The sequence below is a fragment of the Vigna unguiculata genome, chromosome 2 (assembly GCF_037176805.1).
Source record: "Vigna unguiculata cultivar grain cowpea cultivar isolate G323 ecotype 2 chromosome 2, ASM3717680v1, whole genome shotgun sequence".
Taxonomy (NCBI): Eukaryota; Viridiplantae; Streptophyta; class Magnoliopsida; order Fabales; family Fabaceae; genus Vigna; species Vigna unguiculata.
The window spans coordinates 14,309,193-14,381,281 of NC_140793.1; the positions used below are offsets into that span (position 1 = coordinate 14,309,193).

Here is a 72,089-nt window from a genome sequence, read left to right on the forward strand (position 1 = left end):
ATGAATTGCTGCCCAAATTTGTGCACAAATCTCTTTTGAGCTCACCTTAGAGTAAACTCTTCTCTAGTTTACTCTAGTCTTCTTCCTTAGGAGTTGGCCTCACCTCTCTTAAGAATCCTTTCACCTACACCTAACCAAACACCTTAAGCTTCTTTCCTTCATGCTTCCGCATCCAACACCATCCATGGAGCCTCCATTCTTCATGCAAGCTTCAATGGAGACAAGAAGAAGCCATCATGTGGTATCATGAACCTTGGTTTTAGTGAGTTAAGTGCTTTTTCTCCATTTTTCTTTCAATTCCGTGTTGTTCATCACTTCTCCTACTTGTCTTGCTGTTTTTGTTCATTTTATTTTGAGTATTAATGTCTTTTTACTTTGGTTCATCTTCATTTGCTTCATCTTGAACCATCCTTGTGTGCTTTAGGTGTTCTATTTTGTTTCTACCGTTTACTTTTCATTTTAATTGAGTATTTGTTGTTTTTTGTTCAGTTCATTCTCTTGTTCTTGAGTTTATTTTGATTTTAAGATCCATATGTTTTGTCTAGAGTCATGTTTAGTCCATATATGTCATTAATTCCTTGTTTAGCTTTTAATTTTCTTTGAATTTGTTAGTGATGTGTTGTTGAATTCTGTTTCGGATTTGAGTGCAGTTTTTAATCCTTAAAAATTAACACTCTCTTCTCTCTTTGAGCCTTGGAAATGAACCTTCACATCTAGATAACCTTAGTTATCTTAATGTCCAGTGGAAATTTTCCTTGTGCTTGCTTAACATCACCATAAACCACACTAAATTTCCTTTCAATTAATTGTGCTTTGGTGCTTTTTCATTTCTGTTTTTGAGTTCAGATTGCTATTTAGATCTTAGCAATGTCTTAGAGTCAATTTCCATTGTGTTTCATTGTGTTTCATGATCTTCTTTTGATTCCTTTAAGTTTCCTTCTCCTTTGTGCTTTTTGTTTCCATGAAAATGCAAATGATCAAGCATAGTGTAGTGGTGATTCTGTTTTGTGGTGGAAAATAGCTACTGTAAGAGCTATAAAAAGAAAGAAAAAGAGCACAAAAAGAATACAAGGAAGTTCCAAAAAGAATCAAAAGAAAAGATCAAAAGAAAGTGGCAAAAGAAGTACACTAGAATCACTACCATCACTTGAGTTTGAGAGCATTATTTTGTTGCATTTTACTGCTGTTCCAGTTTCTGTCTGACTGCACACTGTTTGTATTTGATTTATCATAAAACATTGGCCGGTGCAAATCCAAATCTAATTTTTGCCTCTTTTAGCTAAGACATAGACGAAAAAGTGAAAAAAAGAATCATTGAAAAATGTTGAGAAATGAAAACAAATGAAAAATAGCTGAAGCAGAGGCTTGAATTCACGTTTTTGGACTGGCAGTGAGTGAAAAATCAAATTTCAGTGCAGTTTTCTAGCTTATTTTGGTTGTTTTTCATCCATTCTAGTGCCATTCATTAGGTAATTCATTTGAGTGCTTATCTTGTTTCTTTACCTTATTTCTAGTTTGTCATTTCTTTGGTAATCCTTTGAGTTTGTCATGGCATTATTCACTTTTGGTTTAGCAATTATAATTTTGTGCTTTTCTTGCTTTATTTCTTGACCTCTTTTGGTTTGGTTTCTATATTTGGTGCATACTTCTTTTTGGAGGTGATCTAATTTTACTAAGGTAGCATCCTAGGAGGTGGAGTACCTGGTCCCGAAAGAGAACCAAGCCAAGAAGACAAAGCCAAGAAGACCTTTTACATTTTGTGCACTTTGATTGTGTTAAAATTAAGTTGTAAAATTGTAATGCTTTCCTTCTTGTGTTCATGGCCTAGTTAGGTGTCTTGGGGGAGTCTTAGGTACTCAATCCCATCTCCAAACTATAACCTCTTCTATACATTAGTGAAGCGCTTTTAGTGGTGAAGTTTGAAGGTTCCAAGTGCCTTCTACTTCTACAAAAACTTAGGCCGCATATAGCTTATAATCTTTCTTATTTTTAATTTTCTTGATAGTTTAGTGTGTGTCAACTTAGTCTTTGAATTAATTTCATTTAAGTTTTATACAAAAGTTTCAAGTTCCCTTGGCTAGGAAAGACTTGGTATGTAAGCAATCCAAGTGATTCACCTCTCTTTCCTGGAGGAGTACTAAAAGCTTTTGCTATCTACTTCTTTTTTGAAATTTTCTTTTAAAGACCAAAGTCTTCTAAAAAAAATGTCTCAACCTCCTTCTCAATGTATGAGTGCTTCAAATGAAGAAGAAATAAGTTTGAAACAAATTGCCTTTGATTTGAGAGCACTACTACGTTGGAAGGAAGATGAAATAATTGCAAGGGAAAGGGAAAAACAAGAAAGAGATAGGTTTCATCAACTTTTTGATGAAGAGAGAAGGGGAACAAGAAATATGGAAAGGTTGCATGAGAGGATGAGTAATAGGAGTCAACATTTGTACTCCCACACTCCAACACTAGTCACACACTATGAAGAAGATAGTAGACTAGTTGACAACTTCTATCAACCTCCTCCTCCTCTAAGAAGAGAAAGAAGAGAGCCTAGGGAACCAAGAGCCATTAGAATAAACCTCCCTCAATTTTATGGGAAATATGATGTTGAAGCTTATCTTGATTAGGAAATGAAGGTTGAGCAACTCTTTGCTTGCCATCAAATAAGTGAGGAGAGGAAAGTACCTTTAGCTACCTTTAGCTTTCAGGGCAATGCTAAGTATTGGTGGACTGCTCTCGAAAGAGATAGGAGAATCAATCAAAGTCCCGAGGTCAAATATTGGAATGACCTCAAAGGAGCCCTTAGAAGAAGACATATTCCCTCCTATTATCATAGAGAGCTAATGGATAAGCTCCAAAGACTCCATCAAAATAAAATGAAAGTGGAAGAATATAGACAAAAGATGGAGTTATATATGATGAGGGCTGGGATTAGGGAGTCTGAGGATACCACCATGCTCGGTTTCTTAGTGGCTTAAGTCTTGAGATAAGAGATAGAGTAGAATTGTTGCCCTACCAAGACTTAAATGACTTGGTTCAACTTTGCATAAAGGTAGAGCAACAAATTCTAAGGAAAAATTTTCGAAATGACTACTCTAACTCTTATACCAAGAAAGAATTCAAGAGGGAGGGTAAGCAAGTTAAAGAGGAACCCTCCAAAAGTTTCAAGGAAAAGGAGAAACCAAGGGAAGACACATCTTCACACACTCGCACTAGTGAAATCAAATGTTTCAAGTGTCCTCGTAGAGGTCATGTTGCATCTCAATGCCCCACCAAAAAGATCATGATCTTAAAGGGTGTTGACCACTATAGTAGCCAAGATGAGCAAGAAAGTGAGAGTGACACTTCTAGTGAGGAGTCTAATGATGAGTCTAAGGAAATTGCTTATCCTTATGAAGGAGACCTTCTAATGATTAGAAGACTTCTTAGCATCCAACACCATCAATGGAGCCTCCATTCTTGATTTACGAATCGAGTTTATGGATCGGATTTACGAATTGTGTTTTAAAGGTGAAATAGTTTAGTCAAGTTTACGGGTCGTGATTATGGTTCATATTTTATAGGGTCGAATTTTATGTTGATTTTACCGGTGATTTGCGGGTGAAATGTATGCCTTGTGTTTGTGGTCGAGTTGATGGAATATGTCTACGGGCCGAGTTTACGGGTGTTATTTCGGCACACATTTTACGATGTCGAATTATATGTCGATTTTAGGGGTTGTGTTTTTGGATTTAGTTTTCAGTCTAATATATGGATAGATTATACGTGTTGTGTTTATGGGTTGAGTTTATGGGATAGGCTTAAGGGCCGAGTTTGTGATTCGGGTTTTCAGGTCGAGTTTACAAAACAAGTGTACAAGTCGAGTTTAGTGGTCCTTTTTTCGGGTTGACTTTGCAGATCCAGTTCAAGGGTCAATTTTACTAGTGAGTTTACAAGTCTAGTTTATAGACATATGAGTTGGGTTTACAAATCGAGATTACGGGTCTTGTTATGTAGGTCAAATTTGATGGTCGAGTTTACTAGTCAGATTTACAGGACTAGTTTTAAAATAGAGGTTGCAGTTCGTAATTAGGGTCGTGTTATACAAGGTAAAATTTTAAGGTTTGTTTTACGACTCATGTTTTTTTATTTACTTTACGGTTGAATTTACAACTCTATTGTAGCGGTTGTGTTTATAAGACAAGTTTACGATTGACTTTATTGGATAGGTTTACGGGTCGTGTTTACGGGTCAAGTTTTCATGCCCATTTTACGGGTCAGGTTTATAGGCGAACTTTACTGGTCAGGTTTATAGGCGAACTTTACCAGTCATTTTTACGGTTTGAGTTTATTCTCGAATTTACCGGTGAAATGTATGCATTGTGTTTATGGGTCGAGTTTATGAAATATGTTTACGGGCCGAGTTTACGTGTGTTATTTCGGCACACATTTTACGATGTCAAATTTTATGTCAATTTTAGGGGGTGTGTTTTTGGTTTGAGTTTTCGTCTAATATATGGATAAATTATACATGTTTTTGTTTATGGCTTGAGTTTATTGGATAGGTTTATGGGCCTAGTTTGCGATTCGAGTTTTCAGGTCGAGTTTATGGATCAAGTATACGAGTCGAGTTTACTGGTCGTTTTTTTGGATTGACTTTGCAGATCTAGTTCACGAGTTGATTTTACCAGTGAGTTTACGGGTCTAGTTTTCGGACATATGGCTTGGGTTTACAAATCGAGATTACGGGTCTTGTTTGATAGGTCAAATTTGATGGTGTATTTTACAAGTCAAATTTACATGACAAGTTTTAAAATAAAGGTTGCAAATCGTGATTATGATCGTGTTATACCGAGTCAAATTTTAAGGTTTGTTTTAGAATCATGCTTTCTTTTTTACTTTACGGTTGAATTTACAACTCTATTGTAGGGTTGTGTTTATAAGACAAGTTTAAGATTGACTTTATTGGATAGGTTTATGGGGCGTGCTTACCGGTCAAGTTTTCATGCCCAGTTTACGGGTCAGGTTTATAGGCGGACTTTACTGGTCTCATTTATGGGTCTCATTTATCTTTTGAGTTTCCTTTTACTTTTCGAACCGAGTTTATGGATCGAATTTACGAATAGGTCAAATATTTTAGTCAAGTTTACGAGTCGAGTTTATGGGAGGTGAGTATGGCCGTTATTTTACAGGGTCGAATTTTATGTCGATTTTACCTGTGATTTTTTCGGTTCGAGTTTATTCTCAAATTTTCTGGTGAAATATAAGCGTTGTGTTTACGGGTCGAGTTTATGGAATATGTTTACGGGCCGAGTTTACGTGTGTTGTTTCGGCACACATTTTACGAGGTCGAATTTTATGTCGATTTTAGGGGTTGTGTTTTTGGTTTGAGTTTTCGTCTAATATATGGATAGATTATACTTGTTTTGTTTATGGCTTGAGTTTATGGGATAGGTCTACAGGCCGAGTTTGTGATTCGAGTATTCAGGTCAGGTTTACGGATCAAGTGTACGAGTCGAGTTTACTGGTTGTTTTTTCGGGTTGACTTTGCAGATCTAGTTCACGAGTCGATTTTACCGGTGAGTTTACGGGTCTAGTTTATGGACAAACTAGGGCAAGTTCCCAAAGAACTTGATCCTTCTCAAAGACAAAACCTTTTTCATGGAGGGTGCCTTATCAATGACAAGATATGTCACTTCATCATAGATAGTGGAAGTTGTGTAAATATGGCTAGCCCAAGGGTGGTGGACAAGTTTGGCTTGAAAACCATTCCTCATGTCAAACCCTACAACCTATCATGGCTTAAGGAAGAAGAAATAAAAGTAACTAAACAAGTCCTCATTAACTTTTCAATTGGCAATTTTAAGGATGAGGTATTATGTGACATTGTGCCTATGGAAGCCAACCATATTTTGCTAGGTAGGCCATGGCAATTTGATAGAAAAGTTGTTTATGATGGCCATGCAAACACTTATGTTTTCTCCTCCCTAGGAAAGAAGTTCACAATCCTACCTCTCCCACCTCCACAAGAAAATGAGGACAAAAATAAAATAAAAGATGAAAAAGAAAAAGAAAAGGGGCAAGCTTCCACCAAGGAGTTACTTGCCTACAAAAAGAGTTTTTCAAAGCAAGAGGTGCAACATCACTCTTCATTCGCTTCCCAAACAAAGAGAGATGAACAAAAACACAAGCAAGAAAAGGAGAGTGGCATTAAAAAGAAAGAGGGCATCTCCAAGACTAGGGATCAAATCATTAAAGATGAAGAAAGTTCTCATCAACTCAAGTCAAGCTCCATCAACAAAGACTTCAAGAATTTGAGGTCAAATTCTCTCCAACAAGGGGAGAATGATAAAGGATTTATCCCTACCAAGGATGATGGCCCATGGCACATGCTTAGAAGAAAGGGAGTTCCTTGATCCCTTCCTTTGCTTTTATTTTCTTTAGTTTAAAATTCCTTTAAGTTGGCTTGGTTGACTATTTTTGAGTTGACTTGTTGACCTTGACTTTGGGTTGACTTGTTGACTCAAAAGATTAGCTTAACCTTAAACCAACATGCTAATAAATTCCTTAATTTGCTTTTGTAGGAATAAGAAAGGAGGAGGACCACATAGGAGACACTTGGCGTCCTAAGGAAGAGAGAGAAGGAATAAGACTTTCTAGAAGCATCTAGAAAGGGGAGGCCCACATGCCTTGGACACCAAGTCTTCTAGAATGTTCTAGAACCTTCCTTTGGGAGCCTTAGCCATGAAGACTTGCCACCTAGATGGCTTGGACGAAAATTCACCCATGTGCACCCTAGGATGACCTACTTTCTAGAACATGCTAGGTTTCTTTTGTAATCCTTTAACTTAGTTGTTTTGCTAAGGGGTCCCTAGACTTGTCTATTTAAGGGGACCTCTAACACTTTTATAAGGGTTGAACATTTTGAAGTTAAAACACTCTTGTGTCTCAACCATTTGTGAGAGTTTCCTCCCTTGGGAGTGAATACTTTTAAGCCTTATCTTACATAGCAAGTGGCGGCACACATCCACTCATCTTGAAGGATGCCATGGCTTCTAGCCTAGCCTTGTAGTGGCGTGCTTCTCACATTTTTTACCATTACTTTCCTTTCCATTTTATGTTTTCTTCTTCCTTTAATTGTTCTTGATTTTCTATGGTTTATGTGTTTTCCATTTCCTTTTTGTTTTGAATCAATCCATCATCTTCTTCTCTTGAGCTTTGTGAAAGGAACCTTCACATCTAGATAGCTTGCTATCTTAATGTCCAGTGGGGATTTCACTTAGCTTTCTTAATCAACTCACACCATATTCAATCATCTTAAAAAGGAACAAGATAATCCTTCATCACACATGAGTTGGGTTTACAAATCAAGAGTACAGGTCCTGTTTTGTAGGTCAAATTTGATGGTCAAGTTTATTAGTCAGATTTACCAAATGACTTTTAAAATCGAGGTTGAAATTCATGATAGGTGAAAGATCAATTGGAAAGAGATGGCTAAATTGCTCTCTTGGAGGAACAAATCAAAGCTTTAAAGAAAAGAGATGAGAAAATCCAAAATAAGCTAAAAAGTAGGAGTAATTCTAGCAAAGGGTCTAGAAGTGGATCTTCAATGATGGAGGCGTGGTTCAGGACCAAAAAGGGATTAGAAAACAAATGATGGAATCATGCCTAGAATCTTGATGAAGGATTGACCCCAACTAAGGATGGAGTCACATGCTTAAGAAGAGTAAGCATGTTTAGAAAGGAAGTTCACTAATCCTTCATCCCTTTCATTTGTGTTTGTTATTTTTGATTCCCAAAGTTGACTTAGTTGAATCAACTTTAGTTGACTTGTTGACCTTTGATTGGGTTTGACTTGTTGACTATAGTTGACTTGACTTAAGCCAACATGCTAATCGATGTTTATTTGCTTTGTACGTTAATTAGGAGTAAGAAAACAATGCTAGGTAGCGCATGGTGATTGGGGAGCATAAATGATGTAGAGGAGAGAGTAAAGGAAAGTTATAAAGCATAATGAAAAAAGGCATAAAGCAAGTGTACTTATGTACCTTTGGTCTCCTTTGTTTTTAGCACACTATGGCCACTTTTTGGAGACATATGAGACACATTCTTTATCTCCTTTTGTGCTAGAACGAAATTAGCCTTGCACACACCATAGTTAGCTCTTTTGTCTCTCATTTTTGTAACCTTATTTGACCTAGTTTCTAGAAGCTAGGGTTAGGTTTTTGTAGAGACATCCTTAGGTATCTTTTATTTGCTTAGAGGCCCCTAAACTCTTCTATATAAGGGGTGCTCCTAGACATGTAAAAGGGTTGAACATTTTGAAGTAAAAACACTCTTGTGTCTCAACCATTTATGAGAGTTTCCTCCCTTGGGAGTGAGTACTTTTAAGCCTTATCTTGCATAGCAAGTGGCGGCACACATCCATTCATCTTCAAGGTTGCCATGGCTTCTAGCCTAGCCTTGTAGTGCCGTGCTTCTCACATTTTTACCATTTCATTCCTTTCCATTTTATGTTTTCTTCTTCCTTTAATTGTTCTTGGTTTTCTATGGTTTATGTACTTTCCATTTTCTTTTTGTTTTGAATCAATCCATCATCTTCTTCTCTTAAGCTTTGTGAAAGGAACATTCAAATCTAGATAGCTTGCTATCTTAATGTCCAATGGAGATTTCACTTTGCTTTCTTAATCAACTCACACCATATTCAATAATGTTAAAAAGGAACAAGATAATCCTTCATCAGATCTTCAGAGAGATCTCAAATTAGTTTCACATCGTAGAATAGGAACTCTTTTATATTTTTTATTTTGTAATGTTTTTGTTTGGGCTTTTTCGGACCTTAAGTTATGTTGGGCATTTTTGTGTTTCGGCCCATAGTATATAAGCCCTTGTGAGACACATTTGTAGGCATATTTGAGTTATATGAAAATTTGAGTTTTCTCTGAAGTCTCGAGGTTCTCCTCAGAACCACGGATCCTTATCCTTGATTTTCCGATTCAAAGTGGTGGATCTTCCTCACTTATCTTGGAACCTCCTCCAAGTGGCGTGATTTCATCCTGTTTTGCAAAAATCCCCAAATCGACGTCCTCCATTTTCCCCATTCGTTCTAGGGTTCATACCCATTTTTGTTCTAGATGAATTTCACCAAAAATCCGAGACGATCCTTCATCATTTGTTAATCAGAGCTCGGTTATTTCTCTTTTGAATTCGTTTCGGATAATCGTTCTCAATTTCTCCACTTTTTAGGTTTTGTCGTGTTGCTCTCGTTCGTTGTTTTGGTTTTCTCGTGGTTCGTTTGTGCACATCTCTAAAGGTCAAAGAAGGGGGATTTCACTAGTTGTGTGCTTTGCTAATCCTTGGCAATTTTAGTGTCTACCTCATTCCTTGGAAAATTCGAAGAGTTTAACACCAGGAACGTTCTATCACGAGAATTGCAAAAGCGACAATAATAGTAGATGTTTCGATTCCAATGGCTTTAGTTAATCCATGAAATTCGTAATCGTAAAGTTGCGCATCTTACAACTTGATCAGAATAGCAAAAGGAAGTTTTGTTACTACCAACTACGCTAGCTTGTGCCTTTAGTCTGAAGCGGCCCAGGTGTTTGTCAAAATGACTCAATGAAGGGTCCATTAACAAAAGTCAGTAGAACTAAGGGAGGCGGAGTTGCAGTTTACCTTGGTTCAATTATGAGTTACTTGTAGGTTGGTCCACTCCCCCCTTTTGTGAGCTAGTGAAGTGCAGCAAACGTCAAGCTTGAGGTGTTGTTACTTGAAGTGGTGGAACAATCTTCATAACATGCATCGTTGGTGCACTTTGGATGATTTATCATGTGTTTTCGGTGCAACAAGCATGTGTTGAAGCTAGAACTGATTCATGTAAGCGGGCAGTTTTTGGTCAAATAATTATGGTTTAATTGGTGCTACAGTTCTCTTTAAAAGGTGGTGGCTCTTTTGGTCATTCAGCAGACCTTTTCTTAATGCAGCAACAAAAATTTGAAGAGCTGTAGAGCAAAAAAAAATTGATTGCTGTTATACTTTTGTGAGGGTTGTTTAGAGTGTGTTGGTCTGGTGAATTGTCATCTAGAAGCTGGTTCAAAGGGGAATTCTTCAATTCAAGTAGTGGCTTAGCACAAGACCATTTTTGAAGGGTGCAGTTGGTGCGGATAATCCTTCCTTTTTGGCAGCTTCAGGCATGTTCCAATTAGTTGGCATAGTCAAACATTTGGAGCCTCATTTGATGTAGAGTCGTTTTGAAGCTGGCGGGATTGGTAGGCTGTAATAGCCAACTTGAAGCATATCATAGAATTGAAGTTGATTCATTCGGTGGTGAATGAAATTGAAATTTTTTTTTCTGACGTTAGTGCAGCAAGCACGTGGTCCACATTGTTTGCTAAAATCATCCAAAGTTGCATCAAGTATTGACATGGGTATAGGCAGTAGTAATCTTTTAATCTAAAGCGGTGCAATAGTTTGGTGGCATTATAATTGTTGACTGTAGCAATGCAAAACGTGGCATCAAGCTTTCTTACAGCACATTCCAAACTCTTGTTGCAGTAGTGTTTCTTTGTGTGGTCCACTTAGTGCAGGAAACTAAATCAAACAGATTTTCATGTGGTGGAGGTAGGAATTTTGGTGCAAATTGATTCTAGCAGCATCTTCAATTGGTGAAGCAACATTCTGGAGTGCAGCATTGGAAGATACAAACTGTCTCATTCAGTGCCTCTAGTGCCTATAGTGTAGAAAGGGTGATCAAGGCTGACAAATAAAGCACTTCACGTGGTTGTGTTCTTTTAGAACTTGCAGTGGCAACCCCACATTTCCACACTGCAGTGGCAATCTTGTTGTGGTAGCCACACAATTCAACATATTTGATGCAGTAAAAAAAATAATTGACAACCACAATTCCTAGTTTTCCATCGGTGCAGCGTCTTGTAGAAACGTGAGTTAACCATTTTTGGTGAAGAAATCTCAAGCATTGGTAGCATGCATTTTTGGTTTCCTTTGGCATGTTGCAATCCATTTTCTTTGTGCTTGTTCGGTGGCAGCCTTTATCTTTAATCCATTCGGTGCAATTAACATCTCGCTGTAGGAATTGAATTGGTGGAATTTGAAAACAGCTGGAACAACCATCCAACTGGAATAAGCAGCTGCAATATTTTGAATTGGCTCGGTCGCAATCTTCTTTTGATTTGTCACGTAAATGGTTTGATGTATCAGCTGGACCAATCCAAAAGAGGCAAGTGTTGTTGGTTTCTTCTCTTTGGTGGCGTGATTGAAGGTGCCAAAAACCTGGTTGCTCCCAGTGATTTGGTTTGTGTTGGAGTGCCCTGCCACGTGAAAAGTATTGGTAGAGTTGGTGTGTTGGGGTTTTCTTTGTGGTGCTTTCGGTGGACATTTTTGTTAACTTTGAAGACTACAAGTGTTACTATTGTTTCATAAAAAAAAATTGAGCAACAGCATGTGGTGGCCATTGAATGTGTTTTCAGTAAAGGACATCCAATCCATTGTAAACCTTGAGGTGTATTAAATATGTCTAGTAGAGGCTCCCTAGATAGAACCCGAAGGAGTGCATAGTGGAGGTCTGGAAAAGTAAGATGTTGTTGTTGTTGTGATGATGGTATAATGTTGTTTGGACTTCTATTTGAGGTAGTTTTGCTGCAGTTTTGGGACTTAACTTTTACTGTTTGGACATGATTTTGAGATGGTGTTTGCTGCTGTTTGGGCATCATTTTGGGCTGGTTTAGACAACAAGCATGAGACTATTTTAGTTTTTGCAGCTGCCTTCCATATGTTTGGGCGTGATTTTGAGTTTATTTTTGGGCTGTTGTGGATGTTGTTTTGATGCATATACATGATGCCTATTGTGCTTATTTTTGGGTCCATATTCTTGTGAGTATAAGTCTCCTTTCTTAAATATCTAGCTTTGCTTGAGTCCATTGTCTATTACTTTCTTGTTGAGTTCAATTTTTTTTTTTGGATTCTTGTGTTGTGGGACAATGTACCTTGAGCTAAATTTTTGGAAGTATTGCTTGTGGAAGTTTGAATTAATCATCACATTTTAGCTTGAGTATTTTGTTTCACATTTCTAGTAGTAATTCTAAATACACTGTTTAGATTACTCTTGTTTTTAAAAGTGCTTTTCTCGTTGTCATAGTCCTAGTTTTGTCACATATTTACTCCCTTTGGTTTAGCCTTTTCTTGATTTTGGTGCTTTTTTAGTTTGTCTTTAAATATCTTTGGTTTTGTCTTGGAGTTTTCCTTTCCTTGGCCTCCTGAGTTGAGCTTAGATTTGTTACGTCTTTCACTTTGATGTTGAATTCTGGATGGGTTGATTGGCGGTTCTTTGAAGAACTGAGCACGAACTTGAGAGCGAGTGAATACACTTTGAGAGTGAAACATGAGTGGAATTGAGTGTAAACACGTAAGGAGTGCTGAGGCCCATTTGATAATTTTATCCACATTACTTTTGCTAACCACTTACTGTGTTTTGTGTTAGTTCTTGTTTTCTCCCATTCCTTGTAGGAATTAGGAATTCTGAGCACTCTAGAATGTTCCATACACGTTCGACCTTGATAGAAGATACAACTTCATTGTGTCTAGAATTATCAGGTTGAATAGCAAACTTGGGAATCTTAGAAGGGAGAACCATGAAGATAGACGATCATTGCCAAAAGACAAAACAAGTGCTATTAGGTGCACCAAGTGTGAATGTTATGGACCCGAAAATTATCAATGTCCTAATTGGAATGCCAAGTACATGACTCTTCAGGAACTCCAAGATTACATTGTATACTTAAAAGAGGTGAAAAGGAGTGTTAGGAAAAAGCTCGAAGTCAAACAAGGACAACAAGCACAAAGGGAGAGAGAAAATGCAAAAAGAGTACTAAAGGAAATGTGGGAAAAAGCCAAACAAGAGAAAGAGCTAGAGAAGTGAGAAGAGAACGAGCGAAGAGAAAAGGAAGAAGACGAACAAAGAGAAAAACACGAGAAGGAGTCTCTCCTCACACCCTTGACATGCATGGTTGAGATGAAATCCTTAAAGGAGGATGATAATGCGTTAAACTGTTATTCCCATTCACATCATGATATTGCATTTTCATTGGGAACACTTACTAACCCATCTCTTTTTGTCTTAATGCCTAGGGAAGACTTATACATTACGGAACAATGGCATAAGCAATGGGGTGAGGAAAATATGATAGAAAAGGCAGCAACAACATGGGCCAAACATGAACTGCCTTTAATCATCTAATTGTGTGTTTGGCCTATCATGAAAATCCTGAAGGATTTCAGGGACACTCTTTTTCTATTCTGATTATTATGGGTTGTTCTCATTTTTGTTTCACAGTGAATAATATACTTGTGGTTAAAGTCTTTGACGAGTTCTGCAGGTTTATCTTTGATCCTAGAGCACAATCTCTTAGCACCTTGATAATAACAGATTGGCCTCTCCCATGATCCCAATCTCATCTTTTTTCAATAACATTTTATTTATGTTTTTAGACTATTCTGGTTTTGCATGCTTCTTAGCACTTATGTTTGTGTGTTTGTTTGTAGGTAATGAAGCGCTAAAATTTGAGGTCGAATTTTCTCCAACCCGGAGGCAATGATGGAGGCGTGGTTCGGGACCGACAAGGGATTAGAAAACAGATGATGGAATCATGCCTAGGATCTTTAGAGAGATCTCAAATTAGCTTCAGATCGTAGAATAGAAACTCTTTTATATTTTTATTTTGTAATGTTTTTGTTTGGGCTTTTTTGGACCTTAAGTTATGTTGGGCATTTTTGTGTTTCGACCCATAGTATATAAGCCCTTGTGAGACACATTTGTAGGCAGATTTGAGTTATATGAAAATTTGAGTTTTCTCTCAAGTCTCGAGGTTCTCCTCAGAACCACCTATCCTTATCCTTGAATCTCCGATTCAAAGTGGTGGACCTTCCTCAGTTATCTTGGAACCTACTCCAAGTGGCGTGATTTCATCCTGTTCCGCAAAAACCCCCAAATCAATGTCCTCCATTTTCCCCATTCGTTCTAGGGTTCATACCCATTTTCGATTTAGATGAATTTCACCCAAAATCCGAGACGATCCTTCATCATTCAATATATGGGGAATAGGAAGGACTAAGATGAGGAGAATATTATCAACAACCTTCCCCCATTAGGAGACAAGGAAAAGACCCTACTCCTAAAGAAGTTAAAGTAGACTAGCCTCACTTTCAAGGCAAGGATGATGTTGAAGCTTATTTGGATTGGGAGATGAAGGTTGAGCAACTCTTTGCTTGCCATCAAGTTAGTGAAGAAAGAAAAGTGCCTCTTGCTACCATACGCTTTCAAGGGTATGTTATGTATTGGTGGACTTCTATAGTCCAAGAAAGGCTAAGAAGTAATGGACCTTCAATTGAATATTGGAATGATCTTAAGTCAGCCCTTAGGAGGAGACACATTCCCTACTACTACAACAGGGAGCTCATGAACAAGCTCCAAAGACTCCAACAAAGAAATATGTCTGTGGAAGAATATAGACAAAAAATGGAGTTACTTATAATGAGGGAGGGAATAATTGAGGAAGAGTCCATGATGATGAAGGCGTGACCACCTCCTTAGAAGCTCCCTCAAGAAGGATCACTAGAAGCATGTCTAGAGGGGAGTCTTCTATTCCATCACCTTTATCTTTGTTTTGCATTACTTTAGTTTGAATTCCCTAAGTTGGTTTCTAGTTGACTTATTTTGGTTGACTTGTTGACTTTGATCCAAAGTTGACCTTTGACCAAGATTAGATTAACTTAAACTAACATGCTAAACCTTGTTTGTCTTGTTTTGTAGGTAATTAAGAGAAAGTAGAGCATGGCTAGGTGGCACTTGGTAATTGGAGCACTTGGATGAAGTGGAAGAGAGAGGAAAACAAAAAGCATAAAGCAAAAGCAAAAGTAGACATGTACCTTGTCTCTTTTGGCCTAGAATCCTTATAGGAATGCCTCCACCAATCATCTCCCTTCACTTGGCCAAGACTCACTCTCACATTAGGTTTAGGGTTTGCTAGTTAATCCTTTTTCATGTTTTTGTATTTGCTAAAGGACCCCTATGAACTCCTATTTAAAGGGTTCTCCTTGTCCTATAAAAGGGTTGATCATTTTGTTTCTAAACTATTGTGTTTCAACCATTAAATTTTCGTGAGCTCTCCATCTTGCTTGCAAGTGGTGGCACCATCACTCATCTCTAGGGCGTGGTTGGCTTAGATACCGCCTATGAGTGGCGTGCCTCTTCCATGCTTCATCTTCTATGCTTTCCATTTTTAATGTTTCTTCTTTTATTTTGGTTCTTTTAAGTGTTGTTAATGCCGTGTGAGTTTAAGCTTGAATCCAACTCTCTTCTTCCTTTCATGAGCTTGAGAAATGAACCTTCACATCTAGATAGCTTGCTATCTTAATGTCCAGTAGGAATTTTCAAAAGGTTTTCTTAAACAACTTCACCATATTCATAAGTCTAAAAGAAAACAAGATAATCCTTCATCATTTGGTATCTAGAGCTTTGGTTGTCCTTGAATATGGTGTTTACATGTTCTATCTTTGAATGGTCCACATAAAAACAATGTTGGCAGCAACGTATGCGTTTTTGAAAAACAATTTGGAAATATCTCAGTGGTCCAAAAGTAACGTTCTTTATATCAAAAGAAAGCTCTGTGAGTCTAGTTTCCTACAAAAAGAGAATTAACGCATTTGGAGTTCTGTGGAGAGAGTTATGATCAAATGAGTGAGTGATGAAGGCATGACCACCTCCTTAGAAGCTCCATCAAGAAGGATCACTAGAAGCATGTCTAGAGGGGAGTCTTCTATTCCATCACCTTTATCTTTGTTTTGCATTACTTTAGTTTGAATTCCCTAAGTTGGTTTCTAGTTGATTTATTTTGGTTGACTTGTTAACTTTGATCCAAAGTTGACCTTTGACCAAGATTAGATTAACTTAAACCAACATGTTAATCCTTGTTTGTCTTGTTTTGTAGGTAATTAAGAGAAAGTAGAGCATGGCTAGGTGGCACTTGGTGATTGGAGCACTTGGATGAAGTGGAAGAGAGAGGAAAGCAAAAAGCATAAAGCAAAAGCAAAAGTAGACATGTACCTTGTCTCCTTTTGCCTTTGGATTATATGAGTGGTTATATGCCTTTTGGCTTGACCAATGCACCTAGTACATTCATGAGACTCATGCACCATGTTCTTAGAGAGTTCTTAGGGAAGTTTGTTGTGGTATACTTTGATGACATTCTCATTTATAGTATGTCTCAAGATGACCACTTGCATCATTTAAGGAGTGTGTTAGAAACCTTAAGGAAGGCATCCTTGTATGCTAACATGGAGAAATGTGTGTTTGGGATGGATCATGTGATCTTCCTAGGTTTCAAAATAAATCAACATGGGGTCCATGTGGACCAAGAAAAAGTGATGGCAATCAAGGATTGGCCTCCCCCAAAGAATGTAAGTGAGCTTAGGTCTTTCCATGGGTTAGCTAGTTTCTATAAGAGGTTTGTGCCAAACTTTAGCACCATAGCTGCCCCTCTCAATGAATTGGTCAAGAAAGGTGTGGCCTATAAGTGGGGCAAAGATCAAGAAAAGGCTTTTGAAACTTTAAAACAAAAATTGATCAATGCACCACTCTTAGCCCTCCCTAACTTCTCCAAAACTTTTGAAATTGAGTGTGATGCATCCAATGTAGGCATTGGGGCCGTGCTTCTCCAAGAAGGGCACCCCATAGCTTATTTTAGTGAGAAACTCAAGGGGAGTCACATCAACTACTCCACCTATGACAAAGAGCTTTATGCTCTTGTGAGAACTTTGCAAACTTGGCAACACTATCTTCTTTCAAAGGAGTTTGTGATACATAGTGATCATGAGTCACTCAAATTTTTGAAAAGCCAAGGCAAGTTAAACAAGAGACATGCTAGGTGGGTAGAGTTCTTAGAACAATTCCCATATGTGATCAAACATAAGCAAGGAAAGGCTAACATTGTGGCGGATGCACTTTCAAGAAGGCATTCCCTCTTTTCCATTGTTGAAACTAAATTTCTTAGTTTTGATCATATTAAGGAATTGTATCCAAAGGATGTTGATTTCTCCCCCATTCTTAGTGAGTGCCACCAAGGGGCTTACAAAGACTTTTACCTTCTCAATCAATATCTTTTCAAAGGTAAGAGACTTTGCATTCCCCAAGGTTCCTTAAGAGCCTCACTCATTAGAGAGGCACATGAGGGAGGATTAATGGGGCATTTTGGGCCAAACAAGACTTTGGAAGTCTTGAAAGAACACTTCTATTGACCTCACATGAGGAAGCATGTAGATAGGCATTGCAAAGGTTGCATAGCATGCATGAAAGCCAAGTCTAGAGTCCAACCCCATGGTCTTTACACCCGCTTGCCTATCCCTTCCAAGCCTTGGGTTGACATTTCTATGGATTTTGTCTTAGGTCTCCCAAGGACCAAAAAAGGTAGGGATTCCATTTTTGTAGTGGTGGATAGGTTCTCTAAGATGGCCCATTTCATTCCTTGCCATAAGATTGATGATGCAACTTATATTACAAATCTTTTCTTCAAGGAAGTGGTAAGACTACATGGCCTACCTAGGTCCATTGTAAGTGATAGGGACTCCAAGTTCCTAAGCCATTTTTGGAGAACCTTGTGGGGTAAACTTGGCACCAAGCTTCTTTTCTCCACCACTTGTCATCCCCAAAGTGATGGCCAAACCGAGGTGGTTAATAGAACCCTAGGGCAAATGCTAAGATGTATGGTAGTGCAAAACATTAGAGAGTGGGAGGAACTTCTTCCCCACATAGAGTTTGCCTACAATAGGGTTGTGCATTCCACTACTTCTCATTCCCCTTTTGAGATTGTGTATGGGTTCAATCCCCTAACTCCCTTAGACCTCCTTCCCCTACCCACTCATGAGGCATGGACTTGCCAAGATGGTGAGACTAAAGCCAAGTACATCCAAGACTTGCATTCACAAGTTAAGGAAACCATTGAGAGGAGAGTTAAGAAACAACAAGAGGATGGTAATAAGGGAAGAAAGGAAGTCAACTTCCAAGAGGGAGATTGGGTTTGGCTTCACTTGAGAAAGGAGAGATTCCCTACTCAAAGGAAGTCTAAGCTCCTCCCTAGAGGGGATGGCCCCTTTCAAGTCATTAGGAGAATTAACAACAATGCTTATGAGTTAGACTTACCCCCAAGCTACAACATAAGTAACTCATTTAATGTTTGTGACCTTTCTCCTTTTGATGTAGGGTTTAAGAATTCGTGGTCGAATTCTCTCCAAGAAGGGGAGGATGATGAAGGCATGACCACCTCCTTAGAAGCTCCATTAAGAAGGATCACTAGAAGCATGTCTAGAGGGGAGTCTTCTATTCCATCACCTTTATCTTTGTTTTGCATTACTTTAGTTTGAATTCCCTAAGTTGGTTTCTAGTTGATTTATTTTGGTTGACTTGTTAACTTTGATCCAAAGTTGACCTTTGACCAAGATTAGATTAACTTAAACCAACATGTTAATCCTTGTTTGTCTTGTTTTGTAGGTAATTAAGAGAAAGTAGAGCATGGCTAGGTGGCACTTGGTGATTGGAGCACTTGGATGAAGTGGAAGAGAGAGGAAAGCAAAAAGCATAAAGCAAAATCAAAAGTAGACATGTACCTTGTCTCCTTTTGCCTTTGTGGTTTATGCCTTAGAAGGTCACTTGGTCTCCTTCCTCTTTTAGCCTAGAATCCTCATGGGAATGCCTCCACCAATCATCTCCCTTCACATGGCCAAGACTCACTCTCACATTAGGTTTAGGGTTTGCTAGTTAATCCTTTTTCATGTTTTTGTATTTGCTAAAGGACCCCTATGAACTCCTATTTAAAGGGTGCTCCTTGTCTTGTAAAAGGGTTGATCATTTTGTTATAAACTTTGTGCATTCAACCACCAATTTTCGTGAGCTCTCCTTCCTAGAGGTGAACTCACCTTTGCCTTATCTTGCTTGCAAGTGGTGGCACCATCACTTATCTCTAGGGCTTGGTTGGCTTAGATCCCCCCCTATGAGTGGCGTGCTTCTTCCATTCTTCATCTTCTATGCTTTCCATTTTTATTGTTTCTTCTTTCATTTTTCTCTTTAGTGTTGTTATGGCCGTGTGTGTTTAAGCTTGAATCCAACTCTCTTCTTCCTTTCATGAGCTTGAGAAATGAACCTTCACATCTAGATAGCATGCTATCTTAATGTCCAGTGGGAATTTTCAAAAAGCTTTCTTAAACAACTTCACCATATTCATAACTCTAAAAGGAAACAAGATAATCCTTCATCAGTGAGCAAAGGTCAGAGTTGCCGAGAATACGAACAACAACGTTTTCAGGTTATGTTGTGGTAATTTTTGATGAAGGATTATCTTGTTCCATTTTAAGATTATTGAATATGGTGTGAGTTGATTAAGAAAGCTAGGTGAAATGCCCACTGGACAATAAGATAGCAAGTTATCTAGATGTGAAGGTTCCTTTCACAAAGCTCAAGAGAAGAAGATCATGGATTGATTGAAAACAAAAAGGAAATGGAACACACATAAACCATAGAAAACCAAGAACAATTAAAGGAAGAAGAAAAAATAAAATGGAAAGGAAAGAAATGGTAAGAATGTGAGAAGCACACCACTAGAAGGCTAGGCTAGAAGCCATGACAACCTTGAAGATGAGTGGATGTGTGCCGCCACTTGCTATGCAAGATAAGGCTTAAAAGTATTCACTCCCAAGCGAGGAAACTCTCACTAATGGTTGAAACACAAGAGTGTTTTTACTTCAAAATGTTCAACCCTTTTACATGTCTAAGAGCACCCCTTATATAGAAGAGTTTAGGGGACTCTAAGCAAATAAAAAATCCCTAAGGATGTCTCTACAAAAACCTAACCCTAGCTTCTAGAAACTAGGTCAAATAAGGTTACCAAAAATGAGAGACAAAAGAGTTAACTATGGTGTGTGCAAGGCTAATTTCGTTCTAACATAAAAGAAGACAAAGAATGTGTCTCATGTGATGAAGGCGTGACCACCTCCTTAGAAGCTCCCTCAAGAAGGATCACTAGAAGCATGTCTGGAGGAGAGTCTTCTATTCCATCACCTTTATCTTTGTTTTGCATTACTTTAGTTTCAATTCCCTAAGTTGGTTTCTAGTTGACTTATTTTGGTTGACTTGTTGACTTTGATCCAAAGTTGACCTTTGACCAAGATTAGATTAACATAAACTAACATGCTAATCCTTGTTTGTCTTGTTTTGTACGTAATTAAGAGAAAGTAGAGCATGGCAAGGTGGCACTTGGTGATTGGAGCACTTGGATGAAGGGGAAGAGAGAGGAAAGCAAAAAGCATAAAGCAAAAGTAAAAGTAGACATGTACCTTGTCTCCTTTTGCCTTTGCGGTTTATGCCTTAGAAGGTCACTTGGTATCCTTCCTCTTTTGGCCTAGAATCCTCATGGGAATGCCTCTACCAATCATCTCCCTCCACTTGGCCAAGACTCACTCTCACATTAGGTTTAGGGTTTGCTAGTTAATCCTTTTTCATGTTTTTGTATTTGCTAAAGGACCCGTATGAACTCCTTTTTAAAGGGTGCTCCTTGTCTTGTAAAAGGGTTGATCATTTTGTTTCTAAACTATTGTGTTTCAACCATTAAATTTTCGTGAGCTCTCCTTCCTAGAAGTGAACTCACCTTTGCCTTATCTTGCTTGCAAGTGGCGACACCATCACTCATCTCTAGGGCTTGGTTGGCTTAGATCCCCCCTATTAGTGGCGTGCTTCTTCCATGCTTTATCTTCTATGCTTTCCATTTTTAATGTTTCTTCTTTCATTTTGGTTCTTTAAGTGTTGTTAATGCCGTGTGAGTTTAAGGTTGAATCCAACTCTCTTCTTCCTTTCATGAGATTGAGAAATGAACCTTCACATCTAGATAGCTTGCTATCTTAATGTCCAGTGGGAATTTTCAAAAAGGTTTCTTAAACAACTTCACCATATTCATAACTCTAAAAGAAAACAAGATAATCCTCCATCACATAACCATTTCTAGATTCTTAAGTGGCTTAAACCTTGATATAAGAAATAGAGTTGAGCTTCTACCTTACCAAGATTTGAATGATTTGGTACAAATATGCATTAAGGTAGAACAATAAAATTTGAGAAAATCTTTTTCAAAAAGAAATTAAGCTCAAACTAACTGTTATGTTAAGAAAGATTTTAAGAAAGAAGAGAAAAAGGAGGAGCCACCTAGGAATCTAGGAAAAGGTAAAGAGGGGAGTGCATCATCACACACTCACACAAGTGAAATAAAATGTTTCAAATGTCTTGGTAGACGTCACATAGCATCTCAATGCCCCACCAAAAAGACCATAATTCTTAGGGGTGTTGATAGATATAGCAACCAAGATAAAACTGAAAGTGAGAGTGGAAGTGAGGAATCCAATGAGTCTAATATAGAAGATGCTCACCCTTGTGATGGGGACCTTTTAATAGTTAGAAGGATCCTCAACAATCAACCTAGTCCACAAGCACTTACACAAAGAGAGAACATATTTCACACAAGGTGTAAAATTTTGGATAACACTTGTTCTCTAATTGTGGATAGTGGCTCGTGTTGTAACTGCTGTAATACTAGGTTGGTTGACAAACTATCTTTGACTGTCTTACCTCATCCAAAACCTTACAAACTTCATTGGCTTAATTAAGATGGGGATTCGGCAGTTAATCATCAAGTAAAGGTCAAGTTTTCCATAGGGAAATATGAAGATAATGTGTTATGTGATGTAGTACCTATGGAAGCTTGTCATATCTTATTGGGGAGACCTTGGCAATTTGATAAAAAAACCATGCACAATGGTCTCACCAACGAGATTACCTTTACTCACAAGGCTAAAAAGTTTGTTCTTCATCCTCTTTTGCCATCACAAGTGGCTGAGGATCAACTTCAAGAGAAAGATGAGCACAAAAAAAAAAGTCCTCCAAAATTCCAAAAGCTAAATAAAGATGAATCTGAGGCGGGAGAGATTAGTGTTCCTTCTCCCAAGGTCATTCAAAATAAGAACATTTTAACCATTAAATCTTTAAATCAAGTTCTCAATGTTGAACAACCTTCATGCCTCCTGCTGTGTAAAGGAACACTCACATGTACTGCCAAAGCTTTTGAGCTTAAGAATCTACCTCCTAAAATTGAAAATCTTTTGAAAGAGTTTGAGGATATATTCCCTAAGGACTGGCCTGATGGGCTTCCTCCCTTTAGAGGAATTGAACATGAAATAGATTTAGTGCTTGGGGCTAGTCTACCAAATAAACCAGCATATAGGACAAATCCTCAAGAAACAAAGGAGATAGAGTCTCAAGTCCAAGAGTTGTTGGAGAAGGGTTGGGTTCAAAAGATCTTTAGCCCTTGTGTTGTGCCTATTTTGTTAGTACCTAAAAAGGATGGGAAATGGAGAATGTGTTGTGATTGTAAAGCCAAATAAGAATCAAAGAAGGTGATGAGTGGAAAATCGCTTTTAAGACCAAATTTGGATTATATGAGTAGTTGGTGATGCCCTTTGGGCTTACTAATGCACCTAGCACATTCATGAGGCTAATGAATCACGTTCTTAGAGAGTGCATAGGAAAGTTTGTGGTTGTCTACTTTGATGACATTTTGATCTATAGCAAGAGCTTACATGAGCACATAGACTATCTGAGGTCTGTCCTTACCATCCTTACGGTAAATAGTTTGTTTGCAAATACAGAGAAATGCACTTTTTGTGTAGATAGTGTTATTTTCTTAGGTTTTGTAGTAAATAAAAATGGGGTCCATGTTGACCTTACAAAAATAAAGGCCATCCAAGAATGGCCTACTCCTAAAAATGTTGAAGAGGTTAGGAGCTTCCATGGTTTGGCAAGCTTTTATAGGAGGTTTGTTCCTAACTTCTCTACTTTGGCTTCACCCCTCAATGAACTTGTCAAGAAAGATGTATCTTTTAATTGGAGTGAAAAATAAGAGTCTTCTTTTCAGCAACTCAAGGAAAAGCTCACCAATGCACCCATTCTAGCTTTACCAAAGTTTTCAAAAACCTTTGAGCTAGACTGTGATGCATCCAGTGTAGGAATATGTGCTGTGTTGTTGCAAGGAAGGCACCCAATTGCTTATTTCAGTGAAAAACTTCATGGTGCCTCCCTCAACTATCCCACCTATGATAAGGAATTGTATGCCTTAGTTAAGGGCCCTTCAAACTTGGGAACACTACCTTGTGTCCAAAGAGTTTGTCATTCATAGTGACCATGAGTCGCTAAAATATTTGAAGAGTCAACACAAGCTGAATAAAAGACATGCTAAGTGGATGGAATTCTTGGAACAATTTCCTTATGTGATAAAGTACAAGAAGGGAAAAAGTAATGTGGTGGTTGATGCCTTGTCTAGAAGGCACACTTTGTTTACAAAATTGGGAGCCCAAATTCTTGGATTTGATCACATTCCAGAAATGTATAATCAAGATTCTGAGTTTTTCTCTACTTATGTTGAATGTATGGAAAGACCTCAAGGAGGTTTCTATGTGAATGAGGGTTATTTGTTTAAAGAAGGAAAAATTTGTATTCCCTAAGGTTCATAGAGAAAACTCCTTGTTCAAGAAACACATGAAGGGTGATTAATGGGTCATTTTGGGGTAGAAAAAACCCTAGGTCTTTTAAAAGAGAAATTCTTTTGGCCCCATATGAGGAAGGATGTCCAAAGACATTGTAATAGATGTATTTCATGCTTACAATCTAAGTCTAAAATAATGCCTCATGGATTATACACCCCTTTGCCTGTTACTTCAGCCCCTTGGGAAGATATAAGTATGGATTTTGTCTTAGGACTCATAAGAACACAAAGGGGTTTTGATTCCATTTTTGTGGTGGTAGATCGTTTTAGCAAAATGACACACTTTATACCCTGCCACAAAGTGGATGATGCTAGCAACATTGCTCAGCTTTTCTTTAGAGATGTGGTCAAGCTTCATGGTATACCATGCACCATAGTTTCTAATAGAGATACTAAGTTCCTTAGCCATTTTTGGAACACTCTTTTGTCAAGGCTAGGAACTAAACTTAATTTCTCTACTTCATGTTACCCACAAAATGATGGGCAAACTGAAGTTGTTAACAAATCTCTGTCTACTATGCTAAGGGCAATTTTGAAAGGAACCATTAATCTTGGGATGAATACATTCCCCATATTGAGTTTGCCTATAATAGAGTAGTTCATAGGACTACTAAGATCTCTCCATTTGAAGTTGTTTATGGATTTAATCCTCTCACTCCTATGGATTTGTTACCACTTCCTACATCTTTTGATTTCATTCATAAAGAAGGGGTGGCAAAATCTGATTTTGTTAAGAAAATGCATGAGAGGATTAAAAGACAAATCTAGCAACAAACTGAAAGGTATGCTAAGTACAACAATAAGGGGAAGAAGGAAATGATTTTTGAAGAAGGGGATTGGGTGTGGCTACACCTTAGAAAAGATAGATTTCCTAAGAAAAGGAAGTCTAAACTTAGCCCACGAGGTGATGGTCCCTTTAAAGTGTTGAAAAGGGTCAATGATAATGCATATAGGCTAGAGTTTCCTGAAGAATATGATGCACATGCCACCTTTAATGTTGCTGACTTAATACCTTTTGCAGGTGGTACAGATGTTGAGGCAGAAATTTCAAATTTGAGGACAAATCCTTCTCAAGAGGGAGGGGATGATGAGATGCCTCTAACCAAGGGACCCACAACAAGAGCAATGGTTAGGAGGATACAAGGGGAATGGGCCTCCAATGCACATACAAGGCCCAAGATGAACTTTACATGGGCCAAGGAAGATGTGAAGACCTAGCCTAAGAGCTTCTCCAAACACCCTTGCCGCACCACTTTTCCTCTCATTTTCTAACTTCCGCACCTTCATCCTTCTCCATGGAAGCTTCATCAATTCCGCATGGCTTCTCCTTGGCTTCCTTACTCTTGAAGATGGACTCATCAAAACCTATCCCATAAACTCAACCCATAAACACAACACGTATAATCTATCCATATATTAGACTGAAAACTCAAAACAAAAACACAACCCGTAAAATCGACATAAAATTCAACCTCGTAAAATGTGTGCTAAAATAACACCCGTAAACTCGGCTCGTAAACATATTCCATAAACTCAACCCACAAACATAGCACATACATTTCACCCATAAATTCAAGCATAATCAGAACCCATAAACTCGACCCGTAAACTTGACAAACCTATTTGACCTATAAAACACGATTCGTAAACTCGATCCGTAAGCTCGGTTCGAAAAGTAAAATGAAACTCAATAATTAAATACGACTATTAAACAGGATAAGTAAAGTCCGCCTATAAACTTGACTCGTAAACTCGGCCTGAAATCTTGACGCGTAAACTAGGCTTGCAAACCTATCTAATAAAGTCGATCATAAACTTGTCTTATAAACACAACTCCTATAACAGACCTGTAAATTCAACCGTAAAGTCAAAAAGAAAACATGGGTCGTTTAATAAACGTTAAAATTCGACCCTATATCACACAACCCTAATAATAAACTGCAACCTCGATGTTTAAACTCATCCTGTAAATCCGACAAGTAAACTCAACCATCAAATTTTTACCTATAAAACAAGACCCGTAATCTCGATTTGTAAACCCAACTCATATCGTCCATAAACTAGACCCATACATTCTTTGGTAAAATCGACTTGTGAACTGGATCTGCAAACCGAACTCGAAAAAACGACCAGTAAACTCGACTCGTACAGTTGATCCGTAAACTCGACCTGAAAACTTGAATTGCAAACTCGGTCCCATAAACACAACACGTATAATCTATCCATATATTACACTGAAAACTCAAACCAAAAATCAATCTGTAAAATCGACATAAAATTCAACCTCGTAAAATGTGTGCTGAAATAACACCCGTAAACTCAGCTCGTAAACATATTCCATAAACTCGACCCACAAACACAACACATACATTTGACCCGTAAATTTGACCATAAACTCGAACCGAAAAAATCACTGGTAAAATCGACATAAAATTCGACCGCGTAAAATATAGGCCAAAATCACAACCTATAAACTTGACCCGTAAACTTGACTAACCTATTTGAGTTGTAAAATACGATTCATAAATCCTATCCGTAAAATCAGTTTGAAAAGTAAAACAAAACTCAACAATTAAACGAGACCCGTAAACTCACCGGTAAAATTCGACCCTCTATCAAACGACCCTAATGAGGAACTACCACCTCAATGTTTAAATTTGTCTTGTAAATCTGACTAGTAAACTCGACCATCAAATTTGACCTATAACATAGGACCCATGATGAACGATTGACCCCAACTAAGAATGGAGGCACATGCTTAAGAAGACTAAGCATGTTGAGAAAGGAAGTTCACTAACCCTTCATCTCTTTCATTTCTGTTTGTTATTTTTGATTCCCTAAGTTGACTTAGTTGAATCAACTTTAGTTGACTTGTTGACCTTGGACTAGGTTTGACTTGTTGAATATAGTTGACTTGACTTAACCCAACATGTTAATTTATGTTTATTTGCTTCGTAGGTTAATTAGGAGTAAAAAAGCAATGCTAGGTGGCGCATGGTGATTAGGGAGCATAAATGATGTGGATGAGAGAGTAAAGCAAAGGCATAAAGCATAAAGTAAAAGGCATAAAACAAATGTACCTATGTACCTTTGGTCTCCTTTGTTTTTAGCAAACTTTGGCCATTTTTTTGAGACATATGAGAGACATTCTTTGTCTCCTTTTGTGCTAGAACGAAATTAGTCTTGCACACACCATAGTTGACTCTTTTGTCTCTCATTTTTGTAACCTTATTTGTCCTAGTATCTAGAAGCTAGGGTTAGGCTTTTGTAGAGACATCCTTAGGTATCTTTTATTTGCTTAGAGGCCCCTAAACTCTTCTATATAAGGGGTGCTCCTAGACATGTAAAAGGGGTTGAACATTTTGAAGTAAAAACACTCTTGTGTCTCAACCATTTGTGAGAGTTTCGTCCCTTGGGAGTGAATACTTTTAAGCCTTATCTTGGATCGCAAGTAGCGGCACACATCCACTCATCTTCAAGGTTGCCATGGTTTCTAGCCTAGACTTGTAGTGACGTGCTTCTCACATTTTTACCATTTCTTTCCTTTCCATTTTATGTTTTCTTCTTTCTTTAATTGTTCTCGGTTTTCTATGGTTTATGTGTTTTCCATTTCCTTTTCATTTGAATCAATCCGTCATTTTCCTCTCTTGACCTTTGTGAAAGGTACCTTCACATCTACTTGCTATCTTAACGTCCAGTGGGGATTTCACTTACCTTTCTTAGTCAACTCACACCATATTCAATAATCTTAAAATGGAACAAGATAATCCGTCATCATTTTGTATCTAGAGCCTAGGTTATCTTGAATATGGTGTTTTTCATGTGCTAACCTTGTGTTGTTGTAGCTATCTTTGTATGGTTCAAATCCACTTCCATTACACATAAAAATAGTGCTGAAAGATAACCTGACGATTTTAAAACATTAAACTGCACCAACTCAGCGGTAAAAAATTAAGTTTTTTGTGTCAAAAGAAAGCTCTTTGAGGCTAGTTTCCAGGAAAAAAAGAACCAACGCATTTGGAGTTCTGTGGAGAAAGTTATGATAAAATTAGTGAGCAAAGGTCAGATCTTCCAAGAATACGTGAATCAGCGTTTTCAGGTTTTGTTGTGGCAGTTTGGCTATGGTTTTTGCACCTCTTTAAGCTCCTAAAAGTGGTTGGATAACATGTCTTTGGATCCTTAGTGTATGAGCCTCAAATCCATGAGTTTAAATGCATGATAGCTACATGTTTGTGTCTTTGTGTATGTCATGTTGAGTCTTTAAAGGTGCCTAACTTTTGCTTGAGTTATATGTCATATGTTAACTTGAAGTTTTCTTATTCTTGTTTTTCCAAGTATTTGAATCTTGCTTTCACTTTTTGTCTTGCTTGATGTAAGCTCCATGAAATTGATTTTGGCCTAAAACTTGAGGAACTAAGTGTCCTAGCCACCTAAAACTCTTTCTCACCATTTTATGAAACTAGTTGTGAAAGAAGAAAATTTTGCACCAATTTTTGCCTAAAAACCGAGAGCAACCTTACTCCTTTGTGAACTAAAAGTGTGTTTTTCACTAGATGTTATGCCACTTGTTTTCATACTTGAGAATTGGGTGATATTGGCTAATTAGTTCCATATTTTAACTTGGTTATGATCTTTCTTGGTGCATGCATGATTTAAGACTTGAAGATGCTTGTCAAGTACTTTCCATAGAGTCTTTAAAATGTGTTTTTCTTGTTTTAGTCTTGTTAAAAGTTTTGTCTCAAACTTTTCTTCTTTAGAGTTTAGCTTTCCTTCTTTTTGTGCTTTTCTTGCTTGTCACTAGGTATTCTTTGTTTTGTCTTACTAGTTTTCTTTTCTTGAAACTCTTAGGGTGTTGTGGCCAAATCACTTGTCTTGCATTTGAAAGGTTTTGCACAAGTTTTTAAAAGTATTTTCTTCAATCCTTTGATGGATTTTGAGTGTTAGCCTTGCCTTGTTACTTTGGGAGTGTGATCTAAACACTTAGGTTGCATTTTGGGTTGGAATTGGTCTTGGTTTTCATGTTGTCTAACCCCTAATTCATTTATTTTGTCTTAGCTTTGAGTGTTTTGTTGTAGGAATCATGGCAAGTTCATCAAATGCACCTACTCCAAACAAAAACAATACATTGGTGAGATTGCTTCGGGATTTGGAGTTGTATAGGAAGGAGTTCTTTGAACAATTGAGAAAGGACAAGGAGCAAAGTGACCTAAGAATCCAAGATAAAATTGAAAGCCTTGAAGCTAGGGATCAAGAAAGAGAGGCAAGGAAAAGAGGGCATTCTAGGCACAACCCATCACAAGAGAAGCAAACTCCAAAGATTCCTAAGTTCAAAGGAGAAAATGACCCAAAAATCTACATTGAGTGGGAACAAAAAGTGGACCAAATTTTTACCATTCATGTTGTTAGTTATCAAAAGCAAGTAGATTTGGTAGTCTTAGAGTTTGAGGATTATGCCATGACTTAGTGGTATCAATTATTTATGGACAATATTAACCAAGAGTCACTCGCGACTTCTTGGAGGGACCTTAAAAATTTGATGCGCGCTAGATTTGTTCCTTCCTACTATAAGAGGGAGACTGTTTTGAAGGTCCAAAGGCTTCAACAAGGGTCCATATGTGTGGATGAATATTACAAGTTGATGGAGTCCATGCTTCTAAAAGTAGGACTCCAATTTGAAAGTGGAGAGGAAAAGGTAGCTAGATTTGTGAGTGGGTTAAGGAGGGACATACAATATTTAGTAGAGTTATATGAGTACTCCTCTCTTGACAAAGTTATACATTTAGCCACCAAAGTTGAAACTCAATTGCAAAAGGAAAAAGAGGCCAAGAGGAGTGGTTCATACAATGACTACTATTCTAGTACTTGGAAAGATAAAGAAAGAAAACATGATAAATCACCACCCAAGAGTTCCCAATACCCACCTCCTAGGACTAATTCGTTTAGGCCTTCTAATGAAACTCCTAATTCTTCTCAAGGTACAAGGACAAGTTCTATAAAATGTTTTAAGTGTTTGGGATATGGGCACATAGCTTGAAATTGTCCTACCAAAAGAATCATGGCCTTAAACCTTAAAAATGTAGAGAGTGAATATTCTTCTCCCCCTTCCCCCAAAAGTACTTCTGCCCACACTTCTTCTTCAAGTGAAAGGATTAAACCCCTTGAAGTTGGATTGTTAATGATAAGGGACCAACTAAGACAAGTTTCCAAGGAACTTGACCCTTCTCAAAGACAAAACCTTTTTCATTCAAGGTGTCATATCAATGACAAACTATGTCCCCTGCTCATAGATAATGGAAGTTGTGTAAATGTGGCTAGCACAAGGGTTGTGGACAAGCTTGGCTTGAAAACTATCCTTCATGCCAAGCCCAACAAGCTATCATGGCTTAAAAAAGAAGACATTAAAGTAACTCAACAAGTCCTCATTAACTTTTCAATTGGAAATTTTAAAGATGAGGTGTTATGTGATGTTGTGCCTATGGAAGCAGCTCGTATTTTGCTAGGTAGGCCATGGCAATTTGATAGAAAAGTCGTTTATGATGGCCATGCTAACACCTATGCTTTCTCCTTCCAAGGCAAGAAGTTCACACTCCTACCTCTCTCACCCAATCAAACAAATGAGGACCAAAATAAAGTGAAAGATAAGAGAAAAGATGAAAAAGAAAAAGAGCAAGTTACCTCCAAAGTGTTACTTGCCTCCAAAAAAGGATTTCCAAAGCAAGATGGACATCACCATTCTTCCTTCTCTTACAAGGCTCAAAAGGAAGACCCAATGCACAAGCATGAGAGGAAAAGTCGTCTAGAAAAGAGGGATGGCCTAACCAAAGATAGGTGTAGCACCATTAGAAAGGATGCAACAAGAGCTGATAAAAGGGAGGCGCAAACCCTCCCCCAAATCAAGTCAAGCTCCATTTACAAAGGCTTAAAGAATTTGTGGTCAAATTCTCTCCTAGAATGGCAGGATGATGAAGGATTGACCCCAACCAAGGATGGAGGCACATGCTTAAGAGGACTAAGCATGTTGAGAAAGGAAGTTCACTAATCCTTCATCCCTTATATTTGTGTTTGTTATTTTGATTCCCTAAGTTGACTTAGTTGAATCAACTTTAGTTGACTTGTTGAGCTTTGAGTAGGTTTGACTTGTTGACTATAGTTGACTTGACTTAAGCCAACATGCTAATCTATGTTTATTTGCTTTGTAGGTTGATTAGGAGTAAGAAAGCAATGCTAGGAGGCACATGGTGATTGGGGAGCATAAATGATGTGGAGGAGAGTGTAAAGCAAAGGCATAAAGCATAAAGAAAAAGGCATAAAGCAAGTGTACCTATGTACCTTTGGCCTCCTTTGTTTTTAGCACACTATGTCCACTTTCTAGAGACATATGAGACACATTCTTGGTCTCCTTCTGTGCTAGAACGAAATTAGCCTTGCACACACCATAGTTAGCTCTTTTGTCTCTCATTTTTGTAACCTTATTTGACCTAGTTTCTAGAAGCTAGGGTTAGGTTTTTGTAGAGACATCCTTAGGTATCTTTTATTTGCTTAGAGGCCCCTAAACCCTTCTATATAAGGGGTGCTCCTAGACATGTAAAAGGGTTGAACATTTTGAAGTAAAAACACTCTTGTGTCTCAACCATTTGTGAGAGTTTCCTCCCTTGGGAGTGAATACTTTTAAGCCTTATCTTGCATAGCAAGTGGCGGCACACATCCACTCATCTTCAAGGTTGCCATGGCTTCTAGCCTAGCCTTGTAGTGGCGTGCTTCTCACATTTTCACCATTTCTTTCCTTTCCATTTTATGTTTTCTTCTTCCTTTAATTGTTCTTGGTTTTCTATGGTTTATGTGCTTTCCATTTCCTTTTTGTTTTGAATCAATCCATTATCTTCTTCTCTTGAGCTTTGTGAAAGGAACCTTCAGATCTAGATAGCTTGCTATCTTAATGTCCAGTGGGGATTTCCTTGGTTTTCTTAATCATCATCACCATATTCATTAATCTTCTAAAAGAAAACAAGATAATCCTTCATCATTTGGTATCTAGAGCCTAGGTTATCTTGGATATGGTGTTTTTCATGTGCTAACCTTGTATTGTTATAGCTATCTTTGTATGGTTCAAATCCACATCCATTGCACACAAAAACAATGCTGGCAGAAACTGTTCACGATTTTAAAAAATTAAACTGCACCTGCTCAGCAGTCCAAAAATTACGTTCTTGATGTCAAAAGAAAGCTCTGTTAGTCTAGTTTCTAACAAAAAAAGAACCAATGAATTTGGAGTTTTGTGGAGAGAGTTATGATTGAACTAGTGAGCAAAGGTCAAAGTTGCCGAGATCACCGTGAATCAACGTTTTTCAGGTTATGTTGGCCAGTTTTGGCTACTGTTTTTGTTACTCTTCTTACACCTAAATGTGGTTGGATAACATGTCTTTGGATGCTTAGTCTTTGAGCCTCAAATCCATGAGTTTAAATGCATGATAGCTACATGTTTGTGTCTTTGGGTATGTCATGTTGAGTCTTTAAATGTGTTTAACTTTTGCTTGAGTCATATGTCATTTGTTAACTTGAAGTTTTCTTATTCTTGTTTCCAAGTATTTGAATCTTGCTTTTACTTTATGTCTTGCTTGATGTATGCTCCATGAAATTGATTTTTGCCTAAAACTTGAGGAACTAAGTGTTCAAGCCACCTAAAATTCTTTCTCACCATTTTATGAAACTAGTTGTGAAAAGAAGAAAATTTTTTTACCAAATATTTTCTAAAAATCGAGAACAACAATGGTCCATAGAACTTAGGAATCTTTGGAGTTTGCTTCTCTTGTGATGGGTTGCGCCTAGAATGCCCTTTTTTCCTAGCCTCTCTTTCTTGCTCTTTAGCTTCAAGCCTTTGAATGTGCTCTTGGATTCATAGGTCACTTTGCTCCTTGTCTTTTATTAATTGTTCAAAGGCCTCCTTCCTAGACAACTCCAAATCCCGAAGCAATCTCATCAATGTATTGTTTTTGTTTGGTGTAGGTGCATTTGATGAACTTGCCATGATTCCTACAACAAAAACACTCAAATCTGAGACAAAAAATGGATTAGAAGTTAGACAACATGAAAACCGAGACCAAATCCAACCCAAGTGTTTAGAGATCACTTTCCCAAAGTAACAAGGGAAGGCTAGCACTCAAAATCCACCAAAGGAGTGAAGCAAACACTTTTAAAAACTTGTTCAAAACCTTTCAAATGCAAGACAAGTGATTCGGCCACAACATCCCAAGAGTTTCAAGAAAAGAAAACTACTAAGACAAAACAAAGAACACTTAGTGACAAGCAAGAAAAGCACAAAAACAAGGAAAGCTAAACTCTAAAGAAGAAAAGTTTGAGACAAAACTTTTAACAAGACTAAAACAAGAAAAGCACATTTTAAAGACTCTATGGAAAGCACTTGACAAGCATCTTCAAGTCTTAAATCATGCATACACTAAGAAAGATCATAGCCAAGTTAATCACCCAATTCTCAAGTATGAAAACTAGTAGCATAACACCTAGTGAAAAACACACTTTTAGTTCACCAAGGTGCAAGGTTGCTCTCGGTATCTAGAGCTTTGGTTGTCCTTGAATATGAGAACGAGTTTTAGGTGGCTCAGACACTTAGTTCCCCAAGTTTTAGGCCAAAATCAATTTCATGGAGCTTACATCAAGCAAGACATAAAGTGAAAGCAAGATTCAAATACTTGTGAAAAACAAGAATAAGAAAATTTCAAGTTAACATATGACATATGGCTCAAGCAAAAGTTAGGCACATTTAAAGACTCAACATGACATACACAAAGACACAAACACTAGTGCAGTAAGGGCTTTTGGCCCCGGTTGTTTTTGATATTCTGCCCCGGTTCCAGAACCGAGACATATTGGGGTGAGGCAAAAAAGGGTGGTTTTTGGCCTCGGGTGTCAACCGAAGCCATAGGGGGTACTTTTCTGCCTCAGTTCCCTGGGACCCGAAGCCATAGGGGTACTTCGCTCGCACCACCATTAGCACTTGTCGCAGCCAGACCTTCACCAGCACTGAACGAGCAACTCACCACGACGCTCACTGGTCTGAATGCGACAACGACAAACCACCATGAACCAGTAGAGCCAAGAGATCTAGAGATCCAGCACCTCCACCGTCGTTCGAAGCATAACTTCAATCCACTGTTGCGGGCAACCCTACCACTGTGCCGCCATCACCATCGCAGACAAAGGAAGACAATGACCACCAAATGACGCCTTTGTCGTGAGCCGCGAGCACGCCTCCTTCACCAATGAGGAACCAAACACCACCGCACGAGAAAATGAAGACGAGAATGCATCCACCGCGTGCAAAGTTTTTGCTCAGGGACGAAGGTGAACAATGCGAAGTCACGAATTTGGGAACCTAAATAGGGCATATGGCCTCGGTTCAATTAATAACTGAGGCCTAAAGTCCCTTTATGGCCTCGGTCAATAAAGACCCGAAGCCAAATGTGGCGGCGCAAGTGACATTTTTGAAATTAGGGTTACTGGCTGACTTATAGGCCTCGGTTTTTTTTTAACCGAGGCCAAAAACCTCTTCATATTGCCTCGGTTCAATTAATAACCGAGGCCAAAAGTCCCTTTATGGCCTCGGTCAATAAAGACCCGAAGCCAAATGTGGCGGCGCAGGTGACATTTTGAAATTAGGGTTACTGGCTGACTTATAGGCCTCGGTTCTTTTTTAACCGAGGCCAAAAACCTCTTCATATTGCCTCGGTTCAGTTAATAACCGAGGCCAAAAGTGCTGACGCTGATGACATTTTTGAAATTTTGGTTACTGGGCTGCCTTATAGGCTTCGGTTCTTTTGCAACCGAGGCCTAAAACCTCTTACTGCACCGGTTTTGCATTCACCCGAGGCAATATAGTTGGACAAAATTGCAAAAATTCCACTGCCTCCTTATAGGCTTCGGTTCCGCTATAACCGAGGCCTATAAGGCGAAGTAAAATGTCAAATCTGGACTAGTGAATCATGTAGCTATCATGCATTTAAACTCATGGATTTGAGGCTCAAAGACTAAGCATCCAAAGACATGTTATCCAACCACATTTAGGAGTAAGAAGAGTAACAAAAACAGTAGCCAAAACTGTCCAACATAACCTGAAAAACGTTGATTCGCGGTGATCTCGGCAGCTCTGACCTTTGCTCATTATTTCAATCATAACTCTCTCCACAGAACTCCAAATGAATTGGTTCTTTTTTTGTTAAAACCTAGACCAACAGAGCTTTCTTTTGACATCAAGAACGTAATTTTTGGACCACTGAGCAGGTGCAGTTTAATATTTTAAAATCGTGAATAGTTTTCTGCCAACATTGTTTTTATGTGGACCATTCAAAGATAGCTACACAAGAAAAGGTTAGAACATGAAAACACCATATTCAAGGACAACTAAAGCTCTAGATACCAAATGATGAAGGATTATGTTGTTCCTTTTTAAGATTGTTGAATATGGTGTGAGTTGATTAAGAAAGCTTAGTGAAATCCCCATTGAACATTAAGATAGCAAGCTATCTAGATGTGAAGGTTCCTTTCACAAAGCTCAAGAGCAGAAGATGATGGATTGATTCAAAACAAAAAGGAAATGGAAAGCACATAAACCATAGAAAACCAAGAACAATTAAAGGAAGAAGAAAACATAAAATGGAAAGGAAAGAAATGGTAAAAATATGAGAAGCAAAATCCTAAGGATGTCTCTACAAAATCCTAACCCTAGCTTCTAGAAACTAGGTCAAATAAGGTTACAAAAATGAGAGGCAAAAGAGCCAACTATGGTGTGTGCAAGGCTAATTTCGTTCTAGCCCAAAAGGAGACAAATAATATGTCTCATATGTCTCCAAAAAGTGGCCAAAGTGTGCTAAAAACAAAGGAGACCAAAGGTACATAGGTACACTTGTTTTATGCCTTTTACTTTATGCTTTATGCCTTTGCTTTACTCTCTCCTCCACATCATTTATGCTCCCCAATCACCATGCGCCACCTAGCATTGCTTTCTTACTCCTAATTAACCTACAAAGCAAATAAACATAGATTAGCATGTTGGCTTAAGTCAAGTCAACTATAGTCAACAAGTCAAACCTAGTCAAAGGTAAACAAGTCAACTAAAGTTGATTCAACTAAGTCAACTTAGGGAATCAAAAATAACAAACACAAATGAAAGAGATGAAGGATTAGTGAACTTCCTTTCTAAACATGCTTAGTCTTCTTAAGCATGTGCCTTCATCCTTGGTTGGGGTCAATCCTTCATCAGTTTACGATCGAGTTTATTCAATAGGTTTATAGGTCGAGTTTAAGTGTCGAATTTTCGGGCCAAATTTATTTGTTAGGTTTCGCGATGAGTTTACGGGTCAGGATTAAGGGTCGAGTTTACTAGTTGAGTTTCATTTTAGCTTTTTTAGCCGAGTTTTTGGATCGGCTTTATGATTCTTGTTTTACAGATCATTACTTTAGTCCATTTTACGAGTCCTATTTATTCCTCATATCTTATGGGTCGTGTTAACGGGACAAGTTTACGATCGACTTTATTGGATAGGTTTATGGCTCGAGTTTATGGGTCAAGTTTTCAAGCCAAATTTTCTAGTTTATTGTTCGAGTCGTGTTTACGACACAAGTTTATGATTGAGTTTATTGGATAAGTTTACGAGTTGAGTTTACAATCAAGTTTCAGGTCGAGTTTACGGGTACAGTCTATCGACCGAGTTCATTGGTCTTCTTTTGCGGGTCTAGTTTACTAGTTAATTTTCATTTCAAATTTTCGAGCCAAGTTTACGTATCAGGTTTATGAATCATGTTTATAGGTCGAAAAGGTTAGTCAAATTTACGTGTCGGGTTTATGGTTCGTGATTGTGACTCATATTTTACGAGGTTGAATTTTATTTCGATTTTCCAGGTCGTGTTTTTGGTTTCCGTTTATTGTTGAATGTATATAGCGATTCTAGGGTTCGTGTTTACCAGAAAAATTTACGATCAAGTTTATTCAATAGGTTTAGGAGCTGACCTTAAAGATGAAGATGTGACCACCTCATCAAGTTCCAAGGATGCCAACCCTAGGAGGATCACTAGGAGCATGACAAAAGGGAAGGCATTATCCTCTCTATCTTTATTTTTCATTTCTTTAGTTTCAATTTCTTGAAGTTGGTTGTGGTTGACTATTTTGAGTTGACTTGTTGACCTTGATTTAAGGGTGGACTTTCTGACCCAAGATTAGCTTAACCTTAAACCAACATGCTAATAAATTCCTTAATTTTCTTTTGTAGGAATAAGAAAGGAGGAGGACTACATGGGAGACACTTGGAGTCTTAAGGAAGAGAGAAGGAACAAGACTTTCTAGAAGCATCTAGAAAGGAGAGGCCCACATGTCTTGGACACCAAGTCTTCTAGAATGTTCTAGAACCCTCCTTTGGGAGCCTTGGCCATGAAGACTTGCCACCTAGGAGGTTTGGACGAAATTTCTCCCATGTGCACCCTATGTTGACCTACTTTCTAGAACATGATAGGTTTCTTTTATAACCTTCTACTTTGTTGTTTTGCTAAGGGCCCCTAGACTTGTCTATTTAAGGGGACCTCTAACACTTGTAGAGGGGTTGAGCATTTTGGAGAATTTATACACTTTGTGTTTCAACCTTTTGTGAGAGTATTCCTCCTTAGGGAGTGAAGTTCTTTCAAGCCTTATCTTGCCTTGGCAAGTGGCGGCATACACCACTCATCTTCAAGGTTGCCATGGCTTCTTCTAGCCTAGCCTTGTAGTGGCATGAATCCTCCATTCCTCCCTTTTCCCTTGCTTTTCATTTTATGTTTCTTTACTCTTCTTTGTTTATATTGTTTCTATTATATGTTTTTCCTTTTGGTTTCTTACTCTCTATCAATCCATCCTCATCCTCTCTAAAACCTTGGAAAGGAACCTTCACATCTAGATAGCTTGCTATCTTAATGTCTAGTGGGGATTTCCTTGGTTTTCTTAATCAATCATCACCATATTCATTAATCTTATAAAAGGAACAGGATAATCCTACATCACCTATGAGCCATCCCCTTCACTCATTCCTAGGGTTGTCTCTGTTGTAGATATTGGAGGTGAGTTCATGAACATTATGGGGTTGGTCATCCAAGTCTTGAAACCTTGTTGTGCAATACATGTGATGTGCATTTTGAGCCATGTTGAGGTCTTGAAGTTGGTTGAGAACCATTCTCTCAAATTGGGAGTATGTATGTTCAGTATTCTCAAGTGGATTGTACAGCTCAATTGCCATTGGCTGAGGTTCATCTTCCTCTTGGTTTCCTCCACTTGTTCCCGCTTCATCATCATTTGCTCCACCTTTCAATGTTTGCACCTTGATCTCCTTCAACTATCCAAGTGTTGCCTACCTTGGTGAATCCCATCTTGTGCATATTAAGTGTAGAAACATGATTTAGAAGTCCAATTGACTCCCAAGCTCTCCTTCCACATCTACACGAAAATGCTCAATGAACTTGGAGATGAGCACCACATATGGAAGCTTGAAATTCGTGAGCCTTTTTGCCTTCATCATGTGGTCACAGATGGTGTATGTCCAGTCTACCATCACACCCTTTTGGATACAATACATCACCACAAGATCCCCTTCATTCAAGGTAGCATGGTTGCTCCCCCTAGGCATGACGATTTTGGTCGTGGAGTGGAGCTTTCATCATCTGAGGGGGTAGCTTGTGATCTTCTAGGCATGGTGAAATCTAGGTTTGGCTCTTACTAGCAAATGAGAATTCCAATGCATGATGCTTATGCAAGTATTTATAGAATCAGCAAGTTGATTTTCAAAATCAGTCAATTAAATTGTGCAGAATATCTGGTTTCAATGCAGTACAGAAAATCAAAGCAATTAAATGTGAGGGAATCTGAATCAGAAATGCAGTGATGTGTTTCCCATGCATTTTGTGATCAATCCACTCATAAATAGTTCATATCTAATGCATGCACATTGGAAATCATGTAATTAAAGCACTTTATGGTCAATGCAATCTGAAAAGTTGATTTTAGCTGATGTAATAGTTGTTATATGTTGCTGCTATAGTCCAAAAATAGTCATGTGATGCATACTTTGACTGGGTCAATCAATTAAAATCAATTCAAGCAATTCCACATCAGCATAAGTGATTTTAACACATAAAAATATAGAGTTAGTCGACTAAAATTGTACCAGAAAACTGATTTTTGGTGCAGTGGCAGTTTTAAGTGAAATCTATGTGTTAAATCTATGTGTTAAATACATGTGTTAAATACATGTTAAATACCATAAAACACATAAAAATACATAGATTTAAGTGAAATCTATGTGTTAAATTTGCCAATTTAGCTAACTGAAATTCTGGCAGTTTTCAAATTATGCAGATTTTTGTCATTTTAAATGCAGCACACACATGATCTAATAAGATTAACAAGCCAAACAGATATCAACATATATTCTTCATGTCAAGAACACCTAATTCAGTTCTAAGCTTATTAAATCTATCACGTGCAAGTGGTTTAGTGAATAGATCCGTCAATTGATTTTCAGTTTTCACAAACATGATTTCAATATCACCTTTTTGAATATGATCTCTTATGAAATGATGCCTGATTTCAATGTGTTTAGGTTTAGAATGTTGGATTGGATTCTTAGTTAGGTTGATTGCACTTGTATTATCACAATAAAGAGGTACATTCTCTAGCTTTACACCATAATCCATAAGTTGATGCTTCAACCATATGCTTTGAGCACATGCATGTCCAGCTGCTATGTACTCAGCCTCAGCTTTAGAGAGTGCTACACAAGCTTGCTTCTTGCTATTCCATGAGATTAGGCTTGATCCAAGTAGATTGCATGTGCCAATTGTGCTTTTCCTATCCAATTTGCACCCTACATGATAAAGGATTGATCACTACCAAGGATGATGGCCCATGGCATATGCTTAGAAGAAAGGGAGTTCCTTGATCCCTTCCTTTGCTTTTATTTTCTTTAGTTTAAAATTCCTTTAAGTTGGCTTGGTTGACTATTTTTGAGTTGACTTGTTGACCTTGACTTTGGGTTGACTTGTTGACTCAAAAGATTAGCTTAACCTTAAACCAACATGCTAATAAATTCCTTAAATTGCTTTTGTAGGAATAAGAAAGGAGGAGGACCACATAGGAGACACTTGGCGTCCTAAGGAAGAGAGAGAAGGAATAAGACTTTCTAGAAGCATCTAGAAAGAGGAGGCCCACATGCCTTGGACACCAAGTCTTCTAGAATGTTCTAGAACCTTCCTTTGGGAGCCTTGGCCATGAAGACTTGCCACCTAGATGGCTTGGACGAAAATTCACCCATGTGCACCCTAGGATAACCTACTTTCTAGAACATGCTAGGTTTCTTTTGTAATCCTTTAACTTAGTTGTTTTGCTAAGGGGCCCCTAGACTTGTCTATTTAAGGGGACCTCTAACACTTGTACAAGGGTTGAACATTTTGGAGAAATTATACACTTTGTGTTTCAACCTTTTGTGAGAGCATTCCTCCTTAGGGAGTGGAGTTCTTTCAAGCCTTATCTTGCCTTGGCAAGTGGCGGCATGGACCACTCATCTTCAAGGTTGCCATGGCTTCTTCTAGCCTAGCCTTGTAGTGGCGTGAATCCTCCATTCCTCCCATTTCCCTTGCTTTTCATTTTATGTTTCTTTACTCTTCTTGGTTTATATTGTTTCTATTATATGTTTTTCCTTTTGATTTCTTACTCCCCATCAATCCATTCTCCTCCTCTCTAGAACCTTGGAAAGGAACCTTCACATCTAGATAGCTTGCTATCTTAATGTCCAGTGGGGATTTCCTTGGTTTTCTTAATCAACTCACACCATATTCAATAATCTTAAAAAGGAACAAGATAATCCTTCATCACTACATAGTCAGAATCTGAAAAACCACTAAGAGCAATGTTAAATTATAATCCAACATTAGTTGTCCCTTTTAGATACTTGAGAATCCGTTATGCAGCTTTGAAGTGCGATTCCTTTGGATTGGATTGAAACCTAGCACACAAGCAAACACTAAATTGTATATCCGGCCTACTAGTAGCAATTGGTTGAATCAACTTGGTTTCCAGCTTCATCTGCATCCATAAGGCAGTTTGTAGGAATTGGAGTGGTAGCCTCTTTGTAATCCTCCATTTTGAACTTTTTCAGTAGGTCAAAACAGTATTTTGACTGGCTTAAAAATGTCCCATGCTTCAGTAGCTTCACTTGCAACCCTAGAAAGTAGGTTAGCTCTCCCATCATAGACATCTCAAATTCTCCCTCCATAGCTGCAACAAAATCTTCACACATGGAGTTATTATTTGATCCAAAGATTATATCATCTACATATACTTGAACAAGTATTACATGACTTGCATGCTTTCAAATGAAAAGTGTTTTATCAACAACACCTCTAGCATATCTTTTAGATAAAAGAAGGTTGCTTAACATCTCATACCATTGTCGTGGTGCTTGTTTCAAACCATATAAAGCCTTTTTCAATTTGAAAACATGATTAGGATAGAGGTGATCTTCAAATCCAGGGGGTTGTGATACATACACTTCTTCATTTAAGAAACCATTCAAGAATGCACTTTTCACATCCATTTGAGAAAGTTTGAAATTACACATGCATGCATATGCTAACAATAACCTCACAGCTTCTAGCCTAGCCACAAGTGCATATGTTTCATTAAAATCAATGCCTTCCTCTTGATTATAACCTTCAGCAACTAGTCTAGCCTTATTCCTAACTATATTACCATTTTCATCCATTTTATTCCTAAACACCCATTTAGTACCAATCACATTCATTGCATCAATTTTTGGAACAAGAGACCACACATCATTTCTAGTGAATTGATTAAGTTCATCTTGCATAGCAACAACCCAATTACTATCACACAATGCATCATTCACATTCTTAGGTTCAATTTGAGAAACAAATGCAACATGTTGAAAGAATGCAAGCTTGCGTCTAGTGGATACTCCTTGTTCTATATCACCAATTATGTTGTCCTTTGATAGTCCTTTGGGTTCAATCCACTCCTTGGGTAAGTTGTTGTCTGCAGCTTTTTCAGTCGATTGAATTTCCTTTTTAGCTGACTGATTTCTTGCAGTAGTTTCCAATTCTGCAGTAGATTTCTTTTCCTGTGCTCTTTCTTCTTCATCTGCAATCTTAGGCACATGATCTTACAATTTTGGGTTAGTTTCATCAAATACAACATGCATAAACTCTTCAACAATCATTAATCTCTTATTATATACTCTATATGCATGACTTTGTGTAGCATAGCCTAGAAAAACACCTTTATCCGCTTTTGCATCAAACTTGCCAAGATTTTCTTTGCCATTGTTTAAAATGAAACACTTACATCCAAATACTTTTAGGTGACTTAAAACAGGTCTCCTCCCTTTGAAAAGCTCATAGGGTGTTTTCTTCAAAATTGGCCTAATCAACACTCTATTTAAAACATAGCAAGCAATGTTGACTACATCAGCCAAAAAGTACTTGGGTAGTGAATTCTCATTTAACATAGTTTTAGCTAGTTCTTCAGGTGATCTGTTTTTCCTTTCAACAACATCATTTTGTTGTGGGGTTCTTGGTGCAGAAAAATTATGTTTAATGCCATGTTTTCCACAAAAGTGTTCAAACCTTTCATTTTGAAATTCCCCACCATGATCACATCGAATAGACACTATCTTGGAACTATTTCATTTTCAAGCACCTTAGCAAGTCTTTTAAAAGCATGAAAACTGTCATTTTTGGCAGCTAAGGACAAAGTCCATGTGTACCTAGAGAAGTCATCAACTATGACTAATGCATAAAGATTGCCACCAAGGCTCATGGTTCGAGATGGACCAAATAAATCCATGTGAAGCATCTCTAATGGTCTTTCAATTGAAAAAACCTTTTTGGGTTTGAAAGAGACCTTGGTCTATTTTCCTTTTTGACATGCTTCACACAATCTATCCTTCTCAAACTTGAGTTTTGGTAGTCCTTCAACCAACTGTTTTCTGTTTAGCCGATTAAAATGCTGCATATGTATGCAACAAAGTCTCCTATGCCATAACCAAGTGTCATCCTCTTTTGTGAGCAAACAATGGATGCTAAATGATGCATGATGCACATCAAGTAGATATATACTGTTGACTCTCTTTCCTATCAAAACAATATTATCATGTGCATCATATATCAAGCAATTATTTGCTTCAAACATCACTTTAAAGTCTTTATCACATAATTGACTTATAGTTATCAAATTATGTTTTAGCCCTTTTACCAGCAGCACATTCTTGATGTTGAAAGAAGATCCATTGCCTATTACTCCATTTCCAATGATTCTTCCTTTGTTGTTGTCTCCACAGGTTACAAATCCTTCTTCTTTTAATTCCAACTTTGCAAATTTGGTCTTATCTCCTGATGAAGGATTATCTTGTTCCTTTTTAAAATGATTGAATATGGTGTGAGTTGATTAAGAAAGCTAAGTGAAATCCCACTAGACATTAAGATAGCAAGCTATCTAGATGTGAAGGTTCCTTTCACAAAGCTCAAGAGAAGAATATGATGGATTGATTCAAAATTAAAAGGAAATGGAAAGCACATAAACCATAGAAAACCAAGAACAATTAAAGGAAGAAGAAAACATAAAATGGAAAGGAAAGAAATGGTAAAAATGTGAGAAGCACGCAACTACAAGGCTAGGCTAGAAGCCATGGCAACCTTGAAGATGAGTGGATGTGTGTCGCCACTTGCTATGCAAGATAAGGCTTAAAAGTATTCACTCCCAAGGGAGGAAACTTTCACAAATGGTTGAGACATAAAAGTGTTTTTACTTCAAAATGTTCAACCCTTTTACATGTCTAGGAGCACCCTTTATATAGAAGAGTTTAGGGGCCTCTAAGCAAATACAAGATACCTAAGGATGTCTCTACAAAAACCTAACCCTAGCTTCTAGAAACTAGGTCAAATAAGATTACAAAAATGAGAGACAAAAGACCTAACTATGGTGTGTGCAAGGCTAATTTCGTTCTAGCACAAAAGGAGACAAAGAATGTGCATAGGTAAACTTGCTTCATGCCTTTTACTTTATGCTTTATGCCTTTGTTTTACTCTCTCCTCCAAATCATTTATGCTCCCCAATCACCATGCGCCACCTAGCATTGCTTTCTTACTCCTAATTAACCTACAAAGCAAATAAACATAGATTAGCATGTTGGCTTAAGTCAAGTCAACTATAGTCAACAAGTCAAACCTAGTCAAACGTCAACAAGTCAACTAAAGTTGATTCAACTAAGTCAACTTAGGGAATAAAAAATAACAAACACAAATGAAATGGATGAAGGATTAGTGAAATTCCTTTCTAAACATGCTTAGTCTTCTTAAGCATGTGCCTCCATCCTTGGTTGGGTGAATCCTTCATCATCTCTTGTCATAAGCCTTGAGCAGCCACTATCTAGGTACCATAGATCCTTCTTTTCCTGTTTTATGACCTGCAAAACAACATAGTATTACATGGTACCCTTTGATAGTTTGGGTCCAACATGGTTATGCCTTTCTAGATCCTTTTGGGATCCATTTCATAATTCCCTTAGGTACATAATACTTTCTAACATGACAATTCTTGAGAATATGACCTTTCTTCATACAGTAGTTGCAAGAAATGAAGGGCATAACATTTGGCTCATTCTTAGAAAAGAAACTAGAGAACTTCTTGGCTTTCTTTTAATGGATAGGTGAATTACCAAGTCCAGCCTTTCTAAAAACACAATTTTGAGAGCCAAGAACAACTTCCAAGTTTGCTTTTCCTCTTGTGAACTTTGCACATGTTTTCAAAAGGTATTTCACTTGATTTTTCAAAGTAGTGTAGTTTTCACAAGGTTTTATAGCTAGTTGTTTTTCAGAACAATCGACTAAATTACTGTAAATCATTTCCAAATGTTCAAAATCAGTTTTTAAGTCAACTATTTCTGATTCTAGTTGGCTAACTCTGTTTTCTAGCCAGTTATTTAATCCTTTTAGCCAATTGTTCATGACAGCAATTTTGTTTGCCTCACTATGCAACTCTTCAAAGTCATGCAACAATTGGTAATAGTCATTATTATCTTTGGATGGCAAGAAACTTATTTGGCTTGATGACGATGATTCATATCCGGCCATGAGACATAGATTTGCTTCCTCACTTCCTTCTTGAGATGAAGTGCTTGTTAAATCATCATTGTCCTCCCAAGCTATGTAGGCACGTCTTTCCTTGCCCTTTTTCTCCTTTTTCCTATCATCAACCTTCTCCTTCTCTTTGTTAACATTAGGACATTCAATCTTGATATGTCCTTGCTTTCCACAATTATAACATGAGAATTTAGAAGAATTACTTGAATCATTTTGTTTTGGAATTGTACCTCCTTTGATTACCTTTGTTGCCTTTCTTCTTGAGATACTTCCCAAACTTCTTGACTAGTAGATTCAAGTTCTCATTGTCACTAGATTCAACAACCTTTTCCTCGGTTTCATCACTCTTCTTAGAGCTAGCCTTCAAGGCTATGGGTTTTACCTTTTTCTCACTTGTTTCAAACTCACTTAGCCTTTGCATTTCAATCTCATGCTCTCTAAGCTTACCAAACAATGCAACTGTTGTAATGATGCTTAAATCCTTAGATTTAGATATGGCAGTCACCTTTGGTTGCCAATTTCTATCAAAACACTTAAGCACTTTGATGTTTAGCTCCTCTTTGTCAAATTCTTTGCCTAGACCCATGAGATGGTTGACTATGTGAGTGAACCTCTTTTGCACTTCAACTATGGACTTTCCTTTTTGCATCTTGAAAAGTTCATACTCTTGAATCAAGGCATACTTCCTTGCTCTCTTCACTTCACTTGTTCCTTTGCATTCAAACATTGGGAGACCCTAAAAAATTCATCTATACTCAAAGATGAAGTGATGATGTTCTTAGCATTGCAATCATATTGAGCTCTTCTCCTTTCTTCATCATTCCATTCACTCCAAGGCTTGTCTACCTTCTTATTATCAATAACACATTTAGGAGTATATGGTCCATTAACTATTGCATCCCAAATTCCCTTGTCTATAGATACAATGAAAATTTGCATCCTGATTTTCCAAAACTGATAGTTTAGGCCACAAAACATAGGTGGTCTATGAATAGAGGCACCTTCAGCAAAATGGAGTTTACTTTTAGCCATTTCAAAAGATTTTTTATCAAACTTGAATACCTTTCAAGAACCTTGCTCTAGATACCAATTGTTAGTTTTGAAATGGTGAGTTTAGCCAAGAAGGGAGGGGGTTGAATTGGCTTTATAAAACTTTTTCGACAGCTTAAACCTCTTTTAAATTGAATCTAATGGACTGGAAAGTTTGGATGTAAATGCAGCAGACCAGTACACTTTCAGTCAATTAAAATATAAAACAACAAACTAAATTGTTCTTGATGCTATGAAACAGTCGATTAAAAATGCAATTCAGTCGGCTAAAATACTGGAGAATTATGCAGAATGCAGAATTTGCGAATTCAACTCAAACAATAATCTTTTACATATAAGACATCTTCCAATCAGTATTTATAACAAGTATAAAGCCTCGGATTACACAAGAACACATTAAATCACATTAAGGATCAAATTGCTTGGTTTTCTTGAATTTTTAAAGAGTTTCAAAGAGAGAAAGATGAGGGAAAGAAGATTGCACAACTATTTTTATACCGGTTCACTCAATCATAGAGCTACATCCAATTTACCAGGACAACCTGAGCCTGGTTTCCACTATATTCAAAAGTTTTACAAATCAGAAACCAAGATTACACTTTTGAACACAAAACACACAAGATTTTTGACTCACACAAAAATCTATAACCACAACCTACAAGAATCACACTTGCAGACCTGAAATCACATCAGACAAACCATCTAGAGGCACAAGAACATCCAAACCTGATGGTGGTTGTCCCTAGCACACCATACATGTGTTCTTCAAGCTACTCACAAGCCAAAATGCCTCCAAAATCAACCAAGATCAACAAAGATCTTCAAACCACAACTTTCAGCTGTGTATTGTAGAGAAAGAACACTGCCTAGAGATGAATGACACAATTTGGTTCAGAAAAACTCAGATTCGCACTTCTGCTCGTTAAAACACAACTTATATAGTTTTGGTTTAAGTGAAATCAGTCAATTGAATTTTCCGTACAGTCAGTTGATTTCACCTGACTTAAGTGAAATCAGTCGATTGAAAAATAATTTAACTGACTGAATGCATTCATACCAGAAACTATATACAACAAGCCTTTTAACTTGTTAAAACCCATTTTAATAGATTAAAAGAGACACACTAAGGCACACAAGACATCTAACCTATGTCATATAGCCTACCAACATTGTATAACACTAAACCATTACATTTAACATGTTATTTTTCAGATTTAACACACTAAAACTAAATCTTCAAGTGGATCTTCATCAATCTTCATCAAACTTTATCAAACACTTAAGATCTTCATGCACATGACTTTATGAATTCTTTGCTTCAAGCTTTCTTGTGCCAACAATTTAGCATATAAATCTTACATTTACTCTCTGTTGTTTCTTTTTAGAGTATCAAGGTTATGTTTTACTGTAAATCATATTGCAGTACAACGTTCTGTTATTTACATGTTTTGATTAAACATGTCTTGCATTGTTATGGAGTTTAGATTGTTGCTATTATTACTTTCCCTTGATTGTGTCTAAAATCACAATTGTTTTAGATGAAAGAAAGGCTTGATCCTTTGATAACAAATTAATTGTTTAATGCTATGCTCGATTGTTGTTATACATTAAACACTGATTACATTGTTATGGAGTTTATATAGTTGCTATTACTTTCCCTTCATTACAAAGTTGACTTCTAATGAAGAGAGGAAACATTTGGCAATTCGATTGGTAAGAAAAATAAAAATAAACATCTTTCAGTATTGGATTAAAATTGTCTTGATATTTGTTCAAAGCTACTACACTTAAATCCAGGTTATGCATTTAAATCCAGATATATTTTTTATATATGTTATTTTGGTGGTTTACTCAATTCTGATTTTTTTTTTACCAGACATAGTCAGATTTGTTGATTTCAACCCAAGGTGGCAATGTTGTCTTAGCCAGTGTTGGAAGTCCAGAAAAAAGGAAGCAATTTTATTCAAAAAAGATGGCCAGCTGCTATGCTCATTCTCATGCTTCAGAAGCTCAAAGCAAGAACAAAAGTTCTCGATGGGATTGGATATGAGAATTAATAATATGTATTTGTTTTAGATTGAATTAGACAAAATATGTCCATGGTATCATTTGCCTTTGGACTGCACTTACATTGTTCAATAATAGTAAATATCATATGTCAATAATAGTAAATATCACTTCTTCATATATCTTATATCTTTTGGTATAACTTTTTCTATAACGATAAAAATCAACATACATTTACTATATACAATCTTAATAGGTATTATCTTTGTACTATCTCTATCATTTATGTTAGAAATATAATATGTTTATTAAATTTAAATAATTATTTTGTAATTAATTATTTCTTGACGTGATGTTTTTCGAAATGATTTTCTTATTTATATTTTTTTTTAAATTATAAAATGACGTACCTTTCCACGATTTTTAACCTTATGTTTATTTTATTTTATGTAGGTTTTCTTATATCTTATTTTTCTCTTTTGATATGCAAACAGTTGGAATCCTCAGTTAGCTAAAATGTTAAAAAATGTACAAGATAACATCAAGTCAATTCTTTCCTTTTTATTCTTTCTATTCTCTTCACACTTTCCTTTTCTTCAAAAGTTCAAACCAGATATTTATTTGAAACCAGATCTTTATTTTCTTTTTCATCTACGTTACAACATTTATGTTACTATTTCCATTAGGTGAGTTCTTTCCTTTTTCTTCTTTATGTTCTTTTCATAATTTCCTTTTTTTTCAAATGTTCAAATGACATCTTTATTTGAAATCATATCTTTATTTCCTTTTTTCGATTATTTTTCAACCTTTTGCAACAATTAAACTTGTTGTAGGTTGTCTTTTTCTTCTGCTCTCTGCCATTTTTCCTCTTCTTGCACAACATTGAGCCATGTGAGATAGAGCTTTTGGTTTCTTCATATGTAAACCACAATATGTGTATGGTTTTAGTAAATATCTTTGCTCTTGTCAAAAAAGTACTTTTGCTTTCTTCTGTGCTATTCATATGTTTAACAATCGCTTTTCCCAATTTTTATTAAATTTGTGAAACCAAAACCAGTGCATGTGTATGGTCTTATTTTTAATGTATGATCTTCCAATTTAAATTTAAAATTAATTTAAAATTAAAATTAAAATCAAAGCATTCTTATGTGTTTTTTGTTCTTGACAAATACATGTCTCTAGACCTTCCTTCTTTCATTATTGTCTAATTTTCCTCATTCCTTACACCATGTCTGTTTTCTAAAAACACACCCACTCATTACAAGAACTCAACTCGGAGAAGGAAAGTTGTAATATCGTTGCAAGAGTGGTAAGGTTATGGTTTGTTGAAGATTACACAAAAGGAAAAACTCCATTTTCCATGGAAATTGTTCTTCAAGACAAAGAGGTATCCTCCTCATACTATAAACTCCAATTATTTTCCTACTTTTCCTAATTTTTTTAGTTTTTTTTTTCAGTTTCAATATGATTTTATTATGTGATTTATGAAACTGTTGGTGCAGGGTGTCCTAATTGATAAGACCTATTTGTTCAAAGTTGAGTGCAAGAATGATTATAATAGAAAATTTGAACAATTATTCAGAGTTAAAGAAGTGTGCATAGATGAAAAAGTCATTCAAAGCTTTACTGATGTTGAAGTTAAGTCTTTGGTAAGATCTTATTTTTATTTTTTGACTTCTTATCATATATGTTTCTTTATTTGTAATCTTATTGTAATTGGAAATCTTTTTTAGGATCTACACTCTGCAAATGAAGAAGAAAGCAAAGTAAATCAGCTAACAAATGAAATCTCATCTGATACCATTGCTGATGAGATGTCTCTAACCAAGGGACCTACAACAAGAGCAATGGCTAGGAGGATACAAGAGGAATGGGCCTCCAATGCACATACAAGGCCCAAGATGAACTTTACATGGGCCAAGGAAGATGTGAAGACCTAGCCTAGGACTCTTTATTTGTAAATATTAGAATAGGGTTTATTTTTGGGCCTTGTATTTTGGGCTTTGTAGAATAGGGTTTGGTTTAGGCCATGTATTGGGCCTTGAACAGAATTGGACCAAAGAACAGTTGGGCTTGAAATTGGCCCAACAAGAGGGAGAGCGCATTTCAAGAAGATCTAGATCCTTCTTGCTCAAAGCTTGGTCACCGAGCTTCTCCTATGCGCCTAGAAGCAAATTCCTTGTGACTTGCTTAGGTGGCAAGTCACACTTGCCACATGATGAAGGATTGACCCCAACCAAGGATGAAGGCACATGCTTAAGAAGACTAAGCATGTTTAGAAAGGAAGTTCACTAATCCTTCATCCCTTTTCATTTGTGTTTATTATTTTTGATTCCCAAAGTTGACTTAGTTGAATCAACTTTAGTTGACTTGTTGACCTTTGACTAGGTTTGACTTATTGACTATAGTTGACTTGACTTAAGCCAACATGCTAATCTATGTTTATTTGCTTTGTAGGTTAATTAGGAGTAAGAAAGCAATGCTAGGTGGCGCATGGTGATTGGGGAGCATAAATGATGTGGAAGAGAGAGTAAAGCAAAGGCATAAAGCATAAAGTAAAAGGCATGAAGCAAGTGTACCTATGTACCTTTGGTCTTCTTTGTTTTTAGCACACTTTGGCCACTTTTTGGAGACATATGAGACACATTCTTTGTCTCCTTTTGTGCTAGAACGAAATTAGCCTTGCACACACCATAGTTAGGTCTTTTGTCTCTCATTTTTGTAACCTTATTTGACCTAGTTTCTAGAAGCTAGGGTTAGGTTTTTGTAGAGACATCCTTAAGTATCTTTTATTTGCTTAGAGGCCCCTAAACTCTTCTATATAAGGGGTGCTCCTAGACATGTAAAAGGGTTGAACATTTTGAAGTAAAAACACTCTTGTGTCTCAACCATTTGTGAGAGTTTCCTCCCTTGGGAGTGAAACTTTTAAGCCTTATCTTGCATAGCAAGTGGCGGCACACATCCACTCATCTTCAAGGTTGCCATGGCTTCTAGCCTAGCCTTGTAGTGGCGTGCTTCTCACATTTTTACCATTTCTTTCCTTTCCATTTTATGTTTTCTTCTTCCTTTAATTGTTCTTGGTTTTCTATGGTTTATGTGCTTTCCATTTCCTTTTTGTTTTGAATCAATCCATTATCTTCTTCTCTTGAGTTTTGTGAAAGGAACCTTCACATCTAGATAGCTTGCTATCTTAATGTCCAGTGGGGATTTCACTTAGCTTTCTTAATCAACTCACACCATATTCAATAATCTTAAAAAGGAACAAGATAATCCTTCATCACCACAGCTCTCTTTTTGGCTCCAAATACCACATTCTAGATTCTTTTTCCCTCCATTTTTCTGGACTAGTTGGCAGTCCTTTTCTACTATAAATAGAGAGCTTAGGACCCTTGTATTTTCATTCATGAATATAGTAGAGAAACTCTGTTGAGATGACTTTAGACTCCTCTCTTTTTGTGAATCAACTTAGGCTAGAGTTATCCTTCTTCGTTTCCTCTAGCCCCCTTCCTTGAGTGTTGGCCCAACCTCACTTGAGAGCTTCTCCAAACACCGCTTTCGCATCACTTCTCCTTTCATCTTCTATCTTTCGCACCTTAATCCTTCTCATTGGAAGCCTCATCAATTATGCATGGCTTCTCCTTGGCTTCCTTACTCTTGAAGATGGACTCATCATGTGGTATCTAGAGCCTTGGTTGATCAAGCTTGACGTCAAGAGATAAGTTCATCTTCCTTGTGGATTTTCTTTCAATTTATGTGTTGTTCATTACTTCCTTTGATTGTCTTGTTATTTTTCTTCTTTTCACCTTATTGGTTATATGGTTCTTATCATTGTTCTTTTGGAACCATTCAGCCATTGTGCCTAAGAGCTCAACCATGGTGAATTTGTGTGCCTTTTACATTTTCGTTTGAGTCATGTTCATTTTCTATTTCATCTATTTCAATCATTTTAATTTTCTCATCCATATGTTTTGTCTACAGTAATGTGTAGTTCAATTATATCTTAAATACCTTTGTTTAGCTTTCTATTTTGTGTGTTTACAATCTATTTTTGCTGTTGTTTTGCTATTGTTTTTGGTTCATAAATACACCTTCTCTTCTCCCTTGGAGCCTTGGAAATGAACCTTCACATCTAGATAATCTTTGTTATCTTAATGTCCAGTGGGAATTTTCCTTGTGCTTGCTTAATCACCTAAGTTTCATTTTTGTTTCTAGTGTGTTTTGTGTGCTTTTAATTTTCGCATTTGAGTTCATACTTGTTAATTAGTTCTTGGCAAGTTCTTTAGAGTTAATTTCCATTGTGTTTCCTTGAGTTTCATAATCTTCTTTTGATTCCTTTAAGTTTCCTTCTCTTTTGTTTCTATTAAAATGCAAATGATCAAGCATAGTGTGGTGGTGATTCTTATTTGTGGTGGAAACTAGCTGCTGTAAGAGCTATAAAAAAACGAAAAAGAGGACAAAAAGAGTACAAGCAAGTGCCAAAAATAATCAAATGAAAAGATCAAAAGAAAGTGGCAAAAGAAGTACACTAGAATCATTATTATCACTTGAGTTTGAAGCATTATTTTGTTGCATTTTACTGTTGTTTCAATTTCTATCTATCTGCACACTTTCTATATTTGTTTTATCACAAAACATTGGCCATTTCAAATCTAGATCTGATTTTTGCCACTTTTAGCTAAAACATGTGTTAGAAATATTTTATTATAATTTAAAAAATAAATAATTAAAATAAAAAATCTACTGGTACTCATGTTTTTATAGACCTTTAATTTATGGGTTAATGTTTTTAATGACTAACAGTTATATTCTTATTACTATTTACTTCTTTGTCTCCCTTTTCTACCTATAAATACCACCTAGGTGCATGGAGAAAGACAACAACAAAACAATAACAGAGACAACAAACTCTAGAGTCTTACTCTGAAATGTTATTCTTTCTTCTCTATATTATCTTTAAGACAATGATGTTCATAAGGTTCGGAGATCCTTCGTTGCACTCGATCGATCTGACGAGTTGTTGTATCTTGGGAGAGAAACGCATATGATAAGAAACACATATGATTATGTATTGATATATTTGTTTAGCCCTGTGCAGTGGGGGCGTTTTCTCTCTAAGGATAACGCTATGCGTGTCTCAACCCAGGATATTTCTACTCCTTACTTTTTATCTTTTATTTATTATTATTATTATAATTGTTGATCTCTGATTAATATTCTTTGTTTTATATATTTGTCTTAGTATTATTATTGATTTAATAATTATTATTATATTATTTCATATTTTTATTATTTATAGTTTTATTTGAGTAATCATTTTCTAACATTCTTAGAGAGAAAACTAAGTTATCGTTATTTCTATTGGTAACAATAAATGAAATTATGGATAAATAAATTCATGCTCATTGAATATTTTTTTTTGTGTGATGTTTATAGCTCATGCTTATGTTGTTATATTAATTTATAATTTAATATTGTCTATTCTTACCATTGATAAAGATGTTCTATATCATGTATATATTTTAAGTGTTTGTATGAACATAATTATAAAATAATTTGTCATAATAAAACTACTATTGTGTTATAAAAAACAATTGAACTAAACTTTGCATTTGCAAAGAAAAAAAAATAGTTTGATATTTATATGAAAAAAAAATGACTGATAATAAATTATCATATTTATGAATTCAAAATTATTGTTTATGACATGAAATTAAAATGAATTAATTGAAATTATGCTTATGATGATGTGTGTGATGATAAAAATAAAAATTCTTCGTATGATAAATTGAAGGGATGGTCAAGTAAAAATTAAACTTGTCTTCCAATATTTATTTAAAAAAAAAAAGATTTTTTCATGTTTATGAAATTAGAACTTTCTTGTGCTCAACAAGGTTATGAAGTGGTTTCAAAGTGCAATAAGATTATTATTTCTAGACATGTGTTTTGGTTGGTAAATGTTATATTTGTGATGATTTGTTTGAGTTAAGTAGCTTTATCTTGTAATAAAATATTTATAAGTTTTCTTTCATTATTACAAAATGTTAAGTTGTGATTTATGACATGCTATTATTATAATTGTTGAGAAGTTGAGAAATTTTGGTTAGAGACCATTCAAATTATAAAATTTTGAGGTGCAAAATTAATTAAATAGAGAAGTGATGATACATATCTTTATAAATGAGTGTTTTTGTGTGAAACTCATGGTATTACTCATTAAGTAACATCTTTATATAGTGTATGGTGTTAATATAATGGTGCAGTGAAAGAAAGAAAGAAAGAAAAATGCTTTGATATGGTAAATGTTATTCTACAAGTTCAGCTTACCATATTTTGAACACAAAAGGTTGTGATAAAACTTTTTATGAGTTATGAAAAAAAAAAAGAACCACATTAAAAATATTTCAAAGTGTAGGGGTGTCTTGTAAAGGTTAATATACCTCGTAATGAGAAAAAAATCTTTGGTTATTTATTCTGATCAATTTCTTGAGATTATTGAATGATATTTTTAATGTAAATTGGATATTGATTTTGGTGATGCAAAATCACCTAATGGTTATGGTTATGTTTTAACCTTGGATGAAGGTGTATGATCATGGAAATATGTTAAAAATTTGTTGTTGTTCTATCATGATCTACTATGCAAACATAAATGATTCCATTTGTTCAAAGCATCTTGACAATCAAATTGTTATATTTAAAGTTCTTAGTAAAAATGTCAATGAAATTGACATATGAGAATGAGAGACAAATATAATAGAAACTAAATTACTCATGGTACTGTCTCTCTTGACTTTGTCAGGTCGGAAAGAAATATTGCAGATTTGCTTATCAAAGGGTTGATGCATCATCAACAAGTATTTAAGTCGTCGAGGGGAATGAGACTATAGCGCATAAATTAGTTGCAACAATGGACACCCATCTCCACATGAATGGCAATCCCATGGAATGGAGTTCAATAGGTAACAACGAAGTTTTTGTTGACTAAAGTACACCAAACAATTTGATTAAATTTTATGTCGCATTCCTATAGCAAGGTGTACTATAAATTGTGGGAATAATAAGGTTGAGGTATGTGCATTATTATGCTTATTTTATAAAATACCTCTTAATAAACTCAATGACAATTATTGTAGGGGTGTGTGTCACAAACCACCCTTTGAGGGTTTACCTAGTGAGTGTGATGGTGGGGCCGCCATTGTGAGACATGGGCAAGTCTCTAAGTGACACTCATGAAACAAGATACATGCACAAGGTCGTAACGTGCACCCACTAATTAGAACCTACAATGAACACCGATATTGTATGTGTTATTTACTAAAACCCAACCACAGGGGATGTAGTTCAAGACAATCAAGTCTCTGCATTTTCTCGGGTGGAAGTTTATAAGCACTAGGTGTAAGGGTCAGACCCGGAAGGTTCCATACACTGAACTACAATATTTTGTTTTAAAAGATAATATATTTGTTTTATTTTATTTTTTAAATTATATGGGGGATTGTTAGAAATATTTTATTATAATTTAAAAAATAAATAATTAAAATAAAAATTCTACTGTTACTCATGTTTTTATAGACCTTTAATTTATGGGTTGATATTTTTAATGACTAACGGCTATATTCTTATTACTATTTACTTCTTTGTCTCCCTTTTCTACCTATAAATACCACCTAGGTGCATGGGGAAAGACAACAACAAAACAATAACAGAGACAACAAAATCTAGAGTTTTACTCTGAAATGTTATTCTTTCTTCTCTATATTATCTTTAAGACAATGATGTTCATAAGGTTCGGAGATCCTTCGTTGCACTCGATCGATCTGACGAGTTGTTGTATCTTGGGAGAGAAACGCATATGATTGTGTATTCATATATTTGTTTAGCCCTATGCAGTAGGGGCGTTTTCTCTCTAAGGATAGCGCTATGTGTGCCTCAACCTAGGATATTTCTACTCCTTACTTTTTATCTTTTATTTATTATTATTATTATTATTATTATAATTGTTGATCTATGATTAATATTCTTTGTTTTATATATTCGTCTTAGTATTATTATTAATTTAATAATTATTATTATATTATTTCATATTTTTATTATTATTAGTATTATTTGAGTAATCATTTTCTAACAACATGGACGAAAAAAACCAAACAAAAATAAATAAAAAATGTTGAGAAATGAAAAAATGATAAATTGCTGAAGTAGAGGCTGAATTTCACGTTTTTGGACTGACAGTGGCTAAAAATTCAAATTCTGTGCAGATTTCTAGCTTGTTTTTGGTTGTTTTTAATCCATTCTAGTGTCATTATTTCGGTAATTCATTTGAGTGCTTAACTTGTTTCTTTGCCTTATTTCTAGTTTGTTTTTTTTTGTTAAATCTTTGAGTATGTTTCATTTATATTCCACTTGAGTTTAGCTCGTCTTTCATTTAAGCATTTCTTGTTTTTCCTTATTGGCTTCTTTGGTTTGGTGTTACATTCTTGGTGGAAGATTTCTTTGGAGGTAACCAAATACTCAAGGTAGCATCGTAGGAGGTGGAAACCAAAGTTGAACTCCAAGCTACAAGTGAAGTTCACAAAGGAGAAAATTCAAAGCAAACACTTGAGTGAGACAAAAGAAGAAAGAAAACAGTTGAGTGAAACACTTAAAGACTTTTAAAGTTTGCGCAAATTTGTGATTGTATTCAATTGAGTTGTATTTGTTCAAGTTTTCTTTCTTGTATCTCTTTGGACTAATTAAGTGTCTTGAGGGAGCCTTAGGTGTTCCATCATCTCTTAATTAGAACCTTCTTAAATAGTAAAAGCGCTTGTAGACCGTGAGTGTGTCTTGCAACATCAAGCCTCACCAAAGTAGGCCACATAGTTAGACTCCAAATCTTTTTTGTTTTTGTTGCTTAATTGTTAGTGTGTGTCTAATTCTATTTTAGAAGTTTTGTGCAACATTCTTTGAATTACTTTGGCACGGAAAGACTTGGTAAGTAAGCAATCCAAGTGATTCACCTCTCTTTCTTGGAAGATAATTCAATAAGTTTGCTATTCACTTCTTCTTTAGAATTTCTTAGTTAGCTTTTAGTAATCATGGCTAGTTAACCCTCCCTACATAGTGCAAGTGATTATGAGGATTCAATTCATAGTTTAAAACATGTTTCTCAACAACTCAAATCACATGAACTATGAAGACAACAAGAGGCAATTTACAAGGTGAAAGATCAATTGGAAAGAGATGGCCAAATTCCTCTCTTGGAGGAAAAAATCAAAGCTTTATAGAAAAGAGATGACAAAATCCAAAATAAGCTAAAAAGTAGGAGTAATTCTAGCAAAGGGTCTAGAAGTGGAGCTTCAATATATGGGGAAGAGGAAGGATTAAGATTAGGAGAATATTATCATCAACCTTCCCACATTAGGAGGCAAAGAAAAGACCCTACTCCTAGAGAAGTTAAAGTAGACTTCCCTCACTTTCAAGGCAAGGATGATGTTGAAGCTTATTTGGATTGGGAGATGAAGGTTGAGCAACTCTTTGCTTGCCATCAAGTTAGTGAAGAAAGGAAAGTGCCTCTAGCTACCCTAAGCTTTCAAGGGTATGCTATGTATTGGTGGACTTCTATAGTCCAAGAGAGGCTAAGAAGTAATAGACCTTCAATTGAATATTGGAATGATCTTAAGTCAGCCCTTAGGAGGAGACACATTCCCTCTTACTACAATAGAGAGCAAATGAACAAGCTCCAAAGACTCAAACAAAGAAATATGTCTGTGGAAGAATATAGACAGAAAATGGAGTTACTTATGATGAGGGCGGGAATAATTGAGGAAGATTCGATTACCATTTCTAGATTCTTAAGTGTCTTAAACCTTGATATAAGATATAGTGTTGAGCTTCTACCTTACCAAGATTTGAATGATTTAGTGCAAATATGCATTTAGGTAAAACAACAAAATTTGAGAAAATCTTTTTCAAAAAGAAATCAAGCTCAAACTAACTCTTATGTTAAGAAGGATTTTAAGAAAGAAGAGAAAAAGGAATAGCCACCTAGGAATCTAGGAAAAGGTAAAGACAAATGTTTCAAATGTTTCATCACACACTCGCACAATTGAAATCAAATGTTTCAAATGTCTTGGTAGAGGTCACATAGTATCTCAATGCCCTACCAAAAAAGCATGATTCTTTTGGGTGTTGATAGATATAGCAGCCAAGATGAAAATGAAAGTGACGAATCCAATGAGTCTAATATAGAAGATGCTCACCCTTGTGATGGGGACCTTTTGATGGTTAGAAGGATCCTCAACAATCAACCTAGTCCACAAGCACTAACACAAAGAGAGAACATATTTCACACAAGATGTAAAATTTTGGAAAACACTTGTTCTCTAATTGTGGATAGTGGCTCGTGTTGTAATTGCTGCAGTACTAGGTGGTTGACAAGTTGTCTTTGACTGTCTTACCTCATCCAAAACCTTACAAACTTCATTGGCTTAATGAACATTGGGATTTGGCAATCAATCATCAAGTAAAGGTCAGGTTTTCCATAGAGAAATATGAAGATAGTGTGTTATGTGATGTAGTACCTATGGAAGCTTGTCATATCTTATTAGGGAGACCTTGGCAATTTGATAAGAAAACCATGCATAATGGTCTCACCAACGAGATTACCTTTACTCAGAAGGTAAAAAGTTTGTTCTTCATCGTCTTTTTCCATCACAAGTGGCCGAGGATCAACTTCAAATGAAAAACAAAAGAGAAAAAGAGAAAGATGAGGACAAAAAAAAAAGTCCTCAAAAAGTCCAAAAGCTAAATAAAGATGAATCTAAGGCGAGAGAGATTGATGTTCCTTCTCCCAAGGTCATTCAAAATGAGAACATTTTAACCATGAAATCTTTAAATCAAGTTCTCAATCAACCTTCATGCCTCCTACTGTGTAAAGGAATACTCACATGTACTACCACATCTCTGGAGCTTAAGAATCTACCTCCTAAAATTGAAAATCTTTTAAAAGAGTTTGAGGATATATTCCCTAAAGAAGGGCCTGTTGGGCTTCCTCCCTTTAGAGGAATTGAACATCAAATAGAGTAGCCTATAGGACAAATCCTCAAGAAACAAAGGAGATAGAGTCCCAAGTCCAAGAGTTGTTGGAGAAGGGTTGGGTTCAAAAGAGCCTTAGCCCTTGTGCTGTGCCTGTTTTGTTAGTACCTAAAAAGGATGGGAAATGGAGAATGTGTTGTGATTGTAGAGCCATAAATAACATCACCATTAAATATAGGCATCCCATTCCTAGGCTTGATTACATGCTTGATGAATTGCATGGGCCCCTCATGTTTTCTAAAATTGATCTAAAGAGTGGTTATCACCAAATAAGAATCAGAGAAGGTGATAAGTGGAAAACCACTTTTAAGGCCAAATTTGGATTATATGAGTGGTTGGTGATGCCTTTTGGGCTTGCTAATGCACCTAGCACATTCATGAGGCTAATGAATCACGTTCTTAGAGAGTGCATAAGAAAGTTTGTGGTTGTCTACTTTGAAGACATTTTGATCTATAGCAAGAGCTTGCATGAGCACAAAGACCATCTGAGGTCTGTCCTTACCATCCTTAGGGTAAATAATGTGTTTGCAAATAAAGAGAAATGCACTTTTTGTGTAGATAGTGTTATTTTCTTGGGTTTTGTAGTAAATAAAAAAGGGGTCCATGTTGACTCTACAAAAATAAAGGCCATCAAGGAATGGCCTACTCCTAAAAATGTTGGAGAGGTTGGGAGCTTCCATGGTTTGACAAGCTTTTATAGGAGGTTTGTTCCTAACTTTTCTACTTCGGCTTCACCCCTCAATGAACTTGTAAAGAAAGATGTATCTTTTAATTGGGGTGAAAAACAAGAGTCTTCTTTTCAACAACTCAAGGAAAAGCTCACCAATGCAACCATTCTAGCTTTACCAAACTTTTCAAAAACCTTTGAGCTAGAGCGTGATGCATCTGGTGTAGGAATAGGTGATGTGTTGTTGCAAGGAGGGCACCCAATTGCTTATTTCAGTGAAAAACTTCATGGTGCATCCCTCAACTATCCCACCTATGATAAGGAATTGTATGCCTTAGTTAGGGCCCTTCAAACTTGGGAACACTACCTTGTGTCCAAAGAGTTTGTCATTGATAGTGACCATGAGTCGCTAAAATATTTGAAGGGCCAACACATGCTAAATAAGAGACATGCTACGTGGATGGAATTCTTAGAACAATTTCCTTATGTGATAAAGTACAAGAAGGGCAAAAGTAATGTGGTGGTTGATGCCTTGTCTAGAAGGCACACCTTGTTTTCAAAATTGGGAGCCCAAATTCTTGGATTTGATCACATTCCAGAAATGTATAATCAAGATTCTGAGTTTTCCTCTACTTATGTTGAATGTATGGAAAGACCTCAAGGATGTTTCTATGTGAATGAGGGGTATTTGTTTAAAGAAGGAAAAATTTGTATTCCCCATGGTTCACAAAGAAAACTCCTTGTTCAAGAAACACGTGAAGGGGATTAATGGGTCATTTTGGGGTAGACAAAACCTTAGGTCTTTTAAAAGAGAAATTCTTTTGGCCCCATATGACGAAGGATGTCCAAAGGCATTGTAATAGATGTATTTCATGCTTACAATCTGATGAAGGTTTATCTTGTTCCTTTTTAGAAGATTAATGAATATGGTGAGTTGATTAAGAAAGCTAAGTGAAATCCTAATGAAAGATTATCTTGTTCCTTTTTAAGATTATTGAATATGGTGTGAGTGGATTAAGAAAGCTAAGTAAAATCCCCACTGTACATTAAGATAGTAAGCTATCTAGATGTGAAGGTTCCTTTCACAAAGCTCAAGAGAAGAAGATGATGGATTGATTCAAAACAAAAAGGAAATGGAAAGCACATAAACCATAGAAAACCAAGAATAATTAAAGGAAGAAGTACACATAAAATGGAAAGGAAAGAAATGGTAAAAATGTGAGAAGCACGCCACTACAAGGCTAGGCTAGAAGCCATGGCAACCTTGAAGATGAGTGGATGTGTGCCGCCACTTGCTATGCAAGATAAGGCTTTAAAGTATTCACTCCCTAGGGAGGAAACTCTCACAGATGGTTGAGACACAAAAGTGTTTTTACTTCAAAATGTTCAACCATTTTACATCTCTAGGAGCACCCCTTATATAGAAGAGTTTAGGGGCCTTTAAGCAAATAAAAGATACCTAAGGATGTCTCTACAAAAACCTAACTCTAGCTTCTAGAAACTAGGTCAAATAAGGTTACAAAAATGAAAGACAAAAGAGCCAACTATGGTGTGTGCAAGGCTAATTTCGTTCTAGCACAAAAGGAGACAAAGAATGTGTCTCATATGTCTCCAAAAAGTGGCCAAAGTGTGCTAAAAACAAAGGAGACGAAAGGTACATTGGTACACTTGTTTTATGCCTTTTACTTTATGCTTTATTCCTTTTTGGCTTGGGAAGAGAAGGAAGGGTGATGCACATCTTGCTTTGGAAGAATTTTTTTTGTAGGCAAGTAACACCTTAGTGAAAGCTTGCCCCTTTTCTTTTTCTTCTTTATCTTTTCTTATTATATTTCTATCCTTACTAACTTCTTGAGGTGATAGAGGTTGTAAAGTGGTCTTTTTTCCATTGATGAAGAAAACGTATTGGTTGGTATGACCATCATGTAAAGTTTGTTTATCAAATTGCCATGGCCTACCTAGTAAGATATGCGTGACTTCCATGGGAACAACATCACATAATACCTCATCTTTTTAGCTTCCTATAGAGAAGTTAATTAGGACTTGTTTATTAACATCTATTTCTCCCTCTTTACTTATCCAAGTAAGCTTGTAGGGCTTAGCATGAGGAATGGTCTCTAATCTAAGCTTTTCCATCAACCTTGTGCTAGCTACATTGGTACTACTTCCTCCATCAATAATTAGAGAGCAAACCCATTTGTTAATTTTGCATCTAGATTGAAAAATGTTTTCTCTTTGAGTTGGCTCAAGCTCATTTTGATCTTGACCTATCATGCGCCTTAATAACATAAGGTCTTTCTCAAAAAATTTAGTTTTACTAGAGGAAGAAGATTCTTTTGAAAGAGAATGGGGAGATGAGTGTTCACATTCAACATCATTACTCTTCTTTAAGATCATGGTCCTTTTGCCCTTCTTTTTCTTTTCAATTGAATTTCAATCCCAAGGGCAAGTGTGAAAACATTTTCAAGAGTGGAGTACTCATACAACTCTACTCGGTCTTGTATGTCTCTCCTAAGACCACTCACAAATCTTTTTATTTTCTCTTTGTTAGTTTCTTTTATTTCAACCCTATGCATTTGAGACTCTAATTCTTTAAAGTACTCACTCACACTCATAGAACCTTGGTGAAGCCTTTGGAGCTTCAAAAGAAGTTCCTTCCTATAGGAGGGAGGAACAAATCTAGCGCGCATAAGAGTTTTAATGTCCATCCAAGAAGCCGCGGGTGGCCCTTGGTCATAATTCTTACAAACTTTATGCCACCAAGTATTGGCATACTCCAAAAATCCTAAAACTACTAGATCAACTTGTGTTTGATTCTTTACATGATTTTCATTGAAAATTTGATCAACTTTAGCTTCCCAATCAAGGAAGACTTTGGGATCACTTCCTCCATAGAACTTAGGAATCTTTGGAGTTTGCTTCTCTTGTGATCGGTTGCGCCTAGAATGCCCACTTTTCCTAGCCTCTCTTTCTTGCTCTTTAGCTTCAAGCCTTTGAATTTGCTCTTGGATTCTTAGGTCACTTTGCTCCTTGTCTTTTCTTAATTGTTCAAAGGCCTCCTTCCTAGACAACTCCAAATCCCGAAGCAATCTCATCAATGTATTGTTTTTGTTTGGTGTAGGTGCATTTGATGAACTTGCCATGATTCCTACAACAAAAACACTCAAATCCGAGACAAAATAAATGGATTAGAGGTTACACAACATGAAAACCGAGACCAAATCCAACCCAAAATGTAACCCAAGTGTTTAGATCACTCTCCCAAAGTAACAAGGCAAGGCTAGCACTCAAAATCCACCAAAGGAGTGAAGCAAACACTTTTAAAAACTTGTTCAAAACCTTTCAAATGCAAGACAAGTGATTCGGCCACAACATCCCAAGAGTTTCAAGAAAAGAAAACTACTAAGACAAAACAAAGAACACCTAGTGACAAGCAAGAAAAGCACAAAAACAAGGAAAGCTAAACTCTAAAGAAGAAAAGTTTGAGACAAAACTTTTAACAAGACTAAAACAAGAAAAGCACATTTTAAAGACTCTATGGAAAGCACTTGACAAGCATCTTCAAGTCTTAAATCATGCATACACCAAGAAAGATCATAACCAAGTTAAAGCATGGAACTAATTTGCCAATATCACCCACTTCTCAAGCATGAAAACTAGTAGCATAACACCTAGTGAAAAACACACTTTTAGTTCACCAAGGAGCAAGGTTGCTCTCGGTTTTTAGGCAAAAATTGGTGCAAATTTTTCTTCTTTCACAACTAGTTTCATAAAATGGTGAGAAAGAGTTTTAGGTGGCTTGGACACTTAGTTCCTCAAGTTTTAGGCCAAAATCAATTTCATGGAGCATACATCAAGCAAGACATAAAGTGAAAGCAAGATTCAAATACTTGGAAAAACAAGAATAACAAAACTTCAAGTTAACATATGACATATGACTCAAGCAAAAGTTAGGCACATTTAAAGACTCAAACATGTAGCTATCATGCATTTAAACTTTTGGAATTGAAGGTCAATGATTAAGCACACAAAGACATGTTATCCAACAACATTTAGGAGTAAGAAGAGTAACAAAAATAGTAGCCAAAACTGCCTAACATAACCTGAAAAACGTTGATTCGCGGTGATCTCGGCAGCTCTGACCTTTGCTTACTATTTCAATCATAACTCTCTCCACAGAACTCCAAATGCATTGGTTCTTTTTTTGTTACAAACTAGACTAACAGAGCTTTCTTTGGACATCAAGAACGTAATTTTTGGACCATTGAGCAGGTGCAGTTTAATCTTTTAAAATCGTGAACAGTTTCTGCCAGCATTGTTTTTATGTGGACCATTCAAAGATAGCTACACAAGACAAGGTTAGAACATGAAAACACCATATTCAAGGACAACCAAAGCTCTAGATACCAAATGATGAAGGATTATCTTGCTCCTTTTTATGATTATTGAATATGGTGTGAGTTGATTAAGAAAGCTAAGCGAAATCCCCACTGGACATTAAGATAGCAAGCTATCTAGATGTGAAGGTTCCTTTCACAAAGCTCAAGAGAAGAAGATGATGGATTGATTCAAAACAAAAAGGAAATGGAAAGCACATAAATCATAGAAAACCAAGAACAATTAAAGGAAGAAGAAAACATAAAATGGAAAGGAAAGAAATGGTAAAAATGTGAGAAGCACGCCACTACAAGGCTAGGCTAGAAGCCATGGCAACCTTGAAGATGAGTGGATGTGTGCCGCCACTTGCTATGCAAGATAAGGCTTACAAGTTTCACTCCCAAGGGAGGAAACTCTCACAAATGGTTGAGACACAAGAGTGTTTTTACTTCAAAATGTTCAACCCTTTTACATGTCTAGGAGCACCCCTTATATAGAAGAGTTTAGGGGCCTCTAAGCAAATAAAAGATACCTAAGGATGTCTCTACAAAAACCTAACCTTAGCTTCTAGAAACTAGGTCAAATAAGGTTACAAAAATGAGAGACAAAAGAGCTAACTATGGTGTGTGCAAGGCTAATTTCGTTCTAGCACAAAAGGAGACAAAGAATGTGTCTCATATGTCTCCAAAAAGTGGCCAAAGTGTGCTAAAAACAAAGGAGACCAAAGGTACATAGGTACACTTGTTTTATGCCTTTTACTTTATGCTTTATGCCTTTGCTTTACTCTCTCATCCACATCATTTATGCTCCCTAATCACCATGCGCCACCTAGCATTGCTTTCTTACTCCTAATTAACCTACAAAGCAAATAAACATAGATTAGCATGTTGGCTTAAGTCAAGTCAACTATAGTCAACAAGTCAAACCTAGTCAAAGGTCAACAAGTCAACTAAAGTTGATTCAACTAAGTCAACTTAGGGAATCAAAAATAACAAACACAAATGAAAGGGATGAAGGATTAGTGAACTTCCTTTCTAAACATGCTTAGTCTTCTTAAGCATGCGCCTTCATCCTTGGTTGGGGTCAATCCTTCATCATGAAAGATTAGTGAACTTCCTTTCTAAACATGCTTAGTCTTCTTAAGCATGTGCCTTCATCCTTGGTTGGGGTCAATCCTTCATCATCGTCCTCTTCTTGGAGAGAATTTGACCATAAATTCTTTAAGCTTTTGTAGATGGAGCTTGACTTGATTTGGGGGCGGTTTTGCGCCTCTCTTTTCTGAGATCTTGTTCCATCTTTTCTAAGGGTACTACCCCTAGCTTTGGTTAGGCCATCCCTCTTTTCTAGACCACTTTTCTTTTCATGCTTGCGCATTGGGTTTTCCTTTTAAGCCTTGCAAGAGAAGGCAGAATGGTGATGACCATCTTGCTTTGGTCCTCATTTGCTTGATTGGGTGAGAGAGGTAGGAGTGTGAACTTCTTGCCTTGGAAGGAGAAAGCATAGGTGTTAGAATGGCCATCATAAAAGACTTTTCTATCAAATTGCCATGGCCTACATAACAAAATATGAGTTTCTTCCATAGGCACAACATCACATAACACCTCATCTTTAAAATTCCCAATTGAAAAGTTAATGAGGACTTGTTTAGTTACTTTAATGTCTTCTTTCTTCAGCCATGATAGCTTGTAGGGCTTGGCATGAGGGATAGTTTTCAAGCCAAGCTTGTCCACAACCTTTGTGCTAGCCACATTTACACAACTTCCATTATCTATGAGGAGGGGACATAGTTTATCTTTGATATGACACCTTGAATGAAAAAGGTTTTGTCTTTGAGAAGGGTCAAGTTCCTTGGAAACTTGTCTTAGTTGTGCCTTATCATTAACAATCCACCTTCAAGGGGTTTAATCCTTTTACTTGAAGAAGAAGTGTGGGAAGAAGTACTTTTGGGGGAAGGGGGAGAAGAATGTTCACTCTCTACTTCTTTTTTAAGGTTTAAGGCCATGGTTCTTTTGGTGGGACAATTTGAAGCTTTGTGCCCATATCCTAAACACTTAAAACATTTTATAAAACTTTTCCTTGTACCTTGAGAAGAATTAGGAGTTTCATTAGAAGGCCTAGACGAATTAGTCCTAGGAGGTGGGTCTCTAGAACTCTTGAGTGGTGATTTATCATGTTTTCTTTCTTTATCTTTCCAAGTACTAGAATAGTAGTCATTGTATGAACCACTCCTCTTGGCCTCTTTTTTCTATTGCAATTGAGTATCAACTTTGATGGCCAAATGTAAAACTTTGTCAAGAGAGGAGTACTCATATAACTCTACTAAATCTTGTATGTCCCTCCTTAACCCACTCACAAATCTAGCTACCTTTTCCTCTTCACTTTCAAATTGGAGTCCTACTTTTAGAAGCATGGACTCCATTAACTTGTAATATTCATCCACACACATGGACCTTTGTTGAAGCCTTTGGAGCTTCAAAAGAGTCTCCCTCCTATAGTAGGAAGGAACAAATCTAGCGCGCATCAAATTTTTAAGGTCCCTCCAAGAAGTCGCGAGTGACTCCTGGTTAATATTGTCCATACATAATTGATGCCACCAAGTCATGGCATAATCCTCAAACTCTAAGACTACCAAATCTACTTGCTTTTGATGACTAACTACATGAATGGTAAAAATTTGGTACACTTTTTGTTCCCACTCAATGTAGATGTTTGGGTCATTTTCTCCTTTGAACTTAGGAATCTTTGGAGTTTGCTTCTCTTGTGATGGTTTGCGCCTAGAATGCCCTTTTTTCCTAGCCTCTCTTTCTTGCTCCTTAGCTTCAAGCCTTTGAATGTGCTCTTGGATTCTTAGGTCACTTTGCTCCTTGTCCTTTCTCAATTGTTCAAAGGCCTCCTTCCTAGACAACTCCAAATCCTGAAGCAATCTCATCAATGTATTGTTTTTGTTTGGTGTAGGTGCATTTGATTAAGTTCCCATGATTCCTACAACAAAAACACTCAAATCCGAGACAAAATAAATGGATTACGGGTTAGACAACATGAAAATCGAGACCAAATCCAACCTAAAATGCAACCCAAGTGTTTAGATCACACTCTCAAAGTAACAAGTCAAGGCTAGCACTCAAAATCCACCAAAGGAGTGAAGCAAACACTTTTAAAAACTTGTTCAAAACCTTTCAAATGCAAGACAAGTGATTTGGCCACAACATCCCAAGAGTTTCAAGAAAAGAAAACTACTATGACACAACAAAGAACACCTAGTGACAAGCAAGAAAAGCACAAAAACAAGAAAGTTTAACTTCTAAGGAAATTTTGTTTTAAAGACAAAACTTGAACAAGACTAAAGCAATGAAAAACACTTTTAAAGACTCTATGGAAAACATTTGAACAAGCCAAGATTATCCCTCAAATTATGCATACACCAAGAAAGATCATAACCAAGTTAAAGCATGGAACTAATTTGTCAATATCACCCAAAATCCAAGTATAAAATTTGGTAGCATAACACCTAGTAAAAATGGCCAAATGGATTCACCAAGCAACACATTAGCTCTCGGCCAAACTGTTTTTGGTCATGAAAATAATTTTTCTTTTCAAAACTAGGTACTTAAGATGATCAGAAGGATATTTTAGGGTGTCTTGAACACTTAGTTCCTTAAAAATTAGGTCAAAATCAATTTCAAGGAGCATGCTACAACAAAAGGCATATATCTCATGCAATAGCTAAAATCCTTAGAAACAAGAATAAGAAAACTAAAAGAAGCATATGACATATGACTCAAGCAAAAGTTAGACACATTTAAAGACTCAACATGACATACACAAAGACATAAACATATAGCTATCATGCATTTAAACTCATGGATTTGAGGCTCAAAGACTAAGCATCCAAAGACATGTTATCCAACCACATTTAGGAGTAAGAAGAGTAACAAAAACAGTAGCCAAAACTGCCCAACATAACCTGAAAAGCGTTGATTCGCGATGATCTCGGCAGCTCTGACCTTTGCTCACTATTTCAATCATAACTCTCTCCACAGAACCGCAAATGCATTGGTTCTTTTTTTGTTAAAAACTAGACTCACAGAGCTTTCTGTTGACATCAAGAACGTAATTTTTGGACCACTGAGCAGGTGCATTTTAATCATATAAAATCGTGAACAGTTTATACCAGCATTGTTTTTATGTGACCATTCAAAGATAGCTACACAAGACAAGGTTAGAACATGAAAAACACCATATTCAAGATAAACTACGCTCTAGATACCAAATGATGAAGGATTATCTTGTTCCTTTTTAATATTATTGAATATGGTGTGAGTTGATTAAGAAAGCTAAGCGAAATCCCCACTGGACATTAAGATAGCAAGCTATCTAGATGTGAAGGTTCCTTTCACAAAGCTCAAGAGAAAAATATGATGGATTGATTCAAAACAAAAAGGAAATGGAAAGCAAATAAACCATAGAAAACAAAGAACAATTAAAGGAAGAAGAAAACATAAAATGGAAAGCAAAGAAATGGTAAAAATGTGAGAAGCACACCACTACAAGGCTAGGCTAGAAGCCATGGCAACCTTGAAGATGAGTGGATGTGTGCCGCCACTTGCTATGCAAGATAAGGCTTAAAAGTATTCACTCCCAAGGGAGGAAACTCTCACAAATGGTTGAGACACAAGAATGTTTTTACTTCAAAATGTTCAACCCTTTTACATGTCTAAGAGCACCCCTTATATAGAAGAGTTTAGGGGCCTCTAAGCAAATAAAAGATACTTAAGTATGTCTCTACAAAAACCTAACCCTAGCTTCTAGAAGCTAGGTCAAATAAGGTTACAAAAATGAGAGACAAAAGAGCCAACTATGGTGTGTGCAAGGCTAATTTCGTTCTAGCACAAAAGGAGACAAAGAATGTGTCTCATATGTCTCCAAAAAGTGGTCAAAGTGTGCTAAAAACAAAGGAGACCAAAGGTACATAGGTATACTTGCTTCATGCCTTTTACTTTATGCTTTATGACTTTGCTTTACTCTCTCTTCCACATCATTTATGCTCCCCAATCACCATGCGCCAAGCATTGCTTTCTTACTCTTAATTAACCTACAAAGAAAATAAACATAGATTAGCATGTTGGCTTAAGTCAAGTCAACTATAGTCAACAAGTCAAACCTAGTCAAAGGTCAACAAGTCAACTAAAGTTGATTCAACTAAGTCAACTTAGGGAATCAAAAATAACAAACACAAATGAAAGGGATGAAGGATTAGTGAACTTCCTTTCTAAACATGCTTAGTCTTCTTAAGCATGTGCCTTCATCCTTGGTTGGGGTCAATCCTTCATCAAAAGATGGCTGCCTATGCTTATGATGACAAATTGCTAATCCACTTCTTCCAAGACAGTTTGGCTGGGGCAGCATTGAGTTGGTATACCCACTTAGAGGCGTCTCGCATTTGCTCTTGGATGGATTTGGTATATGCTTTTTTGAAACAGTACAAGTATAACATGGATATTGCGCCAGATCGATTGCAATTGCAAAACATGGCCAAAAAGGATTCTGAGTCATTTAAGGAGTATGCACAACGATGGAGAGAGCTTGTTTCTCAAGTGGAACCTCCTCTTCATGATAAGGAAATGGTGACAATGTTTGTGAGCACGTTACAACCACCATTCTATGAACACATGGTAGGGAATGTATCTTCAATTTTCACTGATATCATCATCATAGGTGAAAGGATAGAGATTGGGCTAAAAAATGGAAAAATTGTATATAGCCCACTAGTGACTACAACTCCTAAAAAGCCCGATTTCAATCTTGGGAAGAAGATGGAAGTAGAGGTGCACACAACATCAATAATACCTAAGTGGGAAAATCAGACTCTTACTTACCAAGCATAATCTCCACAACAGGGATCCTATCAATCACAACACCATAACACTTGGAAAGTTGAGGCTAACACAAATCCCAACCAGTCTTTGGCGTAAATCACTAGTCCTAGAAGGAATCAAGAAAATAATTATATTCATTTCACTCCTATTCCTGTGACTTACACAGAGTTATTGCCGGATCTACTCCGTAATGCTTTGGTAGCTATCTGCCCGATGAAGCCTTTGGAGCCACCATACCCTAAGTATTTTGATGTAAATGCCACATGTGATTATCACGGGGGAGCCATTGATCACTCTACTAAGAAATGTTAGTCTTACAAACACAAAGTGCAAGCTTTAATCATCTCAGGGTGGTTAAAATTTCAAGAGTTCACGAAGACTGTAAGCGAAATTAAGAGTTCACGAAGGTTTATTTTTGAGGTACTACTAACAGTAGGATTGTTGGAAGGTGAATATAACTTAAGGGATGCATGAGGGTTCCATCCAGGTGCTGAACATTCCTTCGATGTGTGCAACGAGTTCAAAAATTTTCTACAAAATTTGATTGACAAGAACTTCGTGCAAGTATGTTTTGGGGACAAAGAGGACAAGAGGAGGTTGGTTGAAGAAAAGAATGAGCTAGGCCTAGCTCGCATAGAAGGACGAGAACGAAAGAAAGGGAAGATTTTCATCAGTGACATTAAAGAGAGTTTCTGCAGTGTAGATGGATTAACGCTTGTTAGATATCACCCATCGAGGATGGAAATGGATTGGAAAGCTTAGACTTTGTGCAGTCCTGTCCTCCAGACATATAGTTGAATAATTGAGAGATAACGAATTACCCGTGATGTTTAATTTGAAGAAAATGTAATTCTTTTAGTTTATCGTTTTGCTTTACCCAGAGGGACTTTACGAGATGACTTACTTTTTTTTATGCTTAGTGTGACAATACAAAACATCTATAATTTGTTTTTGATCATTTTCGTTTTATTTTTTCGTTTTATAAACTTAAATGATGCAAATATGATGATGAATGTTTTAAAAATATTAATGTCGATATTCCTAATTTTGAGCACTCTGTTGATAATATGGAAGATGATAATGAGGATGACTGAGAACCTTCTCCTTACTATCTAAAGATGAATAGGGCAATTGAGGTTGCTAATAGAAATATAAAGAAGATTATATAAAAGATGTTGGTCATGTATAAGGATTGGCATGAGATGCTTCCTTTTGCTTTGCATGGATATTGTACGTCAATACATACTTCAACTGGGGCAACACCTTTCTCTCTAGTATATGGAATGGAAGCAAGTAGTACTCCTCTTTGAGGTGGAAATCTCATCCTTGCAAGTATTAATGGAAACCCAATTAGAAGAAGCAAAATGGGTTCAAGCTAGACTTGACCAACTTAACCTTATTATGGAAAAAAGGTTAACTATGGTGTGTCACGGACAATTATACCAAAGAAGAATGAAAAAATGTTTGGCAAAAAGGTGCATCTCAGAGAGTTCCATGAAGGCGATCTAGTTTTGAAAAAAATCTTACCTATACAAAAGGACCATAGAGGCAAATGGACTCCAAATTATGAAGGCCCGTATGTGGTGAAGAAAACATTCTCTAGTGGGGCACTAATTCTCATAAGGATGGATGGGGAGGAGTTACCATTGCCAGTCAACTCTGATGCGGTTAAAAATTTTTATGCATGATGATTCCATAATAGAGGATGCAACTAAGGATATCAACATTGTTTTCAAGATTTTTGTATTTCGTTTTATTTGATAAAAAATATATCATTTGGGTTTTCATAAATGTGTTGTAAAAGTGTCACACTAAGCTGGTAATTAAAAATATATGGTAAAAATGTATATTTGTGTCAAGAAAACATCACGGGTATATTCGCTAGATGCATACTAGCTCCTAAAGGGTGTCATGGTGGCCAAAAGAAATACAATGTAATTATAAAAAAATGAGGAAAGGAAAGGAAGGAAAAGTACGGGTTTTGTGCATCCATGCATTCATGCACCCTCATCACATCATACATTTTTTTTATCATCAAAACATATTTTGAAAAGTTCGAAAAGGAAAATAAGGGCCCACAGGGGCAGGTTTTCAGTTGGGCTCACTTTACTTCTTTTTCAAAAGGCATTCATGTTGTGTTTGTCTATGCTTAAATCAATATGCAGGTTTTTCTTTGGATGTAGACCCTTTCCTCGGGATTGGTCTAGATCGTTCTCAAAAAGAAATTATATTTGCAAAAAG

The 72,089-nt window shown here is 36.6% G+C and overlaps 1 pseudogene; it reads left to right on the forward strand.

Moving 5' to 3' along the window:
• The first annotated feature begins 2,486 nt into the window (after positions 1–2,486).
• LOC146888344 (uncharacterized) lies at positions 2,487–57,775 on the forward strand (annotated as a pseudogene).
• Positions 57,776–72,089: the final 14,314 nt, after the last annotated feature.